General features: G+C 35.1%; 4 protein-coding genes and 1 long non-coding RNA gene across 9 annotated transcripts; 4 read left to right on the top strand and 1 right to left on the bottom strand.

The window, feature by feature from the left end:
* The first annotated feature begins 24,064 nt into the window (after positions 1-24,064).
* Positions 24,065-26,899, top strand: LOC106372736 (protein TIFY 4B). Of its 4 annotated transcripts, none has more exons than XM_022694908.2 (9): positions 24,065-24,337; positions 24,492-24,631; positions 24,718-24,881; positions 25,281-25,374; positions 25,464-25,560; positions 25,805-25,864; positions 26,050-26,146; positions 26,238-26,437; positions 26,528-26,899. In XM_022694908.2, exons 1-9 carry the CDS (start codon positions 24,220-24,222, stop codon positions 26,533-26,535), a joined length of 978 nt encoding a protein of 325 aa, XP_022550629.1. In that variant the 5' UTR covers positions 24,065-24,219; the 3' UTR covers positions 26,536-26,899. The 4 variants fall into 4 exon arrangements, with proteins under 4 accessions (XP_022550629.1, XP_022550630.1, XP_013668474.1 ...); XM_022694909.2 differs by having other exon boundaries at positions 24,066-24,337; positions 25,284-25,374; XM_013813020.3 differs by having other exon boundaries at positions 24,071-24,337; positions 25,284-25,374; positions 26,083-26,146.
* Positions 26,900-27,613: 714 nt separating this feature from the next.
* Positions 27,614-29,390, top strand: LOC106372737 (acireductone dioxygenase 2). The gene is made up of 7 exons (XM_013813021.3): positions 27,614-27,776; positions 27,954-28,065; positions 28,139-28,233; positions 28,516-28,630; positions 28,716-28,840; positions 28,928-28,998; positions 29,102-29,390. The coding sequence occupies exons 1-7, from the start codon at positions 27,759-27,761 to the stop codon at positions 29,151-29,153; spliced, it is 588 nt and encodes a 195-aa protein (XP_013668475.1). The 5' UTR covers positions 27,614-27,758; the 3' UTR covers positions 29,154-29,390.
* A 4,841-nt stretch (positions 29,391-34,231) lies between these two features.
* Positions 34,232-35,339, bottom strand: LOC106372735 (early light-induced protein 2, chloroplastic). 2 transcript variants are annotated; one of them, XR_001274781.3, is made up of 3 exons: positions 35,147-35,339; positions 34,943-35,038; positions 34,232-34,682 (listed from the first exon to the last, which is right to left on the bottom strand). XR_001274781.3 is itself a non-coding variant. In XM_013813018.3 (3 exons), exons 1-3 carry the CDS (start codon positions 35,256-35,258, stop codon positions 34,338-34,340), a joined length of 570 nt encoding a protein of 189 aa, XP_013668472.1. In that variant the 5' UTR covers positions 35,259-35,324; the 3' UTR covers positions 34,232-34,337. The 2 variants fall into 2 exon arrangements, 1 of the variants encoding a protein (XP_013668472.1); XM_013813018.3 differs by having other exon boundaries at positions 35,130-35,324.
* Positions 35,340-45,192: 9,853 nt separating this feature from the next.
* Positions 45,193-47,347, top strand: LOC106370771. The gene is made up of 3 exons (XR_001274375.3): positions 45,193-46,698; positions 46,785-47,016; positions 47,095-47,347. It is a non-coding gene; the product is annotated as an uncharacterized LOC106370771 (long non-coding RNA).
* Positions 47,348-55,798: 8,451 nt separating this feature from the next.
* LOC106372733 (cytochrome P450 71A16) lies at positions 55,799-57,866 on the top strand. The gene is made up of 4 exons (XM_013813016.3): positions 55,799-56,263; positions 56,448-56,939; positions 57,033-57,311; positions 57,408-57,866. Exons 1-4 carry the CDS (start codon positions 55,877-55,879, stop codon positions 57,747-57,749), a joined length of 1,500 nt encoding a protein of 499 aa, XP_013668470.1. The 5' UTR covers positions 55,799-55,876; the 3' UTR covers positions 57,750-57,866.
* The last annotated feature ends 14,223 nt before the right edge of the window (positions 57,867-72,089 follow it).

The raw sequence follows: 72,089 nt of genomic DNA, 5'->3' as shown, positions 1-72,089 counted from the left end.
GTCGAAAAATAGATTCAACCAAAGTGATGATGAGAGCGATGAATCTTCGACATAGTCTATCACCTTTACATGATGAGTTTGAAGCCCTGATTTTTGGCAATGGAATGCATGAAGACCTTCCAATTTCCTGATGTAGTATTCGCGAGGAATTGTTCTCAATTAGTAAAGATGGTGTCTTCACCTGAAGGATAGCCGGTCTTTTCTACACATATGGACGAATTTTGACGCAATAAGATTTTCTTTCCTAACTTCCAGATCAACCATATTTCTAGAGCACAAAATTTCATGGCGGACAAGCTTGCACGTGGTGCGAGGAGTTCTCTTTCAGCTATGCTTTATGTCGATTCCACTCCTCCGGTTAGGCTTTCCGGACCGGGTAGATCAGTTGTTTAGTTGATGTTGTCAACAAAAAATATACAACGATCAGCAAAAAAAAAAAATCCTTCCTACCGCCACTTAACAATTTGATCTGAACAAATCTGTAACGTGATACTCATTCAAGTAGGTTAAGAAAACTAGGAGAAGGTAGCAATTTGAAAAGAAAAGTGGTCATTTGCATTTGCGTTTAATAGTTTTTGATTTGGATACTAATTAGATGATGATTTTATGTTAATAGAATATGATCTTTTGAATTTGTATGATTTAAGCCAGAATTTTTTATGTATGAGAATTGAAAGAATATCTATGAACTAATACATTGATTCACTATACTTCCGTCAGAAAATAGTATATAATTTTCCACAAGTAATAAAAGCTCTAACATTCTAAGAGCGTGTGTTAGGAATTCTGCACAATAAGTCAGAATAAAAATTACACAGTATATAGAAACACGGATGAGTTTACTTGTTGATAATTAGTTTTGAGTTGGAAAATTCACTAACTTAACACAGGTTCTTAAAAAATCTTTAACCTGGGATATCCGAATTGACTATGAATTGATTATGGTTTGTTAAATTTGTTGAAAAAGTCCAAAAAAGTTTTGAACAAAGTTTGACTATGTGTATATTGTTGTAAAACACGAGAATAGAATTTGTATGTTTATATCTTATTCATAAACATAAGGAGCCATTTATATATAGAGAATTACACCGTTATAGAATAATGGAAAGACTAGAGAAAGGAAATACAAATATGGAAAGAGTACAAATCATAAACTAATAAGGAAAATGGAAACTAGGGTTTCTCTCTCTCCAGCCACCGTCTCTCTCTCTCTTTCTCTAGGGCGCGGTCATCTCTCTCTCTCTCTAGGTATGGGCTGGTTATGGACCGGACCGGTTATGGACATCCACAATATGATTTATAACACTCCACCTTGGATGCCATAACCATACAAAATTTGTAATACGCTTTAGATGTTGTCTCATTAAAACCCTACAAGGAAAACCCAGTGGAACAAAACCATGGTGAAGGAAAAAGAGTACAACACGTATTACTCCCCTTGTTCAGAACATCACTGAAGGTCTTTCAGTCTACGCATCCCAATCTGATGCGTGAGTTTCATGAACGTGCAGGTAGGAAGTGATTTGGTGAACAGGTCGGCTGAGTTGTCACTGGAACGCACTTGGACGACTTGGACCTCGCCGGCTTTCTGAAGCTCGTGCCTGAAGAAGAACTTTGGCAGTATGTGCTTCGTCCGGTCTCCTTTGATGTAGCCATCCTTAAGCTGAGCAATGCAAGCTGCATTGTCCTCATACATCACGGTTGGTGCGTCCTTGCCTTCGGTCATCCCACAATCAACTCGGATATGGTTGGTCATGGACCGTAACCACACAGACTCGCGGCTGGCCTCGTGAATAGCCAAGGTCTTCGAATGGTTTGATGAAGTGGTCGCGATTGTCTGCTTCATGGAACGCCATGAGATGGCCGTACCACCATGAGTAAAGACGTAGCCGGTCTGTGATCGAGCATTGTGAGGATCCGAGAGATAACCTGCATCAGCAAAGCCAACTAATCCTTCTTTGTTATGGTTAGTATAAAATAAACCCAAGTCTTTCGTTCCTTGCAAGTAACGAAGAATATGTTTAATCCCGTCCCAGTGCCTTTGGGTTGGACAAGAGCTAAATCTAGCCAATAGATTCACGGCAAAACATATATCTGGTAGTGTGTGACTAGCCAGATACATCAAAGCTCGTATGGCACTAAGATATGGCACTTCGGGACCAAGAACATCTTCATCGTCCATCTTAGGACGGAATGGATCAGTGTCCAGGCCGAGAGACCTCACGACCATGGGGCTAGATAAGGGGTGAGACTCGGCCATGTTAAATCTCTTGAGTATTTTTTCTGTATATGCCATTTAATGCACAAGGATTCCATCTCTTATGTACTCAAGCTGTAATCCCAAACAGAATTTCGTTTTTCCTAGATCTTTCATCTCGAACTCTTTCTTAAGATATTCAACTGTTTGGGAAATCTCTCCAGAGGTTCCTAGGATATTTAAATCATCAACATACACTGCTATAATCACAAAGCCCTGGCCGAATTTCTTTATAAAGATACAAGGGCTGATCAGATCATTCTTGTATCCTATTGTACCACATTCGGCCTGATTGTTTCAATCCATAAAGTGACTTATTCAACTTTATACAGTGTTTTTCTCGAGTACTCGATTTGTTTTTCAACTCTATACCCTCTGGTACTTTCATATAAATCTCATTATCCAGTGGCCCATATAAGTATGTAGTTACAACATCCATTAACCGCAAGTCTAATTTCTCTCTTATAGCCAGACTTATCAGGAATCTAAAAGTAGTAGCATCCACCACAGGGGAGTATGTCTCCTCATAATTGATTTCTGGTCTCTGTGAGAATCCTTGTGCAACAACCCGTGCTTTATATCTCACGACCTTGCCGTGTTCATTTCTTTTCCTCACAAAGAACCAATTATAGCCGACTGGTTTAACATCATATGGTGTCCAAACTATTGGTCCAAAGACATCACTCTTCTTTAAAGAGTTTAAATCCACGTCTATAGCTTCTTCCATTTGATCCAATCTGATTGTTGAGTGCACTCATAAATAGACGTGGGTTCATGATCCTCATTCAAATCCATAAGTTCAAGTGTTACCTTGTATGCAAATATATCATCAATGTCGACATTCTTTATGTTCCATTGTATCCCAGACAAGACATAGTTTATTGAGATCTCATTATTATCAAGACCTTCAATACCTTAAATCTTGGCGTCCCAAGAATCAGTATTAGATACATCAGGGACGGCCGCTTCTAAGCATTCATGACCGGCCGCGATCGCTATTAGGGTTTTGGGATTGCTCGCGGTTAAACCCCGGGATTTAGGAACGGCCGCGGTCGTGTTTAGGGTTTTAATAACCTCGGTTTCAATCTCTGCACCTTTTTTAGTTTTCCGAGGGTTCTTATCTTTGGAACCTATTGGTCTACCACGTTTCAAACATTTTCTAGACTCTGTAGCAACTTGATTGTGTCCCTCTTGAACATCAATTCTTATTGGTGCATTAGCAGCTGTTATATATGACTTAGTCACTCTTTTCGGGTCAGCAAAGGAATCTGGCAATTGATTACCTAGCTTTTGTAAATGTATAATCTTTTGGACTTATAAATCATACTCTTGAGTCCGAGGATCTTGCCAAGATAAGGATGTTTGATTCCATGTAATTTCTTTTACCAGTTTACTGCTATCTCCCTCAAATGTTGAATGTTCGGATTCATCAAAGTGACAATCTGCATACATGACCTTAAATAAATCGCCCGTAGTTGGCTCAAGGTATTTTATAATCATGGGAGAATCATATCCAACATATATTTCCATCCTCCTTTGAGGTCTCATCTTTGTTCTCAGTGGTGGTGCAATTGGCACATAGATGGCACAACCAAATGTCTTAAGATGGGATATGTCTGGCTCATGACCCGTAAGCAATTGTAATGGGGAATATCTATGTTCACTAGACGGTCTTATACGAATCAGTTCGGCCGCGTGCAAGACCGCGTGTCACCAAGCTGTGTCCGGAAGCTTAGACCTCATAAGCAATGGTCTAGCTATTAGCTGAATTCGTTTTATGAATGATTCGGCCCAGCCGTTCTATGTATGTACATGTGCCACAGAGTGTTCCACACTTACCCCCATGGACATACAGTAATCATTAAACGCTTGAGACGTGAACTCACCAGCATTGGTCTCTATCATTCCGACCTTAGCATAGTAAAAGGCTAGTAGAGAGCGCATGTATAGACTCTAGGACTTTCTTATAGCCTTGGCTAATCTCTATGATTTGAAGGAACTCTTTGTTTCCTTCGCCCTTAGTCTCAATATGAAAGCCATTCATTCGAATGTCTTTAAAGCTCAATAGGCTTCTCTTAGAGCTGGGTGAATACAATGCATCAGATATCTCTAGATGCGTACCCTTAGGCAACATGATATTAGCCTGGCCGTAGCCCTCTATGAGACTTTACAGACTTTTATATCAAAAACTTTCATTCATTAATAAAATAAGTTCAAAGCAATCAAAATATAGAAAACACAAAGCAAAGAACACAAAAACATAGATGTCGAATTCAACTTCATTCTTTTAAACAATCAGACGTTTCATACTCCATGAGATCGTCTTGTTCATGACTGAAATCATCTTCACCATCTTGATAAGTCATATGAGCTTCAGGATTCTTCTCTTTCAAACTCTCTTGGTAGAGGTCAACGAGATGTTTGGGAGTCCTACATGTCTTGGCCCAATGATTATCCATACCACATCTATGGCACATGGATTTGGTCGAGTTTTGTTGTTTAAATGATGTATCACGGCCTCGGCCATGACCACGGCCTCCATAAGAGTTTCCTTTGCCACAGCCATATGAGTTGCCTCGGCCTCGATCAAACGAGTTTTGGCCTCGACCACCACGTCCACGCCATTTTCCACGACCACGGCCGTGTTGGCTATCACTCTGGACATGGTTCGACTCTTTCTTATCCTCTACGGCCGCATGTGCCTCAGGTAATGGGTTTGTTCCATGAGGTCTCAATTCACAGTTTTTCATAAACAGTTCATTGTTCTGCTCAGCGAGCAAGAGACAAGAGATCAGATTACCATAAGTTGTGAAGCCCTTCTCTCGGTACTGTTGTTGTAACAACACATTGCTTGTGTGGAAGGTGGAAAAGGTTTTCTCAAGCATATCCTTATCCGTTATATTCTCACCACACAGTTTCAATTTTGAAACTATCTTAAACAGGGCCGAGTTATACTCGTCCACGGACTTGAAGTCCTGGATTCTGAGATTCCTCCAATCATACATAGCTTTTGGTAATAACACCGTTCTCTGGTGATCATATCTCGTTTTCAACTCTTTCCAAAGGTCTAGAGGATTCTCAATAGTCAAATACTGATATTTGAGACTCTCAATAAGATGATTGAGTATAATTAATATAGCTCCATATCTATCTTTCTCAATTGCATTATTGCCCTCGGTGATACATTCACCGAGTCCCTTGGATTTTAGGATGATCTTAGCATCAAGTGCCCATTGCAAGTAATTATCTCCAGAGAGATTTAGGGCAGAAAAATCCAAGTTGTTGATTTTCGACATCTGAAATCATATATTTCATTCTTAGGATTTATAATGTTCTTATAATGCATACAAGACAATCAAATATATAATGCAATTTGGTCACACGACCAAACGGATATGAAGCATTTAGTTCATACGATTATGCATGCATGATATGCTAACAAGCCACACGGCCAAACAATCCGAACATGCATAATGCAAGACAAGCCGCACGGCCAAGAGTATGAACAATCTTAGCAATCGGTTTCTATATAATCTTAATGCAATCGATTATTCATCTTTAGCAAGAACGATTCTAAGTGATCATGAAACCTCAATAAAAAAATCAAGCAATGCATCAAGGGGTTTAGTTACTATCAACCTAACGATCATATTCAATGAGATTAATGCAATTAGAGTTTCAATATGAACAAGCCGGTCGGTTTCAAGTTTTAAACAAGATGAGAACTAATCAACTTAGGCGATTTCTATCGCAAGATAACATTCAATTAGTTCATCAATTCAATCAACCAAATTCAAGTATGAGATTAATCAATCCTAGCAATCGGTTCTATGCGATGATAATCCGATTCAAAACATTCAATCACATAAACAACCAAATCAAATTTCGATTAGAGTTTGCATGGTATGCATGCGGCTAGGCTTTAGGGAATTAAGGTTTCGATTTTAATCAAGCAATAAGATTCAATTTAGGTTATTAGGGATTGGATCTATTGCCTTAGGGTTTGGTTCTTAGGTTTTAGTTTTACCTAAACCTCAAGTCGGGTTGAATGGACCACCGAATAGAGAAGAACACGAGTTGATCGTTGCTGTCGGGTCGCGAACGGGTTGTTGTATGTCGCGAACGGGAGCAAGCAGCTATCGGGTCGTGAAAGTGATGGCTATCGAACGGTATCGGGTCGCGTCGAGCAGGCTGAGGTCGTGTCTCGCGAACAGGCTGAAGTCGCGAGCTGAGGAACGGACTGAGGTCACGTGCTGAGATCGGGAACACCTTGAGTATATGGTTTTAGGTTCTCGATCAGATTAGGGTTTGTCGTCGGGTTTAGGGTTTATCGTCGGGATGAGATTAGGATTTTAGGGTTCAGACTTTAGCTTAGGGTTTAGAGCGTAATCGTGCTGATAACGTGTTGTAAAACACGAGAATAAAATCTGTATGTTTATATCTTATTCATAAACATAAGGAGCCCTTTATATATAGGGAATTACACCGTCATAGAATAATGGAGAGACTAGAGAAATAAAATACAAATATGGAAAGAGTACAAATCATAAACTAATAAAGAAAAAAGAAACTAGAGTTTCTCTCTCTAGAACGCGACCGTTTCTCTCTAAGTATGGACCGGTTATGGACCGGTTATGGACATCCACAATATGATTTATAATGTAAATACGTGGAACATGGGTTGTTAACTTGATATTGTTTTAGTTGTTTGAATGGTTGATCATAAAGTATTATTTTAGGCCATTAATCGCATTTATGTTGTCCAAAGTTGTCTTCATCAAATCGTGAGAACGACTAAAATCAATTAAACAAAGATTATGCCAGAATTTAACATGAAAAACCCCGATAAGATGTAAATGGGCCTATGATTTGATTTGGCCCATTAATGGAGGATGAATGTCTTACAAAGAGGGAACCAGCTCCTGACTCACTGACTCATCCTTTGTACCCGACCTACGCACTCGCAACCCCTCACCTGCAGAAACAAAACCTGTACAATTCTTTGATCACTATTCATAATTATTTAGGTGAAAAAACCAATAGACTACGTAGATATCAAAAAGGAAAAAAGAAAAAAAAAATATTTTAGTTACATGAGTAATTTTTCATTTCAATTGTAATACATTATGCATATGCTCATTATCCATATAGAATCTAAGAATTTTCAACATGTTAGGATGTAATAACTATCCATCATCTATGGACCACGTTGTGAACATATTTTTGTCACAATGTATTTTCTGTCATTTAACCTTGATTTCACTAAGATATGAAGCTATTTGCTAGATAAGATAGTAACATCCCAGTTTTAGGTTTTCATGACTTTTATTATTGTTGGAATAATTAATCCATGAAGCAATTCCTCCTGCTATAGCATGGAAGCCGGTCTTTTCTCTTGATTAAACGTTTGCCGGTCCGAAGGTCACATTTTCTTCATACCTCTATGTAAATTGAAAACTTCTAATAAACAGAAATCTATAAAGTATTATTAACTTTCGATTATAGAAACATTCAGTTAGAATTAAGGTTTATGAACCAATATATTTTACTCAACTACTCATTGCTCCGTTGAACAATAAAACTATTTTGATATATTCTTCTATCCTTATTGCTTTATTTCATGTTTTCCTAGTAACACACAGAGTCCTGCTCTATTCTATCTTAAAAATTATCTATATACTGTAAAAATATATAAATTAATAATGTTGAGACAATGATAATTTATTAAATTATGTAGTTATTAATTTATAAAAAAAGTTTAATTTTTAATTTTTATATTTTCTATTTTAATACATTTCCTTATAACTAAAATGTTTTTACTATATATACATTGATTAAATATTAGATATTCGAATTTCATACTATTTTCCTTTTATTATTTTGTGTATATGAAATGTGTTTTATAGAGTTTAGATTGAATTTTAGATATAATTTTACTAAATATTATCAATATATATTGAAGTGTTAACAAATGTAGAAATAATTCCATTGTGAATACTTATTAATTTATGATTTTAATGAACCATATATTTACGTAATATTTCTAAAAACTAATATCTTATTATTTTACCGATTTGTCATATTTTGAATCGGTCGAACTCGAAACCCATGAAACTTATTAATCTGTTGTGTTTATTAATTTATCAAATATTTATTTATAGAGTTTTTAATGTAATATAGTCTCAGTATTAAGTTTAGTACCATCCATGGTACCTACCGATTATTTTATTTGAACTTATACATCTTCTTGATTTGGTAAAATGCCAATAAAGTTGACGAATCATCTTGAAAAACGAGTATAAACTAATCTGTCATGAGTTTGAATCTCACTTGAAACAAAGTCATAGCACAGACTGGTAATCCATGTTCCAAAACGCAGCCGTCTTGACAGGTTCGGAAGTTGACCGCAGCGATTATGTCCAAATCGATGTAGCCAGGCGTTGATCTGCGTAAGACTGCCTAATTTCCGCGTTGACTGCCTAATTTTCGCCTAATCCCGCCTTGACCGCCAAACTTTTTTTTTCGTCCGTGTAAGTTAAAACACGGTTGATTATTTTTCTCATTATTGACAGATTTTGTGTAATTATTCATTACTAAATAATTATAATTAGCTATCAAACCCAAAACAAACACATACATACTACATTTAGAGTTTTTTTGTACCAAACCCACCATTTACGAATCAAAAAAAGACTATTTAAAATTATATATATAAAATTATATAATTATATCTAAGAACTTATATCATCATTTTTAAAATTATCTAAATATATTTATTATATATTATAAATATATTAAATTCTATTTAGAATTAGGCTCCGTGTAATCTCCTAATATTCCGCGATTTTTTGGTAACTCGCAAGGTCTGAAGTTACCGTCCGACTAGCATCTCGCGTAGTTCCGAACAGGGATGGTAGCCCACGTCTGAATTTCGGCCATTAACCTTGGTGGGTGGGTCTGATTTTCCGTCACCTTACAATCCAGATGTCGACCGGGACTGGATCACCCATATTAATAATAATTATTGAAAAATTGCAAATGCATCCTTATTAAAGGACATGTTACCAACGTGGATCCATTTCTGAGATAACGACTCTTCCCTATTTCCACTATGTTTTGTTTTTCTTTTAGATCTTCTCATCCTCGACCTATTTCTTCCAGTAATGACAAAGTGACAATTCTATTTCTCATTTTCTTGTTGAGGATTTACAATAGAAAACATTTTTTCTCGTCATCTTGTCTTTATTATTATGTATTATAGGCCAACGAAAAATGGTTTTGTATAATTAAATAGTATTTGCGTTATAAACAAAAATAAAATAAGTTATAAAAAAAACAAAAAAATAAATAAATAGTATTTGGGAGCAGTTAATTTCAGATTGCGATATCACATATGCTAGTGCAATAGAAAAGATCCAGTTAATTAAATACAAATTTTTTTTTACCTGTTATTATGATCCTGACACGAGGGTTATGGATCTGAGCGCAATCTGACGCCCTATAAGAAAACATACTTAACTAAATTACTAACCGATAATACTATTAGCCACATATGTTCGTTCTCTACAACAGAACGCAACTCAAAACAATTTAGCCCAAGACTTAAAACTCCGAACAAAAAACAAATACATGTACTTATTTTAAAGAAACCAAAACATATCGAAGACCATCATCAACCATTGATAATATGCAAGTTGACCCTGATCTTTGGAGAACAAAAAACAATTAAATATAAATTTACTAACCATAAATGTGTATGCCTATAGCCAACTCTAGTAATATAACCTCTTAGTAATCTACTTCTCAATTCAGAAAACATAACTTCATATCCATCAAGTTTTTTTTGTAGACGAACATGACTTTTTATGCATTTAAATAGTATGTTTGCTTAAGTAATTAATTTTAGGAAAAAAAAAATATATATAAATAAAATACTTTCTCTCTCATCTCTCTTGCTCCATTTTCTCTCTAAACCTAAAACTGAATATGGTCTTTGATATCCACTGATGGCTTCTTGGGCACCGAAACCATATTTCCTTTTTCTTTGTCTAGTTTTCTCTTGGAGTTATTTTGATTCAATTATGGTTTTATGTTGGGTTATAACGGTGATGTCATCATTTATGGGTTAGTCTCTCTTCAGAGTGGTCCAGGTTGAACGAAGGTTTATGATTGAATGTTGGTTAGTTTGGGGTGACATTTCATTGAGATCATGCATATCTTTCACCTTAGAAGCTCTAGATCTGGTTTTGTATATGTCTGATTTGGAAGCTGTGTTATGGAGTCACAAGACGTTCTAGAGGTCTTTCTGTTGGAATTCATGAGTGTTTGTCTTATGTCAAGAGAGTAGTGTTTGTCTTATGTCAAGAGAGTATTCAGTTAACTTGTAACTGAATCCCCTTCAACCATAAACAGGAACTCACCATTCAAATATAGAGGCAACCAACTGGTGGTTGAATCCCCTTACATAGCTTAACACACAACCAAATGTCCTAGAGAAAACATTGGTCATATGAAGCAGCCTACACTATAACCAAGATCCTAGATAGTGAACTGGTTATGTGTGGCAAAGGATCTTTAGTTTGAATATATCTTTCTGCTATAACACAACACTTTGAGTTTGTATACTTAAGACTAAGAGGATTTAGAATCAGCAATCTAGAACTTAAGAAAAGATAAAGAAGAGTTTGAGCGAGTTTTACAAGTATTAGGCTGCCTTAAGAAAAAGAGAGTTAAGACAACCTCTAACCATAATGCTTAACTCCTTATATTATGAATATTGTTTAGACACAAGAAAGAGAGAGAGAGAGCACACGAATTTGATGAGAGAAACTTGTATATTGATTCTAGTTGATGTGACAAGAGATGGTGAAGTTCTTCAAATAGACAATCACTTGTAATAAACAATTACTAAATCTGAGAAATCTAAACAATTAATATTACAGGGTTCTGATCAGGACAAAGAGGATAAAACCAAGCCTCGCTCAAACAGATGAAGTGAAAGTGACATCAGCAAGGTGCATTCTTCATGGTTGGATAGTGACAAGTCCGGTTGCTTCTCTAAGCCCCCATGTGACTTCTTCTTGTCCAATTCTGACCAGAATTAAACCATTGCATCCAAACTTAGTTTACTTGAAGCTTCAACATGTTGGGGAACTTTGGATTCAGCTGTCCACGATTCACTGTCCATGATTCAAGTGTCCACGATTTGACTGTCCATGATTCAACTTCAACAATGGGCCATTGGCTTCTCTTGATGAACTCTCTTTTGATCTCAAACTAACTCATTTTCTCTGGTTATTCTCTTCTTCATTTCAACACTCCCATCAAGCTTGACCATAGGAGATCATTGGGCAAGCTTGGAACTGAGAGTACTTGCCTCATTAAAAAACTAAGTGTGGAAAACCTCATGGGATAAAACCATCACTTAGGGAAAAAGAGTGCAACTACCCTTAGCCTAGGGATTGACCAGTAGGTTTATGAGTCTTATGATCAAGTTTATAGACTCATAAACCCTAGACCATGGCCTTACTTCAATGGCAAGCAGACACCAATGCCTTCCTTGCTTCATACTCATCACACCTTTGAGCTTCTCCTTGTGGTCATGGCATGTCTCCCCATTTTTCTGGCTTCTTTGCCTTCATCATGGGTTGAGTCCAAGCATGCCTTGTTCATGAGCTCAAGGTACCTGATGCAAGAGATATAAATCGCATGTATCAACTCTCAAGGGGTAAACCTATTCAATCATAAGAATGAGTATAGATTTAGGTACTTCCCTTGCATAAGAAGAATGGACATTGGCTTCTCATGTTAACACTTTCACCTCAACCAAAGCTTATTCTCTTACGTATCTACCGCCATTTTCCTCGATCCATTGTAACTGGTTCGGTTTTGAAGCTTTGGGTTTTGATTGAGATCTCATGTCCATTTAGCAACGAGATTTCTCTTTCTTTGGCTTGCTGGAACTTTACCGTCGCCTTCCGATCAAAGTTGGATAATAATGTTTACAGCCTTTCTGGTAAAGAGGGTTTTGAATGTTTCAGAGGAAACTCATGGCTTCGACAGCGAGATGGCATACTGTAGCAAGGGTGAAGTGAGAAGTCCGACTTCATCCTTTCTTCATTTGTCTTTTGTGGTTTCAGTTGAGTTTATTGGTTTCGTCATCTCTTTTGCTTAGCTTTCCAATATTGAATTGTTATTAAGTTGATAGTTTTTGTTGTTTCACCTTGTGTAGACTGTCTTCGGAGACTTTTTTTGTTGTCCGCCGGCTTTGATTTCCAGTGATTGGTGTAATCACCGGCTTTATCATTTTATAATATAATATTTTCCGAAGAAAAAAACTTTCTTCGATTCTCAAAGTTTAGTTTTTTTACCGTTCACTGCATGTAATTTTTTTGGAATGGTTAGGAGGTACTAGATATTAAGAGCCATACATTTTTCTAAAACGAAATATAACCATGTTAAATTAACTTTCATTAAAAGAGTAGACGCCTCCTAGTGGAAACAAATCTATACCCGTTTGACCAATTGATGCGCCTCGGATCGAAGACCCAGGCCAGGATAGTGCACAACTCGACCCCAACGAGGTTATCCCTTCAGACCCAGCCGACTGTGATGTCTATCGTATTGACCCGCAGACTTCTGGAATGGAGCTAAGGCTGGATCCACGACCTGACGATGGAACTGACCGACCCACATGACTTATTCCTCTCCCTGGCGCACCAGATGATGCGACCCTGGTCAGTTATGCAACCTTGGGCGAGCTGGTCAAGCTGTATCGGACTGATTACCTAGGCGAGTTGAATCAAAGTGACACTTACCTAGATAAGATGGATTAGCTGAATACTCAAGTGAGCTGGACTAACACTATCCTAGACGAGCTGAGCTGGACTGACACTCACTTGGACGAGCTGAGCGAGCTAGTTCGATCTTCCGAGCTGGTTCGACCACCCGAGAAAATACAGTCGGTCAACTTCATTTCTGATGAACCAAGTCAATCTCTTCGAGGTTTTAAGTCATGTCCATGGGCCAAACTTATCAGAAAAGCTAAGGAAAACATGATGGACGAATGGGCTTGTTTTGGACTGCATTTGAGCCAAAATGTGGATCCAAACATTTCTATGGTTTACAACTTTGGCCTAAGAAGCAAACAAGATATTCCTTGGAGTATTTTCGACCAAGCAGTCAAAAGAGAGTCCCAAGACAAGCCAAAACAACGTGGAAGACCAGATCCAGTCTTTGTTTTCAGTCAACACATTTATGTAGTCAAGTCTTTTTTTGGTCTTCTATGTCTTGTTTTTAGCACATTCTTTTTTGGATTTCTACAACTTGTAATCCTATAAATAAGACATAGGAGCCACAAAATAAATAATTGAATTTCTCCTTTTTATGAGTTTATCTCTTTGTTCTTTGTCTAGAACACTTTTATTGTTTCTTGGTGCGTAATATCCAAGTAAACAGCATCCTTTTTGTTGGACTTGTGCGTCATATTAAGCAGCAACTGGAGTTGGGAATATCAACAGCCTTCCGCAACTGTTGTGCGACCCTTAAATCCACAATTTCTCATTTGATCCGTCTGAGATCATATCTCATAGTCCGGCTGAGTGATCCTTCCAAATCTAGGACATGTATCAGAGCAACTCAACCGGTACTATCTTTTCATTTTTTCTCATCTTCCATTTCTAAACACTTAATTCTTCTTCTTTATATATTTAATTCAGGCCACTACCTTACTTTTTCCATTTCTATTTAAAAAGAAAAAGACACAAGAAAGAAAAAGAAAGATCTAACAAAAACAAAAAAAAAATCGAAAGTTTAATTTATTGGCTAGGTGGAGGAAGAGAAATCATACTGGCTGAGGAGAAATCCAGTTTTGGAAAGTTTAATACGGATTTCACAAATCAGATCTCTTATCTTTCTATCTTGTGTTCATCCCTTGTTGCTTGGAGATTTCATTGGGTTACTCTGATTTGTTCTCTTAGAACATTGAGAAAAGACTCTTGAGTGACCACTAAATTTCCGAGAGAAACACTTGTATGACTGAGATTAAACACTTGAGAGTGTGATGATTTTCTTATCTGTTAACCTTTTGTGTTGAGTATTTTCACGGATAAGATGTTTAGTCTTTACAGGAAAAGTAGCAAAGCAACATCCCAACGACAAGCTATTTCTCGATCTTCATCTCAAAACTTGTTGAATACTTTTGATGAATTTGTTACTGTTCAGGAAAGGCTAACCCTAAGAAAACCATATGAGAAGCCTAACAAATGGTTCAGAGAGTAGTTTAAACCATCTAGAGATAAAGCTGATCAAAAGAGGCTTTTCCGCCAGGTTAATGTCCAAAGGTTTTGTGACAACTTTGAGAAGGAGATGATGAAAGCACTTAAGGACTTCAGCAAGAAGAGTACAACCACATGTGCACCTGTAGCTGAACAATCAATATTCATCAGTGAAAACCCAAAGGTAAATCTGAAAACAACCTTGAAGAGCTAAAAGATTTTTCAGATTCTTGAATGGATGAATATTATGAAGAGCTGATGAGCAGTTTGATGATTTGTGAGGATAATTGTGATCTTCCCTCTCGTGAATCTGATGTGATGTTTAATAATGAACAAACTATTGCAAAACTAACATTTTTACAACTGAAGCATCCGAGTAGTCTTATTCTATTTTCACATGATTTTGAGGAAGAGACATTCGACTACCCACATCAAGGACCGCTTCTTGGCACAAGGAGACCCATGGACGATGATCTATGTCCCATCTTTGATGAGGAAGACGATCACTTGGGAGACAATCTTGGTCCAATCTTTGATGAGGAAGCACCAAGAATCACGTCCATTATCATGGAGAACCAACTTTGCTTTGATCCATGAACAACTCCTGTCCCTTTGTCCACAGTGTTACAAGAGCACTGTAAGGAAGTTGTTATGATTAATTATCTTCCTGAACTGTTTGTTAAGATCAGTTCTCAAGATGTCAAACATTTTGGTCTAGACAAGGTAAAAGAATTTTGTGTTTCAAACTCTGTTTTTGAAAACATGATTAACTCCTTTAAAGTGTTTGAACTTGATAAACTCTCTGGTCAAAAAAGTTTTCAATATGGCAATGACATTAATTCTGATCTTGTTTTGAGTTTTGATAAGTTCAAGAAACATAACAAATGTTTTGATCATCTTGAAATGTTGTTTGAGCTTGTTTTGCAACAACCTGATTTCTGTTTTAGAAAACCTTGTGATCCCTTTGTTTGTTTTGAGGATAATGGCTTTGATCTGAGTTTTTCTAGTCATGAACTGATCACTGGTGGTTTGTTTGCATCCACTTGTGCCTTGGACGAACTCATGGTTAAGACTTTGCTGGAACAGAAATCACCTAGAGTTGAAACCGATTTTTGTGATTCCATTCTGAAACATGCTCATGCTTGTTTTGAAATGGATAGACCTTGGTATATGTTGAGATCATTGCTTAAGAATTGTGTTATTTAAACTTTGATGATATTTTTATTTACAACACATTCTTTGAAAAACATATTGAGCCTTTGATAAGTGATTCACAATCCGAACTTACTCTTTTGTGTTCTGATTTTGAGAAGGATATGCACGTTTTGAAGATGTTCAATATTATTTTGTGCCTTGATACTATTCTGGTCTGTAATGCTTACTTTGATGTGCTTGAAAAAAAACAGACTTGTGATGAATTTAACCATCTTGAACCGGTACAGCCGAGTAGTCTTGTTTCCTTTTCACGTGAATTGAAAGAAAACCCAGAAGAAGAGGACCAAATGAGTTCACCACCAGAGAAACTGTTGGAGCAATTGGACAGCACTGAACCAAAGGTGATTCTTCAGCCAATTCCCTGTCAAAGCCAAAAACACTGTAAGGATCATGGGTTGATTGTCTCTGCTCATCATGAAAACTCTTTGGTCAAAAGAATTTCTATGCAAGAACGAATCTTTTCTTGGTACAAAAATGTTTTGCTTGAGCATAGATCATTCCATGACTTGTTTTCATAGAGCTATGCATTGAAAGAAATTTGGAGTGGGAAAAAGCATGAACCGAAACTGCTAAGACCAGAGAATCAATTTTATTTCGTTCATGTTGAGAAGTTTTCGAAATTGGCACTTTCTCATTTTTTCCTGACAGTTTCACAGCTTTGCTTGATTTAAAACAAATAAACCAATGTTTGGCACTCAGTTTACTTGCTTGATGTTTACACACGTGCTTGATGATTGTCCTAAGAGCTTGAATCATGTTTTTGATGTCTTAAGGATAGAGAAACCCTTTGATTATTTCTTTCACAGATTTGATGTGGTTTCTCTAGTTGTTTTGATACCACAGGTCTGGGCGTTCGGGTACCGGTTGGGATTCGGGTCAGGTTTTTCGGATTTTGGTTCTCTTTTATAACACCTACTAAATCCAATTCTAGTAAATTTGCAAATACGAGTCGGGTTCGGATATAACACATCGGGTTTGGGTCGGTTTTGTATCACATCATAGAACCCATAAAGTAATCATATATCATTCGGATTCGAGTTATATCAGATCGGTTCAGATATACCTGAAATAAAATCTAAAATTTAAAAGCAAACAATAAGAAATATATATTTATTTATATATAATTAAGTATTTAAAGTAGTTATTTAAATTTTAAATACTTATTGTTGATACCATATCAAAATAAATATGAAATTGAATATTTGAAGTATATATTCATGTTTCATATAATTATATTGTATATTATTTTGGACATTCGGATCGGTTTCTTCGGATATCTTTACGGATTTTTTAGTTTTTTCGGTTTACCCGTTCGGTTCGGTTAATAACACTTCGGGTTCAAATATGTTTTGTACCACCTTACAAGATCCATTCGGATATTTTTAACATTTCGGACCGGGTACAGATCGGATTTTTTGTTCGGGTTCGGTTCGGATTTCGCATTATGGATTTTATGCCCAGGCCTAGCACATGATAAGCATGATCAATTCCCAGGGGGAGCAAGCACAGTAGGTCGACAAAAGACTTATGTATCAAGAACTTGGAACTGGAAGTACTTGAGGAAAATAACTTCAGTAATCCAATGAAGTTTTATTCAGAAATTCTACTCTGCTTACATTCTCTCCTACTTGATCATTTGCTTAGTATCTGATTTGTTTCCTTTTGATGTAGGAGATACAGATTTGAGGTCAAATATTTTTGAAGAGGAAGGGAGTGATGCGCCTCGGATCGGAGACCCGGGCCAGGATGGTGCAAACCTCGACCGAAACGACGTTACCTCGTCGGACCCTGCCGACCGTGATGTCCTTCGTATCGACCCGCAGACGTCTGGAATGGAGCTAAGGCTGGATCCACGACCTGACGATGGAACTAACCGACCCACGTGACTTATTCCTCTACCTGGCGCACCAGATAATGCGACCCTGATCAGTTATGCAACCTTGGGCGAGCTGGTCGAGCTGTATCAGACTGATTACCTAGGTGAGCTGAATCAAAGTGACACTTACCTAGCTGAGCTGGATGAACTGAATACTCAAGTGAGCTGGACTGACACTCACTTGGAGGAGCTGAACGAGCTAGTTCGATCTTCCGAGCTGGTTCGACCACTCGAGAAGATACCATCGGTCAACTCCATTTCTGATGAACCAAGCCAATCTCTTCAAGGTTCTAAGTCATATCCATGGCCCAGACCTATCAGAATAGCTAAGGAAAACATGATGGACGAATGGGCTTGTTTTGGACTGCATTTGGACCGAAATGTGGATCCAAACATTTTTATGGTTTACAATTTTGGCCAAGAAGTAAACAAAATATTCCTTGGAGTAATTTCGACCAAGCAGTCAAAGGAGAGTCCCAAGACAAGTCAAAGCCGTGTAGAAGACCAGATCTAGTCTTTGTTTTCAGTCAACACATTTATGTAGTCAAGTCTTTGTTTCCGGTCTTCTATATGTCTTGTTTTTGGCACATTTTTTTTTGAATTTCTACAACTTGTAATCTTATAAATAAGGCATAAGAGCCACAAAATAAATCAACGAATTTTCTCCTTTTTATGAGTTTATCTCTTTGTTCTTTGTCTGGAACACATTTCTTGTTTCTTGGTGCGTAATATCCAAGTAAACAGACTCCTTTTTGCTGGACTTGTGCGTCATATCAAGCAGCAACTGGAGTTGGGAATATCAACAGCCTTCCGCAACTGTTGTGCGATCCTTCAATCCCCCATTTATCATTCGATCCTTCTGAGATCATATCCCATAGTCCGACTGAATGATCCTTCTAAATCTAGGACGTATCACCAATACTAAGTGATCCAATAGTTTTAATCGTTAGGGCAACTCTTCGTTGGTCACAGATGTATATCTCTGTTAACTGCATCACGAGTTTGCATGTTTTCATGCGTCGTCTCTTTCGTTAGACAAGAACATATATATAAATCAAAATTGGTTCGTACATCAATAAAGAAACAGTTTTATTAGATTAGGAAAAAAGAGAGGCCATGGTCTGATGATGAGAATTGAGAAGGGATTTCACACGCCCGACCAAGGAGGTTGGTTAATGTGGGGGAGTCCATGTTGGTCTCAGTGGCTTTTGGAATGTGAATTTCTATTTCTCCTCTTCGGTTTTGTCAATTTATCATTCAATCTCTTGTATTTTTCAATTTTTTTGGGCAAATGACAAGTCCTCATTTTTTAAAAAAAATTGGTGAGACATAGTTTATCCTTTGTATGTTGCAACGACCCGCGCCTGACCAACGACCAAAATGTTGTTTATTTTGTTGACTGCAACCTACGACCAAATGTTGTTCGTTTCATAATTTTTGGTGCAATTTTTTTTATTTTTTAATTATTTTTTAAAACGATTTAAAATTGCGAGATGCAGCTGGTGGCACAATCAGTCATATGACATCTAAATGAACCACAACATGCAACTTGCGATTGTGACCTGATCAAGCGATCAATTTTTCGACTGTAAAACAATCAACGAACTACAACCTGTGAGTTATCGCAGATTGGAGTAGCAAAACTAACGATGCCATATATAAATGATCTACTAACTTTGTGTTAAGTTATACGATATAGACGACCAAATAACATATCATATATTCGACGACAGTTGTTGCAATAGACGTTCTCTCACGAGAAAAGAAAGTAATCAAACATGTGTTACAAACGAAGTCCGATCCGAATGCTAAATTTAAAAACAACAACAATATTTCATGTCTGTTCTTTTGATACAGAAATAGTCTATCCAAATAATCTATTTTCATGTTCCTTTTGTGTTGTTTTTCCTTTTTTCACTCGTGCTACTGTTCTAAAAATTAAACATAAATTGCGACCTTTAGTTTATTCTCTTTTTTTTTTTGAAACTACCTTTAGTTTATTCTCTTTGACTCAGTTGTGCAGACAACGAAATTTTTTTTTCTAACGCTGATTTATTATGATATTACAGTTATGATATGAGAAAGATTACATAGACGATTCGACAACCGACAATACTATCTGCCTTATGAATACCTATGTCTAACTGCATCACCAGAGCCGTCCTATAAAGATCCACGTCTGACCAGATTTACTTGTATCATGTTGAAGTTCTCATGTAAGTCTTTCTTCCGTAGTCTACATAATTGTTTAATAAATCGCTCTTTCCAAGGGATTTGAAACCTGGATTTTCCGTAATCTGCAAGAAATTGCATAGTCTGGGATGCGAACCCCATACCTGGATCTAGAAGCCTTTAAACTTTAACCAGTAGGCTACGGTGCTTCCACGAGACTTAAAGTTTAGGTATTCATGTATTCATTCACTTTTGGATTTTTTTTTACGAGTCAGTTTACAGATCTAGTGAGGTTTTATATATGTTTGGGTAGAGTTTGACTACATGTAATTTTGTTTAAAACCCAATTAGATCCGTTAATATTCAGTTAATAATATCACATATTCATATATTTTCATTGTTAGATTAAAATAAACATGAGATTTAATTTGAATTGTGAATACTTATTTAGGATATTAACAGATCTACAAATTATATTTTCAAAATTTTGGATATCTATTAAAAACTGGAATGGATTTAGATTATACCAAATTTTAAAATATAATATACATGATCAGTTTGTGGATTTTTAACTTAAATCGAGTAAATACTTAGAGCAACTCCAAAAGTAGTATTTTACCGTGGAATTTTTAAGTTATATAGCTGTGTATATATATATATTAAAGATTATTTAATTAAGAGTATAATAAAATTCTTGAAAACCCAACCAATAGTATTCAAATTTGATACTATTTGTTGGGTTTCTAATAATTTTAGTATACTTAGGCCACGTGCGTTGGAGGGTTCTCGGAGGGGTTTTTCCACCAAAATATAGTGGTGGGCCCCACAAAAACACAAAAAAGGGTAACAAAAAGCCCAGGTTAAGGATCGACTATTGTTGGGGTTTTGGACTGTTCGTGGGCCCCACTGACACGTGGCAGCCCACGATTGGTGCATTTTTTAATTTATTTTTTTAATCAGAATTTTTTTTTTTTTTTTTTTGAGAAACCCATTAAGGGTTTTATGGGATAAACATGCTCTTATACACAAATATATAATTTAAGAATTCCATGATAAATTATTACCATTTGGGTTGGTCTTATAGGGGTGTATTTCATTTCAAATTTGAAGCGATCTATTTAAGTGAATTTTAAATGACTAAGAAATTTGGTGTGATTTTTTATACTATTCTGAAATTTTATCTAAAACCAATAGATTTGAATTTTTATTTTTATAATTAAAAAATTCTTATATTTTAAAGTGTTTTCTAAACTCAATAGATTTGTCATTTTAATAAAATCACCCAAGACTCCTAGTTGAATACTTTTCATACTATTGTTATTAACTTAATATTTCATAAAATACTTAGAAATTCACTGACATAGTAAGTTGTAAATTTAGAAGTTTTCAAGTTATTTGAGAATGTATAAATATGATTTTTTAGTTAAAATAATACACATTCAAATTCTATAGTTTTAGCTAAATTTCTAAAGTAGTTGAACAAAAATCATATTAAATTTTCTAATTCATAAAAGGTCATCTAACATTCATTAAAAATCAAATTACTTCAAACTATACTAAAACGAATAAACTAAATCTCACGCTCTCTCACCTCAGCACCTTCTCTCTCGCGACTTCACTGAATTGAGTGTTCGAATGGAAGGGTGGGACAAAGGCAGATCTCCCGCACAAGCAGTTCTCTCACACTTAAATCACAATTCACTTTTTTATGTTTTTAAAAGGAGTTCAAGCGGGAGATCTAAATGCAGTTCAATATTTTGTCTTTTTGTGGAAAACACAGGAGATCTGCATGCAGTTCAATATTTTTGTATTTTTGTGGAAAAAGCGGGAGATCTGCGTGCAGATCTCATCCGCTAACATTTAATGGTGTTGATCTGCCATTTTTTTTGCCAATAAATAATTTTGTTACAAACAATTAATTTAAAATATATTTATCTAATTTTATAAATAATGTACAATGATTAGCTCAAACTATATAGCTCACATTAATACAATTTTTGTCATTTTAAAATTATAAACATGATGTTCAATCGCCGACAAAACACAACATTTTCTAAAGAAGAAGATATAAATCTTCCTACATAAATGTCGGCACGGATAAGTAATTAATATTTTTTATGTTTTAAAATAGGTAATATAGGTAAATGATTGAAATTTTGTAAATCTATTGAGAGAACAATTTTAAATGGACTCTTAACCGAGAATGCGTATTTATTGAGTTGTACGATCAACTAACTTTTATGACCAATTACCGTTTTAAAGATTCTACACCCACTAGTAGAAAGTTTCGCAGTGATAAGTTCAACAAAGAGTTTAATATTAGCGTAACCTTCCGGTTTTCCAAAGAAAAATTCGATCAACTAGAATGAAAATAGAAGAAGTACAAGTATCTTATGAAAAATTCTATAGGCATTTTAGTCGATTCTACAACATTTGAGATATTTGTTTTGATATTTTGGTGTAGTTTATATTGTTTTAATATATAATTTATAGTTTTGAATTGTTTTTGCCATTCATAATTTATAATAAATTACTTTATCTGCTTGATATGCATTTCTCCTGCATAATTTACTTGTTATGCACTTTTCCTGCTTAATCTGCACTTGTCCCGCTTGATCTGCATGATCTGCTTGATCTGCAACGCTTGAACTGCTTTTACCATTCATACCCTGAGTTTTGCTCCGGCGTCCCGCCGCGTGTGCGCGCGCGTTCCGGCTCCGGAGGCTTCACCCTCTCGTGCTTGTGCTTCATGTTAGCTGCTGCTTCGTCTCTCTCTGGCTCTTCGGATATGCGTGAGGATCTGGGGCAAGGGTTTTGATCCGGAATGTGCTCCGCTCGAGAGGAGTTACGACTCCAGTTGTCGTTCTGCTTAATTGGTTTCTTGGCGAGGTGGTGGTTCAGAGACTCGAGGCGGTAGTCGGCTTTTTGGGTTCAGGTTGAGATCGATTTCCCCTAGATCTCTTCTGGTTATCTCTGTACATGCGGGGGATGTCGACTTGTTTCTTCAATTAGGTTCAGCAGTGGTCTTCTGCCTATGTCCTTTGGGTTTCAAGCGGCTCAGGAGGGAGGGTTTTGGTTCTCGGTGGTATCGTTAAGAGTCGACTCCTCCATGTCCTAAGCCAAAGTGTGCTCCGGTGGGTTCCTTTACCACGGCGGCGAGTCTTGATCCTTAGTATGCAGGCGGTGATGGTACTTAGGATCTGTCAAGGCTCGTGTTGGTGTTGTAAGCGGTTTCAAGAGGCGGTGGTCTATGGCTCCTTGTTGGCCATTTGCAGTGACATTTTACTTCTGATCTCCTCTACAGGTCTCCATGTTTTGATACTCCTCTGAAGGCGACGGTCTTCCCTTAGGAGTGCTCTCTCTGGTCTTCTTTGTTCTCCCGTCTTCGCCGACACCGGATACAGGATTTTCACAGCACCGTCTTTAGTCCTTCGGTTCTCGATGGCTTCTGGTGTTTGGCTGTTCTGTAGTCATTGACCGTCATCGTGTCGCACCTGGTCTCGCTCACATCCCAGACCACTTGGGTCTCGCTTGAGTTCTTGTGGTGGTGTGCGTGTCATGTCTGTGCAGGTTATAGAGCTTCAAGTCAGGGAGTAACATTGATATCTTGCAAGGTTTGGAGCAGCATTGGCGGGTGTACAGGTTTGTCCGCGCCTCTCTTTTGGTAAGGGATTTTTGGTCCTCTCGCTTAGTGCATTGCTCGCGCTTCATTGATGGATTAGATTATAGATTGAGATAAGATCATCCGAATCCAGCTACTCCAGAAACGACATGGGGAGACTCCGACATCCGAGGAAATGAGGTGAATTTCTCCTCTTTGTGGTTCTCGTTAATGGTTGAGAACGGCTTTTGATTTATGAGGATTACGAATTCGAATTAGCGGAACGCGCCGGAGATATGGGTCGAGTGAAGCTAGCTAGAAGTTGTTTGAATTGGAAACTTTTGTTCGAGTCGATGTCTGTAATCGAAACCTGTATGCCCGGTTCGGGATGATTTTATAAAAATTTCATTAAAAAACAAAAAAAAAAAATTTACTTCAAACTATAGACTGAATACAACTTCAATAAGTTCTTTTTGTGCTTAGATTCAGTTCGGTTCTCGTGTTCATAAGAGTTTATAAAATAAACAAACCAACAATAATAATTGGGATAATAGATGAAAAATACACTAGTTAGGAAGCTATGATTAGGTTATAAGCATAGAGAAAAGATACAAATCCGACGTGGCAGTCTAGGGAGCTTCGCTAACCATTCCCCCAAACTCGAAGCCCATAGACTCACTATTAGACCCTCATCACTCTTTTTTCTTTTCTCTTTCTTCTTCTCTCTCTCTCTCTCCTGATTTTGCCCTCAATTATTTATACGAAAAACGCCACTGCTCTGCCCGGCGGCGAAGCTGGATTTAGCCGGAATCTGAGGAAGGAGATGGAAGGAGGAGTGTCTTCGGCGAAGTCAATACTGGAGAAGCCTCTGAAGCTACTAACGGAAGAGGACATTTCTCAGCTCACGCGCGAGGATTGCCGCAAATTCCTCAAGGAGAAAGGTTCTCATTTCCTTAGGTCCTTCCTTGTTCGAGAGAGGAAGATGGATGGAGATCCTCTCTGATTTTGTTAATTTAGTTTTTGAATTTCTCTCCTCTCGGTTCTTTTCATTTTTTCTCTTTCCCCGAGAATGGCGGCTGACACGTGTCGTAACAGGAATGCGAAGACCTTCTTGGAACAAATCCCAGGCGGTCCAGCAAGTTTTATCCCTCAAAGCTCTCTTTGAGCCCGGCGACGACTCCGGCGCCGGCATCCTCCGCAAGATCCTCGTTTCTTACCCTCCAATTCCCTCTCGCGTGAGCTTTATTTCTCTCATCTTCTTCGATTTTGCTTTTCTTTCCCGTCGATTAGGTTTTGCGTGCTGATTTTTTTTTGTTGACAGGTCACAACACCGTCGACTGAGCCAAGCAACGAGCTTGGTCAGATTCCTTTCCAGGAAGATGATGGCCCATGCCTCAGGAGAGATTCCCCCAGATCAGCTGAGTTTTCTGGTGGCTCTGCTCACTATCTAGCCGACAAAGACAGCCACAAAACACTCTCTCCCAGGTTTCTCTTGAATATTGTTTAGTTGGTTTCATATCATTTCCCTGAATAAAATAGAAACTACGTGTTTAATGGCGAAGTTGGTCAGAGAGTACTCTGCTTATATACTAAAATCACATCCTTTCCATGAGAGAGTATCGTGATTATATAGGGGCTTTATTTTGTATCTTTTGTGTTGGTGTTTCCAGATCTTCTTGTTTTTTTTTCTGAAATGAAATGACTACCTTTCATCATTGCTACTTAATGTTGCTTACTCCACTGGTCAGTTTAGGAACATGAGTTTTAGGTTACTCCATTTACTGTATAAACCAAAGCTGAATATATATATGGTCTCGCTATGATGTGTTTCTTGTCATATAAACCAATTTGCTACTCCAATGTTGCTGTCTGTAATATTTACAGCAGAAGCCCAGCAGAAACAAGTGCGCTGGCTGGGCAAATGACCATATTCTATAGTGGAAAAGTTAATGTATATGATGGTGTACCACCTGAAAAGGTAACATTATTGTGTCCTGCCTAAAAAAAAGGAAAATCTTGATGGCATGTTTTTTGATTATGCATCTCTCTCTGTACATTGTTTTGCAGGCTCGGTCAATCATGCACTTTGCAGCCAATCCTATTGATTTTCCTGACAATGGTGTTTTTCCTTCTAGTCGAATGATTTCCAGGCCCGTGACTAAAGGTACCAAAGCTTTTGTCAGTTGATAGATGGATGTTTCAAACTTGAAATGATTTTGTTTCCATGTGTGTTATCAAACTGGAAAAGTGAATGGACCTGCATCTCCAGCTTTTCTGACAGATGTTGTACATCTTAGCACCTTTTTGTGCCAGATGTTTGTTTATCTAGTTTGAATCCCATTTTCTATTTCTAGAATCAAGTTTCAAACAAATAGATTATTAGATGAAACTGTGATTCCATTTTGCAGAAAAGATGGTGGAGCATCCTCATTATGGCCTTGAGAAGGCAAACGCTTCTCGTGATTCTGGTACAAAACAGTGTTCTCTCATAACCTTAAAGATATAGAAACCTGTTATTTCTAATGATGCTTAAACACCTGCTTTCACCTTACATGCTATGCTTCTTCGTTTTCACTTTAGGCAGATAAATTTGACTTGCTTCTTCTGCTTGATATTATGAACTGGGAGTTCTGTTAAATGTTAACCATAGTAGTTCTCGTGTGTGTGTGTGTTGGTCTTTCTGAAGAAGCGGAGGGTCAGGCGAACAGAAAAGTGTCGTTGCAAAGATATCGTGAAAAGCGGAACGAGAGGTACTTCGAAGAAACGATCCACAAATACTTAGGGGTTATCTCCAAAAGATCGGGGGGATACTAATGTGTGTGTTTTCTTTGCGAGGAGAAGATTGTTTAAGACCAGAAAGGCTCCAGGAGTGGGATCATCTAGCTCGGAGATGTATCTGAACCATAGTCAGCCACTGATGAACGCTGCTGCATATTCACAAAACCCTAGTGGCGGCACAGGAGGAGAACACCAGTCACCTCAAAACCAGACAAGAAGCCCCAATCTTTCAGTTGATCTGAACTGTGATCTAAACAGTGAAGGTAAGAATTAAGAAAATAACCAATCATATTGAAAATTATAAATGGTTCAAATGATTTTCCGTCAAAGCTCTCATCGATTGTGTTTTCTAGATATCTAACACGATGCAAAAAAGCCGGGTTAAGCTCACTCAATACACGAAGGAGAGGAACAGTTGATGTTCTTTTTTTTAAAAAAGTGCCATGTACAAAAAGGGATAAAAAAGCAGACAAGGAATGTTCATTGTGTGGAAGAAACATGGCTTAAGAATGAGCTGGAGGAGAAGTCTTTTTGTTGTTGTTTTGTTTTGGGTCTGTAGTTTTGAGTTAGGTTAGTGACGGGAATGTTCTTTGTTTCAACATAGAGGCAAAGAGAGAGTGAGAGAATGGCTGGGGGATTTTTCTTCAGGTCTGTATTATGTAAATGTTGACGCTTCTGAAAATGAGACCTCTTTTTTATTTGATACCAAAACTTTTGAGTTTCCATTGCTACCAGAGCCGGTCTTTCATTACAAACAAGCTCATGAACACATGAGATTGGGGGTTAGTAGGTTTGTTAAATATTCTGGGGCCAAAATTTCATATTAGTCCTCAAGATCAGTTGACTTAGTTTTGTAAAATTTATGTATAAAAATGTCTCAGGTTTGAAGCGTGTATGGACACGATTTCTTCTCCTTTCTTCATGACCATGAATCTTTCTAATTATTGATAATGTTTAATTCATCGATATGCAAGTATGTATCATGTTCTTTTTTCTCAAAGATTCTGTTCATGCCAAACAATTTAATATGTAGAAAAATAAAAAAAAATTCCATAAATTACTTCTTTTCAAATGTGCAATAAAGTCAAATATTTTTTCTTCCTACACTAGAAAAGTGAGGACCCGGCTCTTACTGTTATGGATCATGCAAGGAAGTAACGCGGTGCGAAAAGCCTGTCTAATGTTTTCTGCTATGGTTCAATTGTGTTGGAATCTTCTTAGAATTAGAATAGGTTTTTGTTAAGGAAAAAGAAGTAATGGAAAATTGTGATAAGGACACCATATGGTATGAGGTCATTTTATTTGTTTATTTTAAGGCATGAATGAGAGAGAACTCAATCAAATCGGATGTTGTCATGTGTGATTATTATTTTTATCTCTCCAAACAACGATGGATATGGTCGGAAACGCATCTCTAGGGTTGACACATGACTAGGGGTAGTTTAGTCTTTGACCAAAGAAACCAAACCCAACCCAACTCTCTCACTTTATATTTTTTTTTCCCTAATTTCGAAAAAGAAGATATTCATTCTATTCGCGTGGTTTTGACGACGAAGAAGGGAACAACGCATAACGAAGACGACGATGGGTGAAGCCGTGAAGGTATCATCCTCTTTCTCCTCCGCTTTTGATTTTTCTCGCCGATTATTTTCCGGTTTTAGCGATTTGTGATTTCGTTGATTCGATTCTACCATTCTGGATAAATCAATCGAATCTGTTTGTGGGGTTTAGCAACAAAATGATGTCTGTCTTCTTCTTATTCTTCTTGTGTTGGTAAAGGATGGAAGAGAAGAAGTGATTCAGGCTTGGTACATGGATGATAGCCAAGATGATCAGCGACTTCCTCACCACAAGGATCCTAAAGAGTTTATCTCTCTCGACAAACTTGCAGGTCTGTGTGTCTTTATTAATATGTGCTGTTCTCTCTCTGCTTCTTACATCTCTTATGTAATGTTTCTGTGCAGAGCTTGGAGTCCTTAGCTGGAGACTTGATGCTGATAACTACGAAACCGATGAGGAGTTGAAAAAGATCCGCGAGTCTCGTGGTTACTCCTACATGGTTTGTGATTCTGACCCCTTTATTTCATAATTGAGTGCTAAATGTTTGATTTTGATTAGGACACACACTTCAGAGAGAGATGTTTAGCTGCTCAAGCCTTATTTATAGGTCTACCATATCTAGTAGCCTAAGGCTGAATTTAACAAATTATATTATAAAGTTGAGTAGTGAGCACTTAGTGAAAGGGTGGGTTTATAATTAAGGATGTCTTGGCAGATTGTTTGAAGGATAGATTTTTTCTAGAACAAGACGAGTAGTTTTACAGCTTTGAGTTTGATTCAGGACTTTTGTGAGGTATGCCCAGAGAAGCTTCCAAATTATGAAGAGAAAGTAAAGAGCTTCTTCGAGGAACATCTCCACACTGATGAAGAGATCCGTTACTGCGTTGCAGGAAGTGGTACGTGCCTTTTTTTTATTGGCTACTTTACTTTAAAAAAAAAAAAATATATCACTCCTCAATCTTTAATTTCCTTGGAAAAAAGGCTACTTTGATGTGAGGGATCGCAACGAAGCTTGGATCAGAGTTTGGGTGAAGAAGGGAGGAATGATAGTCTTGCCTGCTGGAATTTATCATCGCTTCACCGTGGATTCTGACAACTATATCAAGGTTTACATAAACTACTACATACGTGCTTGTCATTTATCATATATGTTTTTTGGTTACTTAGAAAATTAAAAGCTCTGGTTCAAACAGGCAATGCGTCTTTTCGTGGGTGAACCGGTGTGGACACCATACAATCGTCCACACGACCATCTTCCTGCAAGGTACATATGCCATGTATTCCAACTCATCAAAAGCACAACTCTGTGCTTTTTCTCTTATGCGAACATTACAATAACAAGAAAACTTTATTGGTTTTGTCTGCAGGAAAGAATATGTTGATAACTTCGTGAAGAAAGCCATTAACGCCTCTGCTTAGAGAGCGCGCTCTCTCTCCTGCTTCCAAAAATAAGAGAGGTTCTATAATAAACTTGGCCTACAATAAAGAGAGATCTTGAATCGATAATATGCATGTGGAGAATGATGGCTTTGGTATGCATGTGTTGTATACTTATTAATAACACTCTGTTCGTCTTTATTTACAATCTTTGCCGTGTCCGTTTTACGATAAATTGTATCGACTCAGTTTGATCATATATTTTCCTGCGTACGTTTCTTTGTGAGCTGTGTTCAACTAAGGGGAAATAATAAGAGTTGTTTATTGCTGTGTGGGTAATATATAATGAGCCTTATTATACATGTCAAATGTATTCTCTTGTTTGTGAAAGCTAACAATATAAAAAAGAGAACTTTGCTAAAAGAAACAAAAGAACTTATCTATTGTTCTTTTAAATCATTTTAGGGGTTTTTGTCCACTCAGAATTAATTGTAATGATAATCTCATTTTGACCCTCTAATTATACAATTAAAAAACTTCTAAAAATAAATTAGTTTCAAACATATTTTCAGTATTAATTTTTTTCCTTTTTCTTTTTCTATATTTTTTTAAGTTACTAAGAGCATCATATCATTATCTATGTTCCCTCTTGAATCTTTCATTTCTATATTTAATTATAATTTAGAAACTAAATGATAAAAACAAAATATAAATTGTTGAAGCGCCGTAGCTTATTGGTTAAGGTTTAAAGGCTTCTACACTCAGGTCTGGAGTTCAAACCGCAGACTATGCATTTTCTATTTTTTCATTATTATTATTGTTAGAAACGTGTCGAGAATCCCCCGCTGGGAGCGCTTTAAAACTCTAAGTGGTAATGAATGAAAAAAATTGTGACAAATTTTTTTGTTCTTCAGAATTTATACCAATTAGGTTAAATTTTTGGTCAAATTATTGATAGCTATATCTTACTGTTTTTCTCTAAATTTTTCGTGGATGAATGAATTTATAAAAACTAAATTTCCTCTTGCAATTCTGATGAGGAATCAAATGAACAAAAATTTCTATCTTTTACTTTTCAGTTTCTCAAATGCAAATTTATTTTTCATTTTGTTCATTTTTCTATTAATCTGGTGGTCACCAATCAATGAAAAATCGACTTTTAAGGGGTAATTTATGTTATCATCGTCGAGATTTTCTTTCTGATGTGTCTTGGTTCACTGGCGAGTGTAAAGTCGGTGTCACTTCTCTCAATCCTCCTTTCTCTTTCTCATTTCTTTTTTTCTATTTCCTTCTTATCGGTTATAAACCCACCTTGTTATTTTCATTGGCGAAAATTAATTATTCAACAGTGGAACAAGCTTTCCTTCACTGGTGGTGATCATTAGGTTTTTCCCTTATGTTCTTATTCCATCGCGGTTCCTCCTTTACCAAAAATTAAAAGTTAGAGTTTTGAGATTCCCTTTTTAATTTTATTTGTGTTCGTTTTAGTTGATGTACATATACAGTTTAAATTGCACACAATTAACTATTATAATCTAAGAGACTGATTCACGTTTAGACATTTGAATTCCTCTCTCATTTTTTTTTTGTTTGGTTCAATTTCTATGAATATGAGATGTTGATATTTGTGAATGTCCTGTGTATATTTTCACATGTAAAAAAGATCAATTTAGTTAATGGTAGGACTTAGATTGTAGTATGCGGTATTATTTGATAGTGTTCAAATTGAAAATCAAGTTATATGCTGTTTATAATCAGAACTTGAATGCCTAATATGTTTGCTGTTGTTGGCAAATGTGAGATTAAGTTTGATTGCCCATTAGGTTCTATGGTCTTGGCATATTTGTGTCATGTTGTTTTGTGCACTACAAGAAAACAACTTGTTTCCTACAGATGATTTTCGTCGGAAATCCGTCGGAATAAGCCACTTCTGACGAATTTCCGACGAAAAAAGCCGTCGGTTCTAACTCGTCGGAAAAAAAAAATTCGTCTGAACTCGGATTTTTTGACGAATTTCCGACGAAATTCCGACGGACAAATTTCCGACGCAATTCCGACGGATAAATTTCCGACGAAATTCTGACGGATATATTTCCGACGAAATCCCAACAGATAAATTTCTGACGAAATTCCAACGGATAAAATTCCGACGAAATTCCGATAAATGATATCCGTCGGAAATTTTGTAAACTATTTTAAAAAATAAAATAAAATTATTTTAAATATAACATTTTACTGAATTACTTAATAACAAAATTTAAAAATCATTTATAATAAATATTTTTAATTCTTTATATATAAATAAAATAAAATTTAAAATTAGGAAAACGTTTTTGTAATATAATTATTTTTAAAATCGTTTATAATAAATTTTATTATAAATTTTTTAAAAATAAAGTGTTTTATAAATTGAAAATATTTATAGATAAAGAGAAATCATTTTAAGAAATTTTTTAAAAAAATTTGTAATTGTTGAACCCATTTCCTAAAAATTGAAAAATATTTTAATTAAATCTAAAAAAACACAAAAACCTTTTCTAGATTCAAAAGTTCTAAAAAAAGTGAAAATTTTTTTGATAAACTTTTGAAACCAGAAAACGTTTTATAAATTATAACAAACTTCAAAACTTTTTATAAGAACTTAATTATTTCTTATAAGAAGTTTAAAATTTTTTATAAAATCATAAAAACGTTTTAAAACAACAACAATAATAAAAACTTGAAAATTATATATATCTATTTACATAAAACTTTCAAAAATTATAAAAACTCCAAAAAGGTTTTAAAATTTTGAAAAACATTTTATAAAATAATAAAAAAAATTTTAAATTTCACAAAACAACAAATTAAATAAACAAACCACAAAATCACAATCAAAACCTATCTAAACCACAACCTAACAACAAAACCTAACATATAATTCATAAAATTCTTCATCCTAACATAAATCCAACATTTAAAACCTAAAATTCACAATTTCACAATCAAAAAGTAACATAAGTCAAATGAGAAAAGGAAAGAGATGATTTACATAATTTGTGAGGTAGATTTGAGGAGTTTAAGACTTAGAATCGCCAGATTAGAGAGAGAAAATCTGAGAGCATTTGTGTGTGTTTAGAGAGAGAGAGAGGAGAAATGGGGAAGAATAAGGGGTTTACGCTTTTATATTAAAAACTTCTGACGAAAAGTGTTCGTCGAAAATCCGTCGGAATTTTTTATTTTGGTTCTTTGCGAAAAATTAGGCGGGCTTTTTCCCGGGCAAATTTAATTTTCCGACGAATATACCATTTTCGTCGGAAATTCGTCGGAATATATAATTTTCGTCGGCAATTCGTCAGAAATATATTCGTCGGAAATTTGTCATAAATTCCTCCAAAATTTCCTACGCATTTCCGACGAATTACGTATTGGGGGTTCAAAACATAGAAAAAATAGAACGATAATAGCCACTGATAATAAATTGATGACTTTTAGGGGTTTAAAATCTTCATAATGTTTAAAAACATTTAAAAAAACACAAATTAAAGATTATAAGATGGATCACCGGAAAGTATATGCTTAAGTGTATAAGTGTTAACGACAAAGATTATGTATCCGTCGATGCATCAATCGCAAGAGTATATATATATATATATATATAGCTTAAATAATTGAGGTATTATTAACTCACATCATATTTATCACTTAATATATCCGGTTTGACATTTATTTTGAATATTTCATATCTAAAACTCAATTTCGTCGGAAATTCGTCGGAAATATGTGACGAAAATCCTACGAATGTTATGCAATCCGTCGGAAATTCGTCGGAAATTTCCTAAGAATAGATTCGTTAAAAATTCGTCGGAAAATTTTGACGAATTTCCTACGGAATTTTTTTATTTCGTCAGAAATTTCTGATGAATTTCCGACGAAAGCATAAACCTCAAATCTATACCCTAAATAGTTTAATCTTCCTCGGGACTCGTCGGTATTTCGTCGATTATTTATGACGAATGAAATTTCATCGGAAATATGACGAAATACCGACGAATGGTAAATTTTCATATTTCTTGTAAATCCGTCAGAATTTCGTCAGAAATGTCCAACGAATATTTCTTCCGTCAGAAATTCTGTCAGAAATGACTTTGTTTTCTTGTAGTGGTGGTTCAATACAATTTGTTTTTCATTTTGGATGTATATGAATTCCTTGAACGAAATCTTTATTTTCATGGTTTATAGGAATAACTTACTAATTGTCAAAACACATAATTGAAGAAAATTTTGAATTTCTTGTTGATAAGATTAACAACAGATGCAGATTGACGATTCTAAAGATATTGAAGATGGATCTTAAAGAGTACAACGAAGTGTTGAAAGACTATGTCTTTGGTATTATTGTGGCAATCAATGAACACAATCTTGGATACTCAGGGAAGGTTATTCACAGCTTTATATACAAACAAATAATTTTTTTCAAGCTACACGAGTTATGGTTTCTGTTTGCAAGGAGGTCTATTTGGTTTTCAATGCAATAATGTCATATTGTGACTGGACTCAAATGTAAAGATGAACCCAATATAGACTTTGAAAATTAAAAGGATGATAAGGGTTATGGAGTAGGATGCTTATGTGAAATGGAATGATCAACATAAGACAACTAAGGAGGAGCACCTTAAAGTTTGTAACAAAGTGTTCATTTTTGGACATGGTGAGCCTAGTGTATATGTGTGTTATACATGAATTAATCACTGCTAAGGATGACAAGATGTATATCTCTTATGTTTGGTAAATAAGGATGTATCTTTGGGGTCTTCATGTTTATGATGAGCTAAATGCATCAATACTCAAAGCAAAGAAAAATGTGCATTTGAAGAACAATTAAGTGTTGGATGGATTTTTCTATGTATTTTAGATTTGGCTTATGGAAGCGAACCCAAACATTGACACTTTGTTGGGTAAAAAGATCAGGCATCATCAAATTGAGATGTCGGAATTGGATAGGAGCTGAAAAAATATCTTATCATGATATCAAATACACAAAATACGGTTGAACCTGGATGAACTCGGTTAAACCATTACTCTCAAAGACTTATTCGTTCGGTTGCTGGCCCAGTTTTTAAAGCATTGAGGTTTTTCAGTTCATATTAAAAACAAAACTTTGATTTACTTATTATTCTCCAAATTCTCCCTTAAAACATAGCTAAAGGGTAACACAAGAAATGCAAAAAAGAAGAAAAAAAAGACTTAGACAAGAGTCCCGCCTTTGACGTACTCAGTGAAAGCCAAGGCCACGAGGCCGAGCATGGCGAATCGACCATTCCATAGCTCGGCATCTGACGTCATAAACCCTTTGGACTTTGACTCTGCCCTTATTCCCTTGAACAATGGAATCATCGATGCCAACGTTAGCAACGCCGTTGTTCCTAGAAACCATCCGACTCCACCGTCGGAGATTTGAGCAAACACGTTCTCTCCCTTCGAAAGCTCCACCGCAATCGCCGCTACGAACCCTACCATAGCGAGTCTCCCGTTTATTCTTTCGGGCGCTGGACCGCTAAACGCTAAAAGATCTCCAAACTTCGTACTCACCTATAAAACAATTGACAAATCATTCAACCCACACTTGCATAATGAAATTATGATATTATCGTATTAACGACTTTTATTCCTTTATTTTTTTAATAACCAAGATTAATCTCTGAAGTCTACCGTATGATATTCTTGCTATTTAATATTCAGTTAACCATGACTAAAACACAATAAAGAAAATTCGATCTCCAAAATCTAATATAAATTCTTCGACCACCATGAGTTGATTAAGATATTAATGACTGATCATTAGATCATACCTTAGGCTTGCTAAGTGGTGGAGGAGAATACAACGGCGTCTGAGGTGGAGTGGCCGAGGTTGAAGGCAGAGGAGATTCTTCCTTGATAGGATCGTCCTTAAGAAAGGGTTAACGCAACGAATGGTCAGAATTTAAAAAAAAGTCAAACAAGTAACGTAGGGAAGATTTGCTGTATAATAGGATGCACTGTAATTACGTATATACCTGAAGGATTCCTATTGGAGAAGACTTGGTTTGTGTTTCTCATGTTGCGAGAGCCCCATCCACCGGAAGGAGCGGCGAACACTGACAGCATGCTAAACGACGCCGTTGCCATTTCTGATTAGATTTGTACAAGCGAAAGACGGAGTAGAAAGAGAAGTAGTGAATGAGATAGACTCAGGATCAATCTAATTTATAGAGTGGGTAAAGGTGAATGATAGGTCCAGTATTTTTCTAAATTTTTATTTATTTATTTTATATGGTAAATTTATTTTCTTTTTGTTGTACTATCATGATGCCACCACAGTTGGGAGAAAAATAGGAATGATATCATTTATTTTTGAAAACAGGAATGAAATCATTTGACATAGAAGAAAATTTGAAACCATCGAATTCTGAGCTAAATCTCGATGTTCCTACTAAAGAGATATTATCCATCCTTGTTTAGTTATGGAAAATTGGAAAAATGAGACACTTTCGACTTAAGTTTGTCACTCTAATATTTTTTCTAAATTTTTTGTCTCTTTAGAATTTTAATTTCTGTAAAATATATAATATTCTAATTTATTTTCTTAATACAATTTATAAAGTAAAAAAAAAAACACTACAAAAAAACATATTTATTACAAGGGTCATATTCCTTGTTAATTCGTTGTAATAGAAGGGTTACAACGAATTAACAAGGAATAGCGTTTCGTTGTAAAACGTCCGTCGTAATGCAAGATTCGTCGTAACTTCCATGTAACATTTACGACGAAATAAATTCGTTGTAAAAGCGAAAGAGAGTATTTCGTCGTAGTTTCGTAGTTACGCTTCATCGTAAAAGACTTGTATAGTTTCCTTGTAAAGTCGTCTTTAAATACTTGTACAATTTACGACGAATTTACAAGTCTTTTAATGTAAAGTCCTTGTAATAGTTACGAGGAATTTACAAGTATTTCCTAGTAAATTTCCCGTAAAGATTACGAAGATTTTACAAGGAAGTACTTGTAAAATCCTCGTAATCTTTACGAGAAATTTACATCTCATTGTCGTATTATTATATTATTATGAAATATTCAAAATAAAAATATATAATTTATAAAATAAAATATTTTTTTAAAAAAATATAAAAATGTCATAAAATAGTATTCAAATTAATAATAGAAAACAAAAAAATTGAAAAATAAAAAGCTAAGGGAGAACGCCGTCGAAGTAGTTGTTGGAGGTGTTTCTTCATGGAGAGTCTCGTACTTCATCTATGGGTTCCGTCTCGAAGAGTAGGATGAAGTCGTCCTTGTGGCTTCATTGATGGAGCTTATTCATACCGTCAGTTCCATCTTTTTAGGAGCCACCTTGAAAAAAGAAACATATTTATATAATTAATTACATAAAATTATAAGAAAATAAAATATATTTATTTTTTTAAAAAAAATATCTAATCAGTCGTTTAAATGCCTCAACCTAATATTTGAATATAGTTTTGTTACCTAAAATTACCACCTAAACTAACCACCTAATCTAATTAACTAAACTAACCACCTAAACTAACCACCTAAACCTAAATTAATATTAAAAACAACATACCTTTGAGAGAAGGAGAGGAGTGGTTTGAGATGAATGAAGGAGGCATTCCTCATTCATGTGTCAAGTTTATATAAGAAAACAACATTCCTCGTAAAGTCGTCGTAATTTTACGAGAAATCTACCAGGCCCGCGTTTTTAGTGTTACGAGGAATCTACCAGGTCCGCGTTTTTAGAATTACAACGAATTTACAAGGAATATTTACGACGAATTTACAAGGAAAATTTTACGACGACTTTACAAGGAAAGCTTTACAATGAAATTACAAGGAAATCATTACAACGAATTTACAAGGACACATGTATTACGAGGAATCTACTAGGCCCGTGTGTTTTCTATTACGACGAATTTACTAGGACTATATCTGAAACCCCAAAAATCAAATCCCTAAACCCCAAAATCACTTATCTATTTACACCATATCCTTTTACCACATCATCCCCTTTATCATATTTTTTCTTAAACCCTAAACTCCAATTGAATCCTTAAAACGCAAGTTATAAGTACTATAATCAAACAACCATTTGATAGCAAATAATCAAATTATTATGTAATCTCTAAACCGAGGGTATGAAATGAAGTTAACTTGCTTGAGAATGCTTACAACAAAATCAGTTTGGTAAAACAGCTTAAACACGTTTTCACCAAAAATAATGGTAACATGTTTCGTGAAAAAAAATCTTTGTAAAGTTACAACGAATTCACAAGGAAAACATTACAACGAATTTACAAAGAAATAATTACAATGAATTTACAAGGACACATGTTTACGACAAATCTACCAGGCCCGCGTTTTTAGAGTTACAACGAATTTGCAAGGGAGCATTACAACGAATTTACAAGGAAATCTTTACAACGAATTTACAAGGAAATGATTACAACGAATTTACAAGGACACGTGTATTACAAGGAATATACCAAGCCCGTGTTTTCCATTACGACGAATTTACTACGACTATATCTGAATCCCTGAAAATCAAATCCCTAACCCCCAAAGTCTCTTACCTATAACCTCATATCCCTTTTACCCCATTCCCCCATTCTCCCATTTATCCTATTTTCTCTTAAACCCTAAACTCCAATTAAATCCTTAAAAGCCAACAAATAATTATTATAACCAAACAATATACACTTGCATTAAGTCTTAAACTGATTTATATATTTTTTAAAAATATTTAAAACATATATTACATCATTTTGAATCATTCGAGTTTTCAACAATATCAGTACAATGATTATCATCGCTTGCATCGAACTCTTCTTCACTTTCTTCATCCGTCATATCGTCGAAAAGATCTTCATATTGACGGTTATCCAAATCAATTAGAAGGATGTCATCAGTTTGTTGTTCAGATACTTCCACTTCAGTGATACACACTTCTTCTTGTAAAAGTGATTCTTCTCTAGCAACTATTCGTTCACGAGGTGTAACTTTGATAGCAGCTAATCAAGTTATTCCAAAATCTCTAAACCGAGGGTATCAGTTTGGTAAAGCATGCTTAAAATATGTTTTCACAAAAATTAATGGTAACATGTTTCGTCGTAAAAGCCTTGTAAAGTTACAAGGACTTTACAACAAATTTTCTCTTTCCTCGTAAAATCGACGTAAATTTACATGTAAATTACCACGAAACATTTTCCTTGTAACTTTACTACGACTTTACGACGAAATTCAGTTTTGTCGTAAAATCGTAGTAATTTTCTTGTAAATTTACGAGGAATATATTTTCTCGTAATTTTTCCTCGTTATAGGCATGTTTTCTTGTAGTGAAAGAGATTCATCGGTTCGCTAAACACAATCCATCGGTTCATTCTAAACTCCTAAATTTTAGATAAACACAATCCACTACCCTCAGAAAATTGAGATAAACACAATCCATCTATTTGATAAAACAAAATGCAAGGGTTCGAAAGAGATTCAGGAGAAGATCTCCAACAGCTTTCGTCCATGGCCACGATCCTTTCAATTCTGGGTTTGAGCTACCAATATCTACACTGGTAACAAGGTCCCAACTGTGTATCGACTCGAGCTCCGTCGTTGCAGCCACCGTCGCTTCACCGTGCTTTTGGTCGCCATCAACTTCTCTCACCGGAACCACCACTTCCATGTCATCTCTGCCGCTGCACGGGCTCGTCTTCTCCGTTCAAGCAGTCACAGCCCGAGAGCATTGAATCGAGCAGGCCACACCTTCACGCATCGCTCGATTGGTTCTCTTGGATGTTCAGTTCGTCGTTTGGACCAAGCCAGATGGATCGAGCATTTGTCTTCCACATCGAACGTTCCAAACCACGAAAACAGACATGACTAAATTTTAATATATTGCACACTTGGCCCCTAAGATTAGTTCCTTTCTTATTTTTTCCCCAGAAATTTTATTTTTGAAAATTAGTCATCGATTTCGCCCCAAAACTCTTGGTTCAGGGAAATATCTTTAATGTTCGCCCCAATACTTTTAAATTTACGGAAATATCTTTATGATTTCGCCTTAAACTTTAATGTTCACTTTTGACTCTATTATATGAAAATACAATATATACAAAACTCAGAAATTAATTGTAGAGCAATCCAGGATTTGTTTTAATTTTTTTATTATACTTTCTAGTATATAAGCTAGTATACATATCAAAGTAGCGTGAATCATATGTGGTATAGTGGTTTGTGTGTATAATTTTCTCTTGAATAACTCGGGTTCGAGTGGAGGAAAGAACAATTTTGATGATTTTTTGACTTAAGAAAGAATATACTCTGCGAGATTTAGATTAGATTTCGTGTAGAATTAGGAAAGTACATCTTTAACCGAATATGAAAGTTTCCATATTTTCCGGATTTGCCTAGAATATGTGTATTACCTTACGCAGAATACAGTAGAGTAGGTGGGAAACATATTATTTCTTTAGGCGTCACATAAGGTAAAAGAAAGAACATGTTATGGCACATAATCTAGATAAGGTATATTATTGAGTTGTGGCTATATATCGCCATCAAGCTGTAGGTATACTGAAGACATCTTTCTTGATTATAACGTTTCGAAATATAGCTTGGTTAGAATATATAAGAAATGCTAGTTTACGTTGTATACCCAAGATATATCTATGTATAAAACTTAGTATATGATTTCTAGACTAAGTAGATGACCATAATGAGTATTCTAACTGTAGCTAGAAGATAAAATAAAATATGATTTCACTTTTAAAAAAAAAAACTTTTAAACATATATATTGTCATACTTATGTTTCCAATAGTTTTCATATTTTTTAACATTTTTAAAATTTAGTTTACTATTTTAACCATAAAAGAAGAGAAAAAGTTGTCCAGAATTGCCAAAAATATCAGAAGTTCTATTATGACAAATAAAAGTTCAAAGTGTCCAATTTTTCTAATTTTTCCTTTAGTTATTCTATACATGAAATCGTAGAAGTAAAAATAATATATATGCATTTGAATTTGAACGTTAAACAAATAAAAACACGTAGGAAATAAAACATTTGAATTTGAACGTTAAACAAATAAAAACACTTAGGAAATAAAATTTGAAAAAGAAGAGGAAAATGAAGTGGGGGATCTTGAAGAAGCCACGTCTAGTTGAAAAGTGAAATCGAATTGACGACGTGGCTTGCTTCATCACACACACAAACATCTTACTTGTCGTTTTAATATTGGCCAAGCACGTAAAAGGAGTTATCCTACAGTATTGAAAACAAAAGCCTCACAAAATTTCACTCTCGAATGTTTTTATTTCTGGTAGTTTTGAACGAGAGAGGTCGCATTCATTTTTGTATGGAGTTGGAACTTACTCAACTTCATTATGGCAGACCCATGATGACTCCTTTTGGTCTTTTCTGTTTCCCATTTACAGCTGCGTGCCCAAATCTCCTACGTGCTCTGTCTTTTTTTTTTTTTTGTCGTCTTACCCATCTACGCTAGATCAAGTGGAGAACAGACGAGCCGATCCTTCAAAGAGCATCTCCATTTATCAGGGTCTGATATATATGGAAAAAAATATAACATTTTGTCCTTGCATCATTTGCTAACCCGTCTGCCCGGCCATTCTGACTTCGAGGAATATGAGACAGTCTCACATCCCCGAAGTCATCCTGTAACTTCTGGAACACCTCGATCTCTGTCGCGAATGCTGGCCAGTCCATCGGGTTTGTAGTCATATCCACTATGTCTGAGCAGTCCGTCTCAAACCGTACTGAAGTAATCCTTCTGTCTCTCATACATGAGGCTGCCCAAAGTAACCCTTCCATCTCAGCATGCAAAGCTGAGAGGCTCATGTTACACGCCCGTAATCCGAAGTGTTCTAAGCCTATTTGATTCTTGAGACTCCACCCTAGGCCACTGACACTGCCAATATGGATCCATGATGCATCAATTTGACAAGTAGGGATTCGGGGTATCCAAGGGGGCACTGTCTCAACCTCTGTAGTAGGGGGATCGTCATGATCCTCATTTGCTTCCTCCTTTTCGTTAGCCTTCCTCTAACATTCTGCCTCAAGAGACACATGTTGGAGGGTGTCAATGGGAGATACGTCCTTCCCATTGAAGAGTTTATCGTTCCTCGCCTTCCAAATGTACCAACAGATCCATCGGAAGGTATCGAATTGTGGTCTCAGAGGAGCCACCGCTTTTCTCTTCCAAAACAGGAAGTTTATGTTTTGATATATGGATGTACTCGGGAAGTAACCCGGAATGGACGGATAGTCCGATAAAACCCAAACCTGTAGAGCTGGTGGGCATTCAAAAAGAAGATGATTAATCGACTCCACTGGACCAGCACATCTAGGACAACTTCTATCGGTGCCCAGGTGTCTATACATGAGCCTATCTGTCGTCGCCACACAACCCGAGATAGCCTGCCACAAAAAATGTTTTATCTTACTCGGGGCCTTTATCTCCCACACATGGCTCTGTAGGCTCGTGAAACTTGGTTCTACAGTCCTTTTATGTGAAAGACTCAACTTGGTCGATCGAAGTAGGTCATAGCCGGTTTTTACTGAATAAACTCCAGATTTTGTATGGTTCCAAACATATCCATCCGGAGCACGAGAGCGAGAAGGTTTCAGCCCAAGTATCAAAAAGATATCATCTGGGTGAAAAAAATCCCGTAGAAGTTGTATGTCCCACTCTTTGGTATCATTCCTAATGAAGGACTGAACAAAGAGTTGGGGTAGCATGTATACAATGTGGTCGGCGGGTCTAGGTGGTCGAGCCACTACATCTGGAACCCAAGACTCACTCCAAACCCTTGTATCTTGACCCGTACCAATTGTTTTCCGTAAACCCGATATGAGTAGAGGTTTTGCTGCCATGATACTACGCCATCCATATGATGGTGAGTATGTATGCTGATCTTCCAAGGGAGAAGTGTGATTATAGTACCGTCCTTTTAAAACACATGCTAATAAGGAGTTCGGATTATGAATTAGTCTCCACAATTGTTTTGCAAGAAGCGCAATATTGAAGTCATGGAGATCTCGAAACCATAGTCCCCCCGAATCTTTGGGGGTACAGATCTCATCTCATGATATCCAATGTAAACCTCTGTTGTTCTGTTTTGAGCTCCACCAAAAATTAGACGTTGTTCTCTTTAGTTTACCGGTAATGCCTTGTGGAAGCAAGTAACACGACATCACAAATGTCGGAGCTGCTTGAGCTACATATTTGACTTGAACCTCTTTTCCTCCTTTAGAAAGGAGTCTCGATGACCAATTGTTGACTCGCCCATTGAACCGATCTTGTACAAAGGAGAACACTTTCATCTTTGAGCCACCGATTTGTTCTGATAATCCAAGGTATATCCCCATGCCTCCTTCTGAAGAGAAGCCTAAGACATATTTTATATCTTGCTTCCGAGAACTCTCCACTCGGTTTCCAAAAAACATTGATGATTTTGACGCATTTAGTCGTTGTCCAAATGCCTTCTCATATATATCAAGAATGTCCATGATCTCCTTGCATTGGCTTAATTCCGTCTTACAAAAGAAAAGACTGTCATCTGCGAAAATAAGATGAGAGATCCTTGGGCTCGCCCTAGCAACACGTAGACCTAAAATCTTCTTTTCCGCTTCCGCTCCATTCAAAAGTGAGATCAACGCCTCCGTACACAAGATGAACAAAAAGGGGGAGAGTGGGTCTCCTTGTCTTAACCCTCTCCTTGGTAGGAGTCGCCCTCTTGATTGCCCATTGACTAAAAATTGATATGTGACCGACGTGACACAACACATAATAAGGTCAACCAGTCTTTCATCAAAGCCCATCTTCAGCATCAAAGCTGCTAACAAACTCCACTCCACTCTATCGTAAGCTTTAGTCATATCTGTTTTAATAGCCATGAAGTCTTCCCTACATCGTTGGTTCGTCCGTAGGGCTTGAAAGTTTTCTTGTGCTATTAGGATGTTGTCAGTAATCAAACGTTTTGCCACAAAGGAGGATTGTGTCTCCGAAATCAAGCGCGGGATAACTCTCTTAAGTCTCTTGCAAAGAAGATTAGATATAATATTGTAACTAACATTACAAAGACTAGTAGGTCTGAACTCAGTCATGTCTCGAGGTTTCTTCTTTTTCGGGATGAGACAGATATTTGTCTGATTCAATAATGGGTCGAAACTACCTATTGCAAAGAAATCTCGGACAAGTCTAATAATGTCTTTCCGCATTTCCCGCCAAAATTTCTAAAATAATTTACTAGTCATGCCATCCGGACCGGGTGCTTTAACCGGGTTGATGTCGAAGAGAGCTCTTCTAATTTTTTGTTCCGACGGTTCCTCTAAAACTAACCTATTGTCGGTACCGGACACCTTTTCTGAGATAAAACGGAGGGAGGCGTCTAGCTCCGTCGGCAAAGAGGTAGAGAAGAGATCTCGAAAGTATTGAACAGCCACGTTCTCTACTTCGATTTCACTCTCTACCAACTTCCCATGTTTGTCTTTTATGCTTATGATCTGACTATCGGCTCTTCATTGTTTTGTAATGGCATGATGAAATTTGGTGTTTCTGTCCCCATATTTGTGCCACTGGTCCCTAATTTTTTGTTACCAAAAAGTATTTTCTTCTCGAAAGACCGAAATCAACTGTCTTCTCAAATCCTCCAACTCTTCTGTAGAAGAATTGTCATCATCTTGAGCAAGATCAATTTTAGCTTTTAATTCTTCAATCAATACAGCGGGGTTTGTCGGATTATTCTACTTCCAAGTACTAATCTTTCTACGACATGAGGTAACTTTTTGATAAAAATTCCGGACTGGAATTTCATCAAACGGTCCCCATCCCGAGATTACCGCTTCTTTGAAACCTGGTTTTCCAGTCCACCTCTTGTCAAACCTGAAACTCTTGCTTGTTCTTCGACCATTAGACTGAATCCGTGCTAGGACGGGTCTATGATCAGACCCCCATAGTTGTAGATATTCCACAACAGTATGAGTAAATAAAGCGGCCCATTCTTCATTTTCCACTGATCTGTCTAGTTTGCATTTGCCTTTTCCGGATCGCCTTTTTCCCACCCACGAGAATGAGTTCCCTTTGTATGGGAAATCAAGCATCCCACAATTTTCTAACATGATTCGTAAAGGGAGAAAAGAGCTCTCTAAACGACGTCTTCCTCCCCTCTTCTCGTGGTTTCCGGTGATCTCGTTGAAATCTCCAATCATGAACCACGTTTTACTCTGGTTTGTACTCATGCGTGACAATCGTTCCCAAACTAAGTCCTGATGTCGAACAACAAGGTCTCTATAAAAAAAAGTCATAAAAATATCATGTCCTTCAAATCTTGTTTCAATATCAATCATGTGTTTATCCGCATACAAAATAGAAACCGAAGGATCATTCATATAAAAAAGTGCTAGGCCTCCGCTTCGACCAACCGGGTCCACGGTACAAACTTGGTCATATCCAAAAGAAACTTGCGCATCTTGCGAGAAAGTCCGATTGTTTTTAGTCTCCGATAAAAATAAGAACTTGGGTAAAAAACAGTGAAATAATTCTCCAAGATGTTCCTTAGTCAAGTCGGCTCCCGCCCCTTGACAGTTGCACACAATTGTGTTCATCTCGGGATTTTTGGTGGCGTATGTCCCACCTTTGCTGGTTTATTTGTGTTCTTCAAAAGGGCTTTAGATCTTCTTGTGCCATTTGAGCTTGACGAATGGGCTTTGGGGGACTAGGATCCAGACCCGGCCCACTCTTCTCACCTTTGAGTTTTGGTAAGTTACGGCCCAGAAGTAGATTCCTCTTCCTCAGAGACACGCTTTGAGTTAAAAATCTTGGGGAGCACTTCTTCTTCTTACAAGATGACGGAGACGGTTCGACCGGCAGTGTCTGATGATGGTGACTCTTCCTCGGTGACCTCTCCTCACCGGCGCAATAAACAGGTTCCGCAAATTCTGTCTCCAGATTTCCACCCTCCAAGCCATCGTTCTCCTCTGCAATCGGGAGCTTTGTCATGTCCACCTCCGACGCACTCGTCTTCTCCAACTGAGGTGAGTCCTCTATTAAGAGATCATCCTCATCCATCAGATCATCCTCATCAGCGTTAAAATTTGCACCGTTAGTTATCCAATCATCATCTTCTAGGATTTTCTCAGTATTCGGATCCTCTACCTCTTGATTCTTCATCTCATTGCCCAAATCAGACTGCACCTCAATCGATTGCTCCATTAGTCCCTCTTCCTCTAAAGTTTGTTCATACCAGCTTTTCCTTTTTTCTTTCTCAGGATTGGCAGACACTGCCGGTATGATAGATTTCTTCAAAGATTCAGCATGAGGTGATTCTCGCTCAAACCTGAGACTTTTTTTTTGCAGAGCTTCCCACTTCAGATCTAGAAGCGTCGAACAGGTCTGCGACTTTGCCTTTCAGTTTTTGATCATCGGTAGATTTTCTTTGAAGTGTATGTCTGAAAGGTCTTTCTCTGATATGTTCAGGCGATGAATTGGTGAGTCGGGCCACCTAAGATGGAGCAGATACCGCTTTTTTCGGTTCCTTAGCCATGGCAGTAAGATGAGCCCGAGACTTTTCAGGTGCCCGCTCTCCTTCGTCCCTTCTTTTTGCAACTATTTGCTTGTTTTCCATTTTTCTTTCCGCCTCTCTGTGTTTGCTTGATGCAAAAGACTCTTCGTATCTCCTCTTATTGTAGGTTTCATTAGGTTTCTGTAATTTTTCAAGATCACGGGGTGCTTGACGGGGTTCCCGTCGGTAGTCATCTCTCGGAGCATAACAGGAGTCAATGCGCTTCCACACGCTATCCTTGTTGTCTCTTTGAGGTCTCTCTCCTGGATGGTTGTCTTAAAGGTTTGATGTCTTCTCATCATTGGTAAATCGTTTTGAAATCTCTTCATATCGCATTCCTTCCTTCCTAATGAAACCACTTTGCTCTCTAATGGTTTCTTTAGCCAACAGTCTCTGTTTTCTTTCTTCTTCAGATAGCAGGGGACAGTTTTCAACTTCGTGGGAGATGAGATGACAGTTGTGACACCAACAGAACAAGTTTACATATTCGAAAGAGACTGGGACTATTTCTCCTGAGGGGATTTGAGCACGAAGAGAGAACTTTAGTGGTTGGTCTCCATCGATCTCGACTTGGAACTTTGCCGCTCTCGCATCAATCTTTCCAACAAGTCCGAGCTTTTTCCCGAAAGTGTAGAAGATCAGGTCCATCCAGAAGTGTGTTGGTATCCCCGTCACACAAACCCAAAAGGTCATGGTGTTTGGGAATGAGTCACCAACATGAGGAGCCCATCTCTCAAGAGAAAATGACCACTTATTAAAGTGGCAGGGGCGCTTACTTAAAACCTTCAGGAGGTCAGCCTCTGAATCGAAATCGAATTGGAATCTGTGGTTTCCAAGGTCTACCCCACGAACGCGACCTTCCACGTCCCAGATACTGTGTCGAGGGAGGAAGGCTATAAGAGCTTCCACATTGCACCTCTCCTTGTTGAAAATCCTACCAACCAAGCTAAGGTGATAACGAGCAATCAACTCAGAGTTGTCTACGTCGGGTAAGATTACCAAGTCGTCGTCTTCCAGAATTTGTTTGTTGTTCATTTCCAAGTTAGCAAATGTTTGAGACATTTTAAAATTTCAGACAGTAGGGAGAGAGAAGGCTGTAGATCTGAGCTTTAAACGGTCAGACAAGCTTGAGTATGAGAAGAAGGGCCGTTGACAGAGCTTGAAACGCCTTTAAAAATCTTCCTTTGTAGGAGCTAGGACCTATCAAAGGAAGCGATAGAACAAGAGAAGTGCATGAACTGGGCTTGTCTACAGGTTGTAGAAAGGTTTGGATATAGAGCCATGGTTGCAGAATGGACACATCTGAGGTAAGAGTTTTAAAAACCTTCCATACATAGTGTATTTCCATTTTGTTGGTTCTTCACTTGTTTCACGCACTTGAGTAGATTACGATGGAGATAACATCGGTGGGAAATGAGACACAACGAAAGAAATAGTGAAAAAACGTCGCCGGAATAACTAGATCTAGCTTTCTCCACCGTCCGTACAAGGTTTCAGCGGAGGGGCTTCATTCTCGAGAGTGTGGTTGAGCTGTATTGGGAATCATGTCTGGGAGCTTTTGACTTTTAGGATTCTCTACTGTGATTGTCATTACGTGCACTGTCTTAGAGCCTTAATAATTAAGAACACAAATTTTTATACATTGAACAATATTTGAAGGGAAACTAGACCTAATAACCAAAAAAACAAATTTACTAACTACCCAAAACCATTCCCTCTCTCCTACTTTCTCTTCTATTTCTCTCTACCCTTTCTCTACAAATGTAATTTCCAGTTTTTTTGGTTATTGGGAAAATAAGCCTATATTTGAAGTATCACCCATAAAGTTTAGTATTTTACCAAAAATCTCAATCACTGTACATATGGTATACACATTGAAATAATTAGATATCCTGCTAAGATACTTCTTAGCTCTTATCCGAATTTCAATCATTTTGTTAAGCATGAATTGTTTAATTAGTTACATGTTATAGTTTCTAATGCTTGCTTCAACATAAAATACAAAAAAAATATGACCATATATTTTTAGAGTGTTTAGAGTTGAAGGATATGAATAAGCCTTGTTCGTTTGCATGGGTGACATCAGACCAAAAATATAGGTCCTCCGATTTACGACTTGCGAAGAACTTTGTTTGTAAAGACTCCAAAGAAGGTTTTAGCAAAGCCGAACAATAAGGCTCTGATGCCCATAAGCTAAATAACGTTTCAAAGATAGTAAACTTAATAAGCACGGAGAAGACAAGAACACACAAAAGCATTTGTCTTTGAGTGAAAACAGAGTGAAAGAACTTTGCTTGTAAAGACTTGATATAAAGAGTGTGATTCTAGTAGATTCTGAGATGATAAATAATGGAAGCCTAAACTTGTTAAAAAACCCTCCCCCTCGGTGTCAAGATTTTTTTTTCTTACTTTGCTCTCTTTTCTTAGTTCAAGTAGTTTGTTCTTTTCAGTTTACGAACGTATGACACCCGAGTGAAAATGAGTTTATGCTAAAAAAAAATTGTAACAGAGTTTATGCTAAATTAAGAGACTATTTATTACATTTAAACATAATAAAGTTAGTTCTTGTAAAATAGCAATTGAGTTGCAGAAAAATACCTGAAACTTATAGTTGCCACTTGTGAGCTTAAAGGTTTATGATACTCTTTCAATAATTAAAGTCATTGAACAACTTCATTAACTTGTTTTTAACACTATCTTTTTATCTTATTAGAATTGTTTGAAACTATTACATTATACAAAAATCGACCTACAAAGAGAAAGCTAATGACTTTTTTACATAAAAAGTGGAGATAATCTTTAATACAGTAGTGATATCATCAGATTTTTATTTTAGAGTTTGAAGTAAATATGTAGATTTTCCCGCATCCATATTAGCACTCAGACTTCTATACCTTTTTTGATGATACAACAATTCTCATAATATATATATGCTTTCTATTGTCTTTGTCAATTCTGTTTAGTGTTCATTTTAGGAAGCTAAGATGAACAAATTGAAAAATTTGAAAGTAAAAGATGAACCAAAACAACCCAAAACTCTAACGGAATATTAGAGCTAGAAAACAAAACACCAAAACACAAAAGCCCAAAAAACTCTTAAGAATCCTGTGCTAAAAACAAAAACTTCTTTAGCTATTGTCGTTGCTGCAACAATGCATCAGATCCATCCATACCATTCAGAAGACCAGTTTTTAACTCTCTGCGTACTATTACAATGATTTCCAATGAAAAATATCTCTAACTAAATCTAAAGAACGCCAAATTATCACAGATGCAGCTGGAAACCACCAAGGAAACACCACCACCTTCAAATCTGTCAAATTGAGAACTAAATCCACGCATAAAGCTTCACCATATATAACATACAATAGTTTTTAAACTATCATATTAAATCAAATTCTCTGAAAATGATTAAAAACAAATAAAAACAAAATGTTAGGGCTTAAAAGCCACATACGTTGACCGACAGAAGGAACAAGCTCTAGGACTGCATCCGGGATAATTCGGTGTTAGCCCATAACATTCTCTTTTTCAGTTGTCCTTACGGCCCATGAGTGCATATGAGGGTAGGTCGACCCTCTGAATTCTTATTTGCACATGTTGAACGTGGACTCCTTATACCACCAATAAACTGACTCAACTACGACATTTTCCACGCTTTTTACAAGATGAAGCATATTGTCGTCTATTAAATATATTATTTGGTTAAATTATTTGTTGTAAAGGATGGATGAACACATGATTTCGCCGTCAAAAAAGAAAGGAAGAAGTCGACAAAAAAAATAAACAAAGAAATCAGATATGGTTTGCGCCTTTACGTAGTTTCCTGGTAGCTCAGGTCAACAAGGTCAAGTCAAAAGTGATGAGCTCTCCATAATGAGTCGACAAAAAAGTGATTAACAAATACAGCATTCTACACAAATAGAGGCACCTTTTCTTGAACCGGAAATTTTTTCAAATGAAGAAATACTATATTATATAAGTGAAACATTAACTAGAGAAATAAGAATATTGGTGATGATATCACATGGACCTTCACGTGATTCTAATAATCAATTTTTCCTGGTTGGTCGTCAGATAGTGCTGGTGGAACCTCGACGGATTCTTGGATAAAATTCGATTATACATACAAATACCATTGGGGTCCTAGCTCATTATTATTATTATTTTTAAATTGTTTGTCTTGCCAGATAAAAGTTTATATGGTTTATATTAAGACTGGACAAATTAGTTGGAATCAAAATACCATACCGAACCAAAATTACCTAGTACCGAATTTAAACAAGAGATCATAAATTTCCACGTTCAAAAATAATAAAAATTTCTAACAATATTTAAAACATTTTACGTATTTCAAATGAAAATCAAATATAGATCCAAAGCATAATGTACATTCAAAAATTATATTTCTTGTATTAGTTTAAATTTTAAAAATTAAATTATATTCATCAGTTCAAAATTTTAATTAGTTTATTAAAATATCAAAACTATTTGAAGTTATCTGAAATTATTATTTAAATCATCCAACATTATTTTAAAATATTAATACTAAATGAAATTTAACTTTAGTCTATATTTTAATTATTCAAAAACTGAAATAATATGTTGTTTATTTTTTCTTATTCCTTGATTTTCAATTTGTTATCCGAATTAACAAAAATATATATTAAATTTGAAAAATATCCAATTTTTTTTTAAAAATCTATATATATATTTGTAATAATATAAAATTTTAAAAGAAAAACTCTAACCAAACAATAACGGACAGATAAATACTCATATGCTATATTATCACATTTTTTGAAATAGTCGATAAAAACTGAACGTATAAATAATTAAACTAATAAAAAATTGTAATTATACAGCAAGATTTTTTATATTTATTAAACATATTAATCAAGTATTCATCATTAAATATTCTAGTTAATTTTAAGATAAAATAATTAAATTACTCAATGTTTTATGCCATAATCAAACAAAGATAAAATTTGACTAACTTTAACTTTAATATTTCAAAAATGCATTCAGACCTATAATCACTAATATCTAATTATTTTAGTTATTTAACAGTTGTTTACATTGTTCTTTACTTAGGAAACTCATGTATTCGTTAATTATAAGCTCATGTTTTTAATCAAAATTATGAATGGTAATAGTGTCCTTGGATCTTTATTCAGTTTTTGCTGCCATAAGCGACGCTGTGGTGCCGTGCCACATTTGACGACCTCTTTCACGTGGCAGAGAAAATTTATTGATAGTCGAACGAGTCACTGACTTGAAGCCACAACAACAAAAACACAAATAAAATAGCTAGAAATAATCTAACCAATCCTTGAAATCTCCGCCGATACTTTAGTGCTCACGACAATATGAAAACACAAATAAGATGTTGGTCTAGTAGCAAAGGACTGTCTAATAAATAATCTACCACTCAAATTCAGTTTTCGTATGAAGAAACTATTTACAATTTTACATTGTCTGGCTTCTGGCAAAAAAATAAAATAACTTTATTTTATCAAAAAAACACAAACTATGAAGTTCTGCAACCAGCCAAAAACAAAAACAGTGGATAAGCTTCTTAATGGTGGGTGAGATTTTACTACAAAGTTTATAATTTTATTGAAAATATATTAACTTAGAGCTTTATTGTACTAAAGAAAATTACGTTCCAGTCTGTATATAACATTTCAAATAATTAGCGCACTTGAAATGTCAACTTTTAAGTCTTATACATATGTTGGTACACGTCTCCTATGTATATTTATATATTTTGAAGGTCTACTATAAATTATGAGAAAACGTGGAATTTTTTTGCCATACTTCCTAAAAACTAAAGTTCATCATAAAAACTTAATTAATCAGTTAAATAATTGGAAATATAAAACTTTTTAATTTGAAAATTTTAAATTAGTTAGTTTTCAAATCTGGATTTTATATATTCATATTCTTCAAAAAAATTAAACCTTGACTTAAAAATTCATTTAATATAATGTAACTTAAGTTCCCCCCATAGTTCATTAAATTTTACATAAATGCACTGTATTAAACCAATTTGCTATGCACACTTAATTTGGGATACATCTAAATATTGTTACTGACCTGAATGAACATCCAAAATGTCGAACAACAAACTATATTATAGCCTAAATTTTTTTATGAAATATTGTATATCCAAAAATATGTGAGATCATGTAAGAACATCACTAAGATCATACAGTATAACCTAAACTAAGAATTTTCCCACGTCATGCACATAAATAATAATATTAAATATTAAATATTTCAGTCTACGATGTGATTAGATTAATAGACTAGTTTCAATATAGTATACTATAGAGGTGGCCTCCTAACTAAATCAATATATTTTGGTTCATACAATCTACGATGTGATTAGATTACTAGATCAAGTCCTAATTTTAAATGTTTCCACGAGTTGAGTGTGGTTCATTAAAAATATATAAACGGTATTGTATCCGATCAGTATGTTGTGTTGGTCAAATAATGGCGATACTAGATAGTGACCCGCCTTGCCCAGAATAATGCTATATAACAAATTTGTTACATATTTTTGTGAAAAAATAACAAAATGTAAACATCAAAACGAAAAAAATATGGGAAATTTTTATGTTTACTATATTATTGATACTATTATTCATGTTTATTTTTATTAAAAGGACATTTTCACAAATACTTTATTTAAAAAAATTAAAATAAATGATTTTTTTAATAGTTTTCGAATTATACATTTTCAAATTCAAAATTTTATATAATTGTTTTCTGACTTTTTCGAATTTTTTTTTAAAATTTTTAAAATTTTACTTTTTTAAATTCAATTTTTTTTTTGAAACTACTTTTATAAAAAAATTAAATATTTATTAGAATCTTAAACTCTACGTTCCAAAATCCTACTCTACCCATCAACTCTATATTATAAGTCTAGATTAGTTTTAATGAGAAATTTCATAGGATAGACTTGAAAAAGTTTTTGTCACAAATATAGACTTTAAAAATAAAAATAACCAAAATAGACTTAAATGTTTTATCAAAAGAAGTAAATATACACTTATACTCCTAGAGTTAATTAATCTAAACATTAGTGTTTAAAGTTAAGGAGTGAGATTTAGGGTTTATGGTTTAGAATTTATGGTTTAGGGTTTAGAGTCGAGGAGTAGAGTTTTGGGGATATGATTTAAAATTTTAAAATTTTAAAAATATTTTAAATAAAAAATGCTATTTTGCTCATTTTAGTTTTTGGTGTCTATTTTTGTGACAAAAACTTAAAAATGTCTATTTGAGATAATTGCACATGGTTAATTACAGTGGTTAAAAGTGGTTAAAGTGTTATTAGAAATATCGCATTTTAGGCAATTTCTTATAAAATATTATAATTTTTGTAAACAGTTAACACGTAATAACTCCACTTATTGTGAACCAAGAGGGTTGTTAAATAAGGGCGATGAGAAACACATTCTTATAACTCCACTTATTATATTCATAAGATGAGAAATATATAAATATGGTACCATCTTATGTCCAAGTTATACAAAATTACAGAATTGACATAAATCAAGAAGTTTTGGTTACTAAATTGACATGTAACATGATATATTAGGTAACTACATAATGGTATTTCCATTTATAAATCCGATTCAGTTAAGTTTTTATAGGATATAAAAATATTGTAAACTAGATATATTTACAAAATTCTATGTTTATAGAAAGTCTATTATAACGTATTAACAAACTATATTATATAGGTACCAATGGTAATTGTTATAATTTTTCAGGTAAATAAGGGACTATCCCTTATATATTAAAGAAGAAACATTGTAATAAATGCATTCACACTAAACTGGACACATGTCACGTGTAAAAGCATTGTAATAAATATGTTCACACTAAAATTGACACATGTCACATGTAGAGAGCTTTTCAGCCAAACTCCACATAAATATGTTCACACTATATATTTTACGTTTTTTTAATACAAAACTCACATGCATGGTTCTTCTTTACGTTATTTTTACTGTTTACGAATAGAGCTCGATAAATTATTCATAAATTTTGATTCGATTCATTATGCGTTTTGATTCTAACCGAAAAATCTGGATATCCGTTACTCTATAAAGCAAATCAAATACTAAAATGCAATATCCGTAAAAAACAAATCACAAATATCAATATTTATAGGAACGTATATCCAATTTGATCCGTTATATACATATATATATACATATATTTAAATAATTATATATAAGTTATATATTATAGTTTATATAAGTTTTACAATATTTTTGGTTTTTAAATAATTTCATTTTAAGAATTTTTTTTTCATGTATTATTTTGAAAAAAATGTCATTTAATATTAATTAACAGTATCTTTATATATTTATCAACCATATTTATATATTTTTACATACACATACATGTGTACATTGACGTGAGCACCTTATAACTAAGTATTTACCACAACTGAAATATTTAATTTTTTGAAAGTTAAAATATTCTTTTTCTTAATGCTTCTTTCACTATCGACCAAATTGTAGTAAAATGATTTGTCTTAATAATTTTCTTTTTTTTAACTATTATCCGTTTAGAAACTATAATATGAAACCATTGGTTCGACATCACGACTATCTAAGATTCATAACATGAAAACAAACAAATAATAGTAATTTTTGATTATCACAGAAAAAAAACATCAAACATTTTAACCGAACAAACCAAATAAATATTGATATAAAATGATAGTTATATTTTAGGAGATTAAAAACCAAAAAACAACCTAAAACCGAACCGATATCCATATTAAACAGATTAATGTTTCCTTATTAAAAAATAACGAAACTAATAATCACATTCCGCGCAAGGCGCGGGTTATTACCTAGTTAATTATGATAGTTGAGGAGGCTTTTTTCGTAATGTTTAAACTAGACCTTGATCCACGCGCCAGTGCGGGTATGAATTTTTGGTTTTTGATTATTTATTTTACTAATGATGTACAATATTTGTAATATTTGATTGTATTATATTCACTAAGTGAATAATTGTTTCGGGGTCTTAAACCATCTTTTTATGACGAATATTCGATATCATATAAATAAATTGAACATATACACGTAGTTAGAAAATTATATACGATATATAAAACAATGGTTATGAGTAAAATATGAAAAAATATTATATCATGACTTAGTATGGTATAAAGATTATAAATTAGTTATAATTAGCTTAATTATGGTTACATATTCTATATTTAATAGGTACATTAAAGATACGACATTGAAGATATTATGTTTTGATTAATAGAAAATCTTCGATTTTGAGTTTGTATTTATTGATTTGTTTTTTTATAAAGCTTAGAAAATCGATAGGATGATTGGTTGGTTGATACAACCTATAAAGAAAACGAAAATTATAGGTGATTTGAATATTGATGCATGATCAAAGTTGACTATATAAAACTTAATTATGATCAAAGTTGACTATATAAAACTTAATCAAAATCATTTCAAACTAAAATATATGTAAGTTATATGTATTTGTTATATTTCAGTTAATATATTCTAAATATTACACATGTCAAGTAATTCATGTTTCGTAAAAATAAAATTAAATTTCATTATTGGGCTGTCTTCATACGTAGTAATCTACTTTAAATATGATGTATTTGTAGGTTGATTTAATGACATTAAGTTTAAATTTGATTAAGGAAAACTCATTAATCTAACTGGAAAAGACACACATTAAAATATGTAGCTTAATTTAATTCTCAGTGGTATAGAAGTGTAAATAAATTATAAAATCTAGGGATATTTTTTTAATGGATACTACTCTTTTACTAATAGAGATTTTGTTATATAGACTAAAATATTTTAGTATAATAATAAAAAAAAATCCGCACATTGCGGATCAAGATCTAATAAACTATTAAAATAAATATTAGAATTGATATTCTTTTAATGTATAAGGGATGACTTGTTTTTGCTTACGATGAAAGCTAACCACAATCCAATTACAATATTACGATATTATTATATGGCAATTAAAGAGATATGACCCAACCTAAATACTACTATAAATACGAAGTGCAAAGAAGACTAGATGCTCAGAATCCAAACGAGATTTAAAAATTTGAAATCAAATATCATAGACAGTTAGATCGAGATGGAAATTATATTAATCTCTCTCTCCTTAACAACCCTCTTATCCTTTATGTTCCTAAAATCGTTTCTCAGACAGACCACCACGACCAAACTTAATCCACCACCATCTGCGTGGCGGCTTCCGGTGATCGGGAACCTTCACCAGCTAAGTCTCCACCCTCACCGCGCCCTCTGTTCACTCAGCCACCGCTATGGGCCACTCATGATCCTGTACTTCGGTCGTGTCCCCACCCTTGTAGTCTCCTCAGCTGATACAGCCCTAGACGCCCTGAAAACACACGATCTAAAGTTCTCCAACCGCCCGGTAACAAAAATGGTCGATAAACTTCTTAATAGTGGGAGAGATTTGGCATTTGCCCCTTATGGAGAATATTGGAGGCAGGTTAAGGTAAGTTTTCGTCGTTTAAATATAAATTTAAGTTTTGTACATCCATGCAACGAGATGATTATGTGACTTCTCTCTAATGTTTTTTTTTCTATTTTGTTATAAAATTTGGATGACAAGATCTTCACTATATCTTAAAATCATAAGCTAAATATTTTTATATTTTTTTTATTGGGGGTGCATGCAGAGTCTCTGCGCTTTGAATCTCTTTAGCAAGAAAACGATTCAGTCCTTTGGGTATATAAGAGAAGAAGAGATCACTTTGATGATGGACAAGCTGGCAAAAGCGAGTTCTTCCTCTTCAACGGTAAACCTAAGCGCACTCCTCACCACCCTTACAAACGATGTAATAACTAGAGTTGTATTGGGAAGAAAATATAGTGGCGAGGAAGGTGGAAATAATTCCAATAACATAGTGAGGAGATTCAATGAACTTTTAGGTACTTATCCTCTCGGTGAATTCGTTCCTAGTTTGGCATGGATAGATTGGATCCAAGGTCTGGATAAGAAAGTGGAGAAAGTCAATAAAGAGATTGATGTTTTTCTTGAAAAAGTTGTGCAAGAACATGAAGACGCAGACCAAGACATGTCAGCTTTTGTTGATATATTGCTATCTACTCAAAAAGATAAGACAACACCGTTTGAGCTTGACAGAGCCGGTTTAAAAATTCTCCTCGTGGTAAAATAAAGTCATTATTTTAATACTTTTCAAGAAAATTTTATTGATTATCACTAAACAAAGTAACTAAACTTGTTTTATTGACTTCTCCAGGAATTGTTGTTTGCGGGATCAGCAACAACTTTCACACTGATGGAATGGACTATGACGGAGCTATTGAGACATCCAGAGTGTATGAAGAAACTCCGAGATGAAATTCTTTCTGTTTCGAAGCATAATTTGTATGTGTCTGAGAAAGAAGTTGAGAAAATGAACTATTTAAATATGGTGATCAAGGAGGTGCTTAGGTTACATCCCTCCGGTCCACTAATTCCCCGACTAGTTAGTGACGATGTCAAAGTAAATGGATATGACATAGCTGCAGGAACAAGGGTAAAGTCTTTGCATATTACAAAACAAAATTTTAAACGGCAAAGTTGGTTTTTAAGTTTTTTTTCTAAGAATATATACTTTGCAAAACATGTACAGGTTTTAATCAATTTATATGCAATCCAACGAGACACTGCCACTTGGGGACCAGATGCAGAAAAATTTAGGCCAGAGAGGCATTTTGATTCTCCTTTGGATTTGGAAGGACAAAACTTCAAGTATTTTCCATTTGGATCAGGGAGAAGACGTTGCCCTGGGGATGGTTTAGCATTACCCTTGGTCGAGCTCACATTGGCCAACCTTGTGAAGAGGTTCAACTTAAGATTCGAAGGAGGGCCAAAGGGGGATAATAAGCCTGATCTTCTTGAAGCAACTGGTCTCGATGTTTGTCGCAAGTTCCCTCTTATTGTCTCTCCATTTTTTGCTACAATATCCTTGTAAGACTTCTCCATATAAGAGCATATATGTTGCCAACTTAAAATAGTCCATTGTATGTCCATCTTATCTTTTGTTATACCGCGTGCCATATTGAATAAGACAAGACTCATGTTTTCTCTCTGTCTACCGTTTATATTCAACACTATGTAGTTTTTATAATTCTGGTTTTATAAAATAATGAATCCAAAGAGCTTGCACAAACGTACTTCCACACGCAAAAGCCGGAGCACGCGTTAGAGACTATAAAATGATACATCTTATATATATATCTAATCTATTAAAAAAGAAGTACAAATTAAGACTAACCTTTAAACTTGCACAATATTTACAACCTAATGCCATTGAAATAATTAAATGAATGTTTTAAATAGAGAGTTTAGAGACTGAATATTTCCGTGTTTTATTAATGATCAAGGTGGTTCTTTTATATAAGGATTACAAGATGAAGATAAATGGAAAGTATCCAAAAACCTAAACTCACTAGGATTAGGAAAACTACTAATACATAATAATGGAAAGATTACATCTACTAGGAAAAGAAAATGGTTTCTTTTTCTCCAAGCTTTGTGGCCGCCTTTCTCTCTCCTAAACTTGGCTCTCTCTCTCCTCTCTCTAGGCTTCGGCCATCTCTCCATCTTCTAGGTATTGGGCCGGTCTTGGACCGGGTCTGGTTAATGACAATCCACTCCATGATTTATAACACTCCCCCTTGGATGCCATAACCATACAAGTTTTTTAGTACGTTTCATGTTGCCTCATTAAAACCCAGTGGGACAAAACCATGATGAAGGAAAAAGAGTACAACACGCACTACTCCCCCTGATGTGAACTTCAGTGTAGGTTCTACATTTTACGCATCTTGGTGCGTGATATTTTATGTATGTACAGGATGGGAGTAATCGGCCAGTTTCATTACTGAACCATAATTAGACCACTTCGACTTCTTAGGTCGTTTCTCATGTCCTTTTGACATTGAGTGTCCCGGTAAAGCATGTGTGCTAAACAATGTGAACCACATTGTTCTCGGGGATCACTATTGGGTCTTTGCAAATCGTGTTTGCATGTGTCCATAGTCTAGACGTGATCGTCTACTCTTAACTCTTTACTATGGTCGGATAAACCAAGTACTTATGGACAGTGTACTAGACATGGTTATCATGAACCTATGTCTCGATCTGGCCGATCCATGTCTGGATCATAGACCTCTTCTATACAAGTCCACTACTTATCTCATGAGTGTTCAAGATCAATGATCATTGCTGTGAGTTTATAATCTCTTATTACGGCTCTGCGGCCGAACACTCTCATGGATGTGGACATCGATTTCTTTGCCTTAGGTAATGTCGTATTCATTTTGCATTCCTATCTTAATGATGGCGTCTCATGACCTTAGTTGCTGTGGATCATATCACACGCTAAGTATATATTATTAGGTCATGAATCTCGGCTTTCACAAGCTTATGGACTACAATACATTTGTATCCGGTTGATCCTTTATCTCTACTAGCCCATGATCAAGAAGAAGGGCTAGACGCCTTTTAGTCTTAAAAGCCGGACGCGTCTACTCGAAGAGCCAGACATTCTTTGCTGAAGAGTCGGACGCCCTTAGACGGACAGAGTTGGACATCTTTAGTTTTGAAGGGCCGGGGCCGGACGCTTTTGGTCGGACACCCATATAGATTTATTTTATGCCTACTAACCTCTTTTAGGTTTAGTATAATCACAAGGAATTTCAAATATATGGACTGTATTGGATTGTCTTTTATACAACTCCAAAATCAATGATCATGCGTGATCAATTTCTTTTACATACTATATGCAGATGCTTTATGTTTCAGTCCATGAATCAGCTTAGGAACGAAGCTGTTCTTTCATCTTATCCAGTGATCCATATGCTACTTAGTACATCATTTTTATCTAATTTCATTCTTATGACCAGACCATTGTCAATTTTGAAAATCTGTAGCAGCATCCACCACATAGGAGTTCATCTCCTTATAATATGTTCCTTTGATCTCTGTGAGTACCTTGTGTAACAAGCTATAATCGAATGCTGTTAGTTAGGAAAACATGAATACTCTTACATCATGTACATCTCTCACGGTTTCTTTACTTATCACAAGATCCATCTATTTCACTGGTTTATCAGATGGCGTTTCTGTATTTGTATATGGCCAATACACCCATCTCTCTTTTAGATACTTTGAACCTCCACGTTTTATCTTTTCTAATCTCTATGATCTTTTATGATTGTATGAGTACTCTTTCGTGGGTTCATGATCCTCGCTTATCTCTTTATGTTCAAGTGCTATAACTTTATGTTTCTTTATACAAATGTGTGTGTGTGTCGACACTTTCATGTGGTTCCATTATGTTCCAGACATGATCTATAGATTTGAGATCTTATTATCCAGGACCTTTATTACCTAGTAGCTTGGCGTCCCAAGACTACATGGTTTGGTACCTTAGATGTGTAGCTGCGCAGCCTTTTCTCAATGTCTGGTATGATTTCTCTTATAACCTCGGATATTTATTCTATGCACAATTATTTTCTATCCGAGATTTCTTTATCTTATGGAACACTTGGTCTATCTTGTATAGACTCTATAGCAACTTGATTATGTCTCTTCTAGGACATTCATTTGGTGCTAAGCTGGTTAGTCATTTCTCGGGTCAGTGTCTGGCATTTCGATTAGCTTCTCAATTAGCTAGCTTTATATAATCTTTCTTTGGACGTCTTAAATCATAATATCTAGTCCGAGGATCTTTACCAAGACAATGATGGTTAAAACCATTCGTACTTTTAACATTCTTTATCCAACTTATAATCTTTCTCCTTTAATATTCGGATTCATTTGTTTCATGCAATCCGTACCTGGCCACTATTTGATCACCCATGTTTTGGCTCTCGGTCCTTTTGATTTCGTGGAGAAGATCTTATTCTTATATATTCTCAATCCTCTTCTGAGGTTTCATCTTAGACGGCACATGTATGTATGTGGTGGTTTATTCAAAATCTCTTAAGATGGTGTATGTCTGGTTTTATGACCCGTATTCAATCTGAGATGAGAATATCTATGCTCACTTATATGGCCTGATGCATATGATCATATTATCATTCTATACATGTAAAATATAATGTCTCCAAGCTTATAGACCTTAGAATCTTAGTCTTATAGATAATGGTTTACATGGCCGAACCTTTTATAGGTAATGGCTTATATGCGGCCAAGCCTGCACTATATAACCAAGTCATGGCCAAGTTGTGGCCAAGCCGTTTATAGGTGATGGTCTTTGCAGCCGACCATAACATGGTCTCTTCGGCCGAGTAATGGCCTCTTCGGTTTGGCCGTTTGTATCATGGCCTCTACGGCCGAGGAATGGTCTTTAATGGCCGAGTAATGACCGAGCCATATAACATGGTCGTAGACCATACACGAACTGGTAGTATTGATCATGGGTTTATCCTCTCTCCCCCTCATGACCATACTATAAGGTCGTGGTGCTTGGGACAATTAAGCCTAATGAGTTTCCCTTTGTGTACATGTTTCACAACGTGAGATCTTTTACGGGATAACTCTGTGCCTTTTCAATCTTTGCATCAAGTTTAGATTTTAGGATGGCTAATCCTATCATGCCATATAGTGTAAAATTTCGTGGTGTTATCTCAATATGGTTACCACATCTCTTGCCTCTTTATCATACTGATCTGTAGCATAGTTTTGATCAATAGAGATCATAGGTATAGTCTCGACCACTTTCTTTTAAGGTCTTAGGCGTTTTTCTTCTTAAAATCTAAAGGAACTTGTTTCCTTCCTTACCCATTGTTTCTACTTGGAAACCATACATTATAACTTCAATGGGTCACATGTTCTTTTGGGTGTGTATAATGCCTTTTAAGGCTTTTAAGGCAATGCCTTAGCCATAGTTTCTTTACTATGCTTACTATACCCATTCATGATTTCTTTACTTGATATTATGCCCTTTAGGCAAAAATAGAATCATTCATATATTCAAGTAAGATCAGGCAAGATAATGAATTCAAAACCAATTCCATTGTATACACAAAATCGTGAATGACAATTAGGTTAAAGCAAAACACAAATCAAGGACTTTAAAATAAAATGTCGAGATCCCTCTTAGTCAATAGACATGTCGGCCACTCCTTGAGTTATATTGGACACGGCTCCCTTGGATTCATCCTGATCCATATCAGTCTTATTTGTATCAGGATATCTCATCTCACTGCTCCTCTTTAGTACCTTGTTATTCTCAATCACCGTTAGGGAAGAGATCAACTCATTGTAAGTGGTAGAACCTCTTTCTATGTAGATATGTTTTGACAACAAATCTTCTGGATGGAATGTGGAGTATGTCTTGAATAGACAATCATTATATGTTACCTCTTCTCCACATAATCTCAGTTGGTACACAACCCTGGACAAGGCAAAGTGAAACTCGGCCACTGTCTCAAAGTCTTGGAATCTGAGACTCATCCATTCATGTTTGACCTTTGGTAATAATATCATAGTGTATCTGGACTTTAATTCTGTCCAAAGGTCACGAGGATTCTTGATATGTAAATATTGATTTCTCAGTTCCTCAGTGAGATGATGGCTCATTATGGCTCTTAACTTTTCCCTTTCAATTTCATCATTTCTTTCAATGATACATTTCCCGAGTCCTTTAGACTTCAGGGCAATTTGAAGTGTTCATTTCCAATTCTAGATAATTATCTCCAGAGAGATTTAGAATGGCATAATCCATGGGTTCAAATCTCGGCATCTGAAATCATATTATCAATCAATTCATTGATTTAGAATTCTTGCAACCAATTTAAATAATCAGTTCACATGATTTCATAAGTCTCGCTATAATGCTTAGGCCATACGGCTTTGCATTGTGATGCTTATACCTCACGGCCATTATAAGATACAACGATCTTAAGGATCGGATCATGATGCAATCCGGTTTATATAACCATCCGGATACTAGGCCACACGGTCACTTTGATATGCACTAAGCCACACGGCTTTTAATCAATCAAGGGCACAAGGCCGCAAGTATGAACAATGTATTAGGCCTTACGGCCATATACAAAACGGGATCTAGATGCATTCAATCCTATTTCTTAGTTGCATATCTATTATGTTTTAGAATTAAATAATCTAGCAACCTAACTCTCATTCAATATGTAAATTCTTTAAATAAATCTTTCAAGCTTTAAGTAATGAGAGATTTAAGGTTTCAAGGCCTTTAGGAATTCGAGATTAGGGTTTTTAGTTTAAACAAGATTCGGATTCAAGTTTTAAAAACAATTCTAATCATAGCTCTAGGCGATCAATCAAACACTCAAGTTTCAAATCAAAATTAAAAACCGATTTTCCAAAATTAGGGTTTAGGGAATTTCGAAAACTTTGATCTTTGATCAAGGGGATTTGATTTGAGATTCAAAAACCTTTAAGGTTCTGATTTTAATTGATCAATGGATCAATCTCGTTTTTAGGTTTAGATCGAACTTATAGAGCTTTGATTTACTCATAGGGGATTGATTTATTTAACCTACGGCTTTTAGTTTTAGAGATTATCTTTTACGGTTTCAATCTTTACAAAACAACCAAATTCGATTCTTGTTTTCAGATTTCGAATTACCTTTATTTTGTAGGGTTGAACCGGACCACCAAAGTCAGATGAACCTCTAGTTGCACACGGACGCGAGCTGGCTCCTTATCGGGTCGCAAGCTGGGACGGGACACAAGCTGTTTGGAACGATCTTGCGTCTGGTCACGGATGTGTGCTGAGGTAGTCAGACGCGATCGGGACGCGTCTTCTTCCTATCTAGTTCGCGAGCTGCTGCCTTTGCAAGCGGCTGATCTGAATTGCGAGCTGGCTATGATGCGAACGTGGGCTGGCTCTGTTGGAACATGAAACTGCGAATGTCTAGGATCAGGAACGCTTAAGGGCTTTAGCTGATCGGGTGTTTGCAAGCCGGAACGGAAGCAAGAACAAGTTAGGGTTCTTCGGGATTAGATCTTTGCACCAACTCCTTTCAGCTCATGAAATAAAAACAAGGAGTATTAGATTACATGAACACCATAATCTGAACAAGATATCATCAAACAAGTAAGGTATGATAAACTTATCTTTCACAGGATTTGAATTTGGCTAGAAAATCTTGTTGGTTCGGATTAGGGTTCCAAAAGATCAAGAAGGCGCCGCGTATTGTTTCTGCGAGTGTGGACGCGTCTGAGATCGAATCAACGAATGTTTTGAGCTGATAGATTTGTCTCGTTAAGAGCTTCAATTTGATATGTGGCTCGTCGTCTGGTTCCTCGGGGTTTGAGAGATAGATCGATTTTAAGTTACGCCTGATTAAGGGTTTATGTGTGACGGATTTTAGGTTAGGTTTTGTCTCAGGGTTGGAGTCTATCGTGCTGATAACGTGTTGTAAATAGAGAGTTTAGAGACTGAATATTTCCGTGTTTTATTAATGATCAAGGTGGTTCTTTTATATAAGGATTACAAGATGAAGATAAATGGAAAGTATCCAAAAACCTAAACTCACTAGGATTAGGAAAACTACTAATACATAATAATGGAAAGATTACATCTACTAGGAAAAGAAAATGGTTTCTTTTTCTCCAAGCTTTGTGGCCGCATTTCTCTCTCCTAAAGTCGGCTCTCTCTCTCCTCTCTCTAGGCTTCGGCCATCTCTCCATCTTCTAGGTATTGGGCCGGTCTTGGACCGGGTCTGGTTAATGGCAATCCACTCCATGATTTATAACAATGAACCTATTTTTAAGTAATTTTTGTCTTTTCTAAACTTAATGAAGTAATAATTACTTCTACTTCTATGCTTTCCATGTCTTTTTCAAAATTAATAAAATATTTCCTAAATTAAATTCACAATCAATTCAATATAAATCTTTTAACTTATCTATTTCATATTAATATTATAAACATTAATGAATATCAATAATATATACAAAATATTTATGTAACAATATAAGTTACATTTGGTCTCATTCTCCCCCACAATTCACGTTACTCTTCATTTTTTTGAACAAATTCTTCTTCTTACCAATATAAATATATTACATGCACCATTATAATTATTTACCAACTTACCATGTATATAAAATAATTTATTAGACATTATCGTAAAATTTTTATTCACAAAAAAAAAACAAAATAAAACATTTGTATAGATGCAAGGATCATATTCTAAAAATGGTGGTAATACAATTGACGGTTTACAAGACAAAATTAAATTAAAAAAATATAAACTATAAATTATTATTCTTATAAATGTTATTAAATAATTATTTAACACAGGTAAAATTTTAAAATATATACTATCACTTAGACAAAATAATTATTTTACAAAAATAAAAACAAACATCCGCAAAGTCATGGTTTAAATGTACACAAACTTAAGCTCATTTATAATTTTTTATCAGTTACATAAATTTATATTTATATTTTATTTTCTTACAAATTTAAATCTTAATTTGTATATGTTCCAAATTTGATAGAAATTTAACAATCATTTTATTTTCTTACAAATATTATAGCTAATGTATCATTTATAAATAGCATGCTAATTCAAAATTGTCTATTTTCGTACTTTTTATCTTTTAAAAAATTGTTCGCTATATATCTTAGACATGGATCTAATTATATAAATGTTATATTTTTTATATAATACCCAATATCGGTGATACATTTTACTCTAAAATTCTAAAATATAAAATTAAATGCAAATATAACATTTACATTTACAAATATGACTACATTTACAAATATATTATTAAATACAAACAAAAATTAAATACTCGCCCGGTCGCGCGGATCAAGGTATAGTCTAATCTATTAAAACATAAGTACAATTAGAACTTAACCCTGACTTTTCTTATATATTTACAAATGACTGTCATTGACATTAAAATGAACCTAAAGCCTAATAATAATCAAACCAGTTATACATTTTCCGTTAAATATAACATGTCTTATATGTAGGTATCTCATTAAACTTTCTAATATAGCATTACCATATTTATCAAGCAAATTGTTTTTGTCTTCTGTCTATATTATATATAGACTATATATTACAATTCTCGACATGATCACACTGTATAAATAACCCTGACTTTAAGTTTATTGCATCTATAATATACAATAAAATAATAGAGTTGTTGGTTATTGTCCTCATTCCAAAAAAAATGGGGTGAAAAATCTAACACCATTCATACCCTTTCATTGAATTGGTGGTTTCGTAAATTGTGTTAATGTTTCATTGAATTGGTGGTTGATTTCTGTTTCAGTTTTTTAGATACACCTGTTAACATGTCAAGAACATTGGTTTATGGGTATACTTATTTCGTGTTTAAACCATAGATATTAGATATCATATGTTTTACGCCTGGAAGTAAATAGATGTTAATTTATCATTTTGCTTAGTATAACCAATGGTTCTTAAAACAAACGTACATTTTGAAAAAAAATACTCAGAAACTTCATAAATTCCACAAAATATATAGGAGATATTATAAAAACAAAATTTAACGATTAAATTTTCAGAATATTCTTCACTTCCTAAAGTATTCTTAATAGTTATGATATGATTAATGTATACCTCTTCATTTTCTAAAATTTAGCTCTACCACAACTGTAAAAGGCTCCAAATATTTTAGTTTCCACAAGAAAATCTAATAAATAAAACTAGAAATCACAATTTTATGATTGTAATTGTCACAATATTCTTTACTTCCTAAAAATATTCATATTATTTATGACATGGTTAATGTATAACACCCTGTTTCCTAAAATTTAGCTCTACCAAAAATACCAAAATATATCAAATTTTAATGCAGTTATATATGTATTCTTTCCAAACACACTATGGTATACATTAATTAATAATAGAACCGATAGTAAAAAAGAAAATAACTTAGATACCTTTTATAAATCTTATACGTAAACTTTCCAAAAACTATATATGATCTCATAGTGTTTACATAACCAATTGGACATAATCTAATATTTCTTATCATATTGGCCCTATTAATTACATCTACGAGACATACCCATTGGCCCAATTTAAAACTATGATCAATGTACGATGTGTCAAATAGACTAATATAAATCCCACATAGATTTATATATAACTGAAATAATAAACCAATAAACTTAAGTTTTCTGATATAACATAACTTATAACATGTTTTATATGTAGTTCATATTTCTATTGATTTTTAGCTAATAACGAATAGTCCCTAAATATTAATGTAAATGAAAGTTTCTTAAGTTCACTTATAATCTTTCATTAGCTATATGTTTCACCTTAAGCAGATGAGATAATTGTTCAACACAATATTCTTTATAGTATCATAGTATATTCCTTAATATTTATTACTAATAAATAAAACTTTACAAATCCATGTAAATAATCAATTTAAAAAAATTTATTGATAAAAATGGTTATTTAAATATGTTATTTCATGCATATGTTATATAACTATATGCCAATGTGAATCTACTAAGATAAATTATAAACACTAATCTAATTGACAGTTCAATAAATAAATTAAATTAAATTACTCATAGAAATAAAAAATTTGTTGTATAAATGTTATATAAACAAATATTTAATACCAATAAATGTAAAACAAATACAATAAACTATATAAAATATTGATATATATATATAACTGTAAAAATAAATATCCGCACGGGGGTACGAGTCAAAATCTAGTCTAATCTATTAAAATTGGAATACAAATTGAAATTAATCCTCAGTTTTCCTTAAATATTACAAGTCTATACCACTAGTTTAAACCATATTTAACACTTAAATCAAACCATCTAGATCTAATTTAAATAACTAACCAAACCGTACATAGTAGTTAACCAAACAAACGTAAATTCAATAACATTACTAAAACCAAAATTAATTAAAAATCTTAACCATTCATCACCTCTTCCAGCAATCCAAACTCTTATAAATTTGGAATCATACCAAAAATACAATGGCATCTTCTTATCCTACACTGATCCACTATAAAATTATAACCTTGGCAAACATAAACCATATAATTATCATATATTCAGTCAATAAAAATTCAACAAAGAACATATTATTAGTTCATTACTCTCCGAATTACAAAATGAGCATAAAAACTAAGAATAAAAACAATTTTATCATTTGAATACCTTTTCCATGGATAACTCCAATTATTATTATATATTGAACCATTTGATCAATATCAACCAACAAACATTTTCTATATCACAAGCATTTGGTCAATATCGACCAACAAACCTTCTCACGATACAATTTTTTTAAATATAATAATATATAATTAGTTATATGGTAAATATTAAAATATATATTTAATAATTATAAAAATAAATAATTCTTTCGAAACAAAAAGAAAAATAAACATCCGCACGGGTGTGCATGTCAAAGTCTAGTATATTATTAAAATTGAAGTACAATTATAATTTAACCCTAATATTTACATTCAAATGCCACTGGCCTTAAATGAATTAAATGATGTCGTTTTAATATAACTTTACCTATTCTCCTAAATTTAAGCCACTACAAGAAAACAAAACTTTAACGAGGAAAAAAAGTCCTCGTAAATTTATGTTCTATTTGCGAGTACTTTACGAGGAAACAATGAATCAACGTAATATCGTCGTAAATTTACGACAATAAAATTTCGTCGTAAAACCGACGCAACGTAACGTGGTTTTTACGAGGAAACAATCGTCGTAAAGTAGACATAACTGTAACGAAGACTTTACGACGAATTATTTTACGTCTATTTATTGTCGATATCTCGAGTGCACCAAACTTTTTAATTTTAAACATGTTTTTTTGTTTCGGCTAGCTAACTATATTTCCTCGTAAATTTCTAGTAAATTTCACCTACCAATTTCAAAAATTTCCTATAAGTATGGCGGTTGTGTTCATTTAAAACACACCAAAAAGAAAAAAAACTAAAAACGTGAAAGAAAATAATGTTTCGTGATGGGAATATATTCGATTTGCGGTGGTGGATGTATACGCACAGAGATACTAACGGGAGAGTGACGAAAGAATATCTCGAAGGGCTGGAGACATTTATGCATCAAACAGATTCTACACCGGTCGCCCAGGAAAGCGGTAAGATATTCTGTCCTTGTTGGAAATGCAACAATTCAAAATTGGTAACTCGTGAAAATGTATGGAAGCATTTAATAAATAGAGGTTTCATGCCACATTACTATATCTGGTTTTAACATGGAGAAGGTTATAATTATGGGAATGAAGCTAGTAGTAGTAAAAACAATTTTCAGGATTAACCGGTTGATCATTTTTCTAATGAACATAGTTACCATCAGGAAGAGCAGATGGTAGATTATGATAGGGTTCATGATATGGTAGCTGATGCATTTGTAGCTCATGATGAAGTTGAAGGACCTAACATAGATGTAAAAATTTTTTATGAAATATTAGATGCTACGAATCAGCCAATTTACAGTGGTTGTAGAGAATGTCTATCTAAATTTTCATTGGATGCTAGAATGATGAATATTAAAACTGATCACAATCTACCTGAAAGTTGCATAGATGCCTGGGCAGACTTGTTTAAAGAGTATTTGCAGGAAGACAATGTGTCTGCTGATTCTTATTATGAGATTCAGAAACTGGTTTATAGTCTTGGGTTGCCTTCGGAGATGATAGACGTTTGCATCGACAATTGCATGATCTACTGGGGAGATGATGAGAAGTTAGAAGAATGTCGATTCTGCAAAAAGTCACGATTCAAACCGCAAGGACGATGACGTAATAGGGTACCGTACCAAAGGATGTGGTACCTATCAATTACAGACATATGGAAAAGATTGTACCAATCTGAGCAGAATGCTGGAGGGATGAGATGGCATACCGAGCATACTCAAACGGATGGTGAGATGACTCATCCATCAGATGCAAGAGCCTGAAAGCATTTTAACAAAGTACATCCAGAATTCGCTAGCAATAGCCGAAATGTGTATCTTAGATTATGCACAAATGGATTTAGCCCATTTGGAATGTCAGGGAGACAATATTCATTGTGGCCAGTCTTTCTTACGCCATACAACCTGCCACCGGAGATGTGCATGCAACGAGAGTTTCTATTCTTGACCATATTAATACCAGGTCCGAAACATCCAAAAAGGTCTCTGGATGTTTTTCTACAACCACTGATAAAAGAGTTGAAATATATGTGGTCAACAGGGGTGATGACGTATGATTGCTCAACGAAGACGGATTTTACGATGCGAGCGATGCTTTTGTAGACCATAAGTGACTTTTCTGCTTATGTGATGTTTTTTGGATGGACTACACATGAGAAATTATCTTGTCCATATTGTAATGGAATGACATATGCGTTTCAACTGAAAAATGGTAGGAAGACAAGTTGGTTCGATTGTTACCGTCGGTTTCTTCCCATTAGCCATCCATACCGAAAAAACAAGAAATTGTTTAGGCACAAAAGGGTTGTGAGAGACACTCCTCCATATTTAACTGGAGAAGAAATTGAAGCGCAAATCGATTACTACGGAGCTCAAGAAACAGTTCCCTGTGGTGGTAATTAGCATGTCCTGGTAATATGTCTGATTTTTGCGGAGTTCAGCATAACTGGCACAAGAAGAGTATATTTTGGGAGTTGCCATACTGGAAAGATCTTCTTTTGCGCCACAACCTCGATGTGATGTATATAGAGAAGATTGTTTTTTAGAACATCGTGAATATAATATTGAATGTCCCAAGGAAGACAAAAGACAGCAAAAAATCGAGGTTGGACTTGCCTGAAATTTGCTCAAGAAGCGAGTTACATATAAAAAGCAATGGACAAGTTTTCGTTCCGATATTCAGATTATCTTCCGAACAAAAGTCGGTGTTGTTCAACTAGGTGGCATCAGAAGTGAAGTTCCCCGATTGGTATGTTTCAAATCTCTCTAGATGTGTTGAAAAGGGTCAAAATTTCTCCGGGATGAGGAGTCATGATTGTCATGTCTTTATGCAACGACTACTTCTCTTGCATTTGCGGAGCTACTTTCAACAAATGTGTTTAATTTGAATATACAAGGTATTGGAGCATTTTTCAGGGATCTGAGCATACGCACTCTTAAAGAAGATGTCGTAAAACAACTTCATGAGAGCATTCCCATCTTACTGTGCAACTTGGAGAAGTTCTTTCCTCCGGCATTTTTTGACGTCATGGAGCATCTAGCTGTCCACCTCACGTATGAGGCATTGCTGCGTGGACCTGTATATTACAGATGGATGTATCAGTATGAGCGGGCCATGAAATATTTGACAGGAAAAGCAAAAAACCTCGCCAAAGTTGAAGGTTCTATAGTTGCTGGAAGTTTGACAGAAGAAACATCTCACTTCACATCGTACTACCTTGCACCAAAAGTACGTACCCGAAAAAGAGCTTCAATATGATATGATGATGGTGGTGTCGAGCCAACATATGCAGTTGCTGGTGTTCAAGACATTTTTTGCCAGATTGGGCGATTCAGTGGAAAATTGAAAGAGGTTTGGTGGTCGAGTGATGAAGACGCCTATAGTACACACACTTATATTCTACTCAATTGCGAAGTTCCATTGATGTTTTATTTAGAAATGTAACATATATTGAAACTTCTAAACAAATATAAGTATAAATTAAATAATTTTCAAATGATTAACTAATAGAAAATATGATTTTACTGCCTATTTGTTTCTCAAGTCGAAGAAAAAATCCTAGGTATATCCAAGTAAGGTAGACAGAAGGAAATATCAACACTTTATTAAGTGGTTGAAGGGTCAGGTATTAACCCAATTTTGTAAGTTGACATACATGATATGATCTGTATTCGCCGTTAGTATGATTAATTAATTTCAACATCTCTTCATTTTTTGCAGGTTGATTATGAAGATCTAGATTACCCCACATGTTTCATGAATTAGTTCAAGGTCTAGTTGCAAAGGTCACCACATCACCAATGTATTTCACATGGGGCTTTACTTTTCATACATATGAGTATGGTAGACAGCGGGCGACAAGTAATTATGGAATATGTGTGAAAGGCGAAACAAATTTCTACGGGATCTTGCAGGAGATTATTGAAGTGGAATTCTCAGGGTTATTGAAGATGAAATGTGTCATCTTCAAAGGTGACTGGTTTGACCCCGTCGTCAACAGAGGTGTTCGATTTAACAAATTCGGTGTAGTTGATGTCAATGGTGGACGAAGGTACAACAAATTTGAGCCTTTCATATTAGCTTCGCAAACAGACCAAGTCAGCTTCCTTCCATAC

This window comes from Brassica napus, chromosome C1 (genome assembly GCF_020379485.1).
Source record: "Brassica napus cultivar Da-Ae chromosome C1, Da-Ae, whole genome shotgun sequence".
NCBI classification, from domain to species: domain Eukaryota; kingdom Viridiplantae; phylum Streptophyta; class Magnoliopsida; order Brassicales; family Brassicaceae; genus Brassica; species Brassica napus.
The sequence above is the reverse complement of the archived record's forward strand: the minus strand, read 5'-3'. Positions and strand labels throughout refer to the sequence as shown.

Bases quoted from the DNA above. Each gene is read 5' to 3' on its own strand.
- LOC106372736 (XM_022694908.2), top strand. From the start codon at position 24,220: ATGGAAGGAGGAGTGTCTTCGGCGAAGTCAATACTGGAGAAGCCTCTG. The intron at 24,882-25,280 runs GTTTCTCTTGAA...TAATATTTACAG, and splicing joins CACAAAACACTCTCTCCCAG to CAGAAGCCCAGCAGAAACAA. The intron at 25,865-26,049 runs GTACAAAACAGT...TAACCATAGTAG, and splicing joins AAACGCTTCTCGTGATTCTG to TTCTCGTGTGTGTGTGTGTT.
- LOC106372737 (XM_013813021.3), top strand. The intron at 28,066-28,138 runs GTCTGTGTGTCT...GTTTCTGTGCAG, and splicing joins CTCTCTCGACAAACTTGCAG to AGCTTGGAGTCCTTAGCTGG. The intron at 28,841-28,927 runs GTTTACATAAAC...TGGTTCAAACAG, and splicing joins ATTCTGACAACTATATCAAG to GCAATGCGTCTTTTCGTGGG.
- LOC106372735 (XM_013813018.3), bottom strand. From the start codon at position 35,258: ATGGCAACGGCGTCGTTTAGCATGCTGTCAGTGTTCGCCGCTCCTTCC. The intron at 35,039-35,129 runs GTGCATCCTATT...CCCTTTCTTAAG, and splicing joins CAGGTATATACGTAATTACA to GACGATCCTATCAAGGAAGA. The intron at 34,683-34,942 runs GTATGATCTAAT...ATTGTTTTATAG, and splicing joins CACCACTTAGCAAGCCTAAG to GTGAGTACGAAGTTTGGAGA.
- LOC106372733 (XM_013813016.3), top strand. From the start codon at position 55,877: ATGGAAATTATATTAATCTCTCTCTCCTTAACAACCCTCTTATCCTTT. The intron at 56,264-56,447 runs GTAAGTTTTCGT...GGGTGCATGCAG, and splicing joins AATATTGGAGGCAGGTTAAG to AGTCTCTGCGCTTTGAATCT. The intron at 56,940-57,032 runs GTAAAATAAAGT...TGACTTCTCCAG, and splicing joins GTTTAAAAATTCTCCTCGTG to GAATTGTTGTTTGCGGGATC.